The sequence below is a fragment of the Oncorhynchus nerka genome, linkage group LG23, assembly GCF_034236695.1.
Source record: "Oncorhynchus nerka isolate Pitt River linkage group LG23, Oner_Uvic_2.0, whole genome shotgun sequence".
Lineage (NCBI taxonomy): Eukaryota > Metazoa > Chordata > Actinopteri > Salmoniformes > Salmonidae > Oncorhynchus > Oncorhynchus nerka.
This window is the reverse complement of record NC_088418.1, coordinates 45,850,497-45,922,585: the sequence shown is the minus strand read 5'-3', so window position 1 is coordinate 45,922,585 and position 72,089 is coordinate 45,850,497. Positions and strand designations below refer to the sequence as shown.

The 72,089-nt window shown below is 43.0% G+C and overlaps 1 protein-coding gene across 1 annotated transcript; it reads right to left on the bottom strand.

The window, feature by feature from the left end:
• Positions 1 to 36,958: 36,958 nt before the first annotated feature.
• On the bottom strand, positions 36,959 to 65,781 carry LOC115106926 (myoD family inhibitor domain-containing protein). Its single transcript, XM_029630138.2, has 5 exons — positions 65,465 to 65,781; positions 65,033 to 65,195; positions 63,075 to 63,203; positions 45,844 to 46,137; positions 36,959 to 41,323 (listed from the first exon to the last, which is right to left on the bottom strand). Exons 2-5 carry the CDS (start codon positions 65,124 to 65,126, stop codon positions 41,073 to 41,075), a joined length of 768 nt encoding a protein of 255 aa, XP_029485998.1. The 5' UTR covers positions 65,127 to 65,195; positions 65,465 to 65,781; the 3' UTR covers positions 36,959 to 41,072.
• Positions 65,782 to 72,089: the final 6,308 nt, after the last annotated feature.

Below are 72,089 nucleotides of genomic sequence, written 5' to 3'. Positions count from 1 at the left end.
TGTTTTGAAAGCAATTTATTGTCAGATTAATGGATTTGCATATCTGCGTCAGATTTGCTAATTGTATCCTTTCACATGTATTGCTGGTTTGAGTAACACCTTGTGAATTTGCTCACTTAACAATATTCTGACAACTGAAATCACTGAATTACTGGGTTCAAAATCAAATCACCATATCAAATGCATGTACTGGCATGTACTGGTACATACAGCACCATATGAACATTATCGCCTATAGGCTTCCTGGAAACAGTCCAAGCAAGTCAAGAAGGTAAATGTTGGCTTTCTCTCGCATCTACTAATATTGTAAAGCAGAGGAAACTAAGCCTAATCAGGAGTATAGTCGTGGTATGGTGTGTGCATGTGTGTGTGCGCAAGTGTGTGTATGTGTGTATATCAAATCAAATCTGCTACAAGCGCCAGACACAACAACTGTAGACCTTACAGTGAAATGCTTACAACAATGGGGTTAAGAAAATACAAAAAAAGTATGAGATAAGAAAAACAAATAATTAAAGAGCAGCAGTAAATAACAATAGCAGGGCTTTATACAGTGGTACCGGTACAGAGTCAATGTGCGGGGGCACCGGTGTCCAGGTAATTGAGGTAATATGTCTTATGGCTTGGGGGTGGAAGTTGTTTAGAAGCCTTTTGGACCTAGACTTGGTGCTCCGGTACCACTTGCCGTGCAGTAGCAGAGAGAACACTATGACTAGGGTGAGTCTTTGACAATTTTTAGGTCCTTCCTCTGACACCGCCTGGTACAGAGGTCCTGTATGGCAGGAAGCATGGCCAAGGTGATGCACTGGGCCGTACGCACTACCCTCTGCCATACCAGGCAGTGATGCAACCCAACCAGGATGCTCTCAATGGTGGAGCTGAAAAGCCCTTTGAGTATCTGAGGACCATTGCCAAATCTTTTTAGTCTCCTGAGGGGGAATAGGTTTTGTCGTGCCCTCTTCACGACTGTCTTTGTGTGCTTGGACCATGTTAGTTTGTTAGTGATGTGGACGCCAAGGAACTTGAAGCTCTCAACCTGCTCCACTACAGCCCCGTCGATGAGAATGGGGGCATGCTCGGACCTCCTTTTCCTGTAGTCCACAATCATCTCCTTTGTCTTGATCACGTTGAGGGAGAGGTTGTTGTCCTTGAACCACACGGCCAGATCTGTGACCTCCTCCCTATAGGCGGTCTCATATAGGCGGTCTCATTGTTGTTGGCGATCAGGCCTACCACTGTTGTGTCATCAGCAAACTTAATGATGGTGTTGGAGTCGTGCCTGGCCATGCAGTCATGAGTGAACAGGAAGTACAGGAGGGGACTGAGCACGCACCCCTGAGGGGCCCCCGTGTTGAGGATCAGCGTGGCGGATGTTTTGTTCTACCTTTACCACCAGTCCAAGATCCAGTTGCAGAGAGGTGTTTAGTCCCAGGGTCCTTAGCTAAGTGATGAGCTTTGAGGGCACTATGGTGTTGAACGCTGAGCTTTAGTCAATGAATAGCATTCTCACATAGGTGTTCCTTTTGACCAGGTGGGAAAGGGCAGTGCGGAGTGCAATAGAGATTGCATCATCTGTGGATCTTTTGGTGCGGTATGCAAATTGGAGTGGGTCTAGGGTTTCTGAGATAATGGTGCTGATGTGAGCCATGACCAGCCTTTCAAAGCATTTCATGGCTACAGATGTGAGTGCTACGGGTCGGTAATCATTTAGGCAAATTACCTTAGTTTTCTCGGGCACAGGGACTATGGTGGTCTGCTTGAAACATGTTGGTATTACAGACTCAAACAGGGAGAGGTTATAAGAAATCCCGCTATGCCCTCTGACTAACAATCAAACCTGCCAAGCGTCAATACAGGAATAAGATCGAATTGTACTACACCAGCTCCGACGCTTGTCGGATGTGGCAGGGCTTAAAAACGATTACAGACTACAAAGGGAAGCACAGTCGAGAGCTGCCCAGTGACCTGAGTTATTTAGCTCATCTAGAGCGCTCCGGTCACTGGGCAGCTCTCGGCTGTGCTTCCCTTTGTAGTCTGTAATAGCTTCCGGGTTAGAGTCAGCTCTACCCTTTAGCTCAGTGTGAATGTTGCCTGTTATCCATGGCTTCTGGTTGGGGTATGTACATACAGTCACTGTGGGGACGAAGTCATTGATGCACATATTGATGAAGCCAGTGACTGATGTGGTGTACTCCTCAATGACATCAGAAGAATCCCGGAACATATTCCAGTCTGTGCTAGCAAAACAGTCCTGTACCTTAGCAGCTACTTCATCTGACCACCTGTTTATTGACAGAGTCAGTGGTGCTGATTTCTTTCATTTTTTGCTTGTAAGCAGGAATCAGGAAGATAGAATTATGGTCAGATTTTCCAAATGGAGGGTGAGGAAGAGCTTTGTACACGTATCTGTGCGTGGAATAAAGGTGGTCTTAGTTTTTTCCCTCTGGTTGCACATTGAACATGTTTGTAGAAATGAGGTAAAACGGATTTAAGTTTCCCTGCATTAAAGTCCCCGGCCACTAGGAGCACTGCCTCTGGATGAACATTTTCCTATTTGCTTATGGCGGTACACAGCTCATTGAGTGCGGTCTTAGTGTCAGCATCGGTCTGTGGTGGTATCTAGACAACTACGGAAAATACAGATGAAAACTCTCTAGGTAGAAAGTGTGGTCTACAGCTTGTCATGAGATACCATACCTCAGGTGAGCAAAACCTCAAGACTTCCTTAGATATCGTGCACCAGCTGTTGTTTACAAATATACATAGACCACCACCCCTTGTCTTACCAGAGGCTGCTGTTCTATTCTGCCGATAGAGTGTATAACCTGCCAGCTCTATGTTCTTAATGTCATCGTTCAGCCACGACTCAGTGAAACATAAGATATTACAGTTTTTAATGTCCCGTTGGTAGGATATACATGCTTTCCGTTCGTCCCATTTATTATCCAGCGATTAAACGTTAGCTAGCAGGATGAAAGGTAAAAGGCAGATTAGCCACTAGTAGCCTGATCCTCACAAGGCACCCTGATCTTTTTCCGCTAAATCTGTTTCCTTCTCCAGTGGCAGGTAGCCTAGTGGTAAGAGCGTTGGACTAGTAACCGGAAGTTTGCAAGATCAAATCCTGGGCTGACAAGGTAAAAATCTGTTGTTCTGCCCCTGAACAGGGCAGTTAACCCACTGTTCCTAGGCCGTCATTGAAAATAAGAATTTGTTCTTATCTGACTTGCCTAGTTAAATAATTAATACTTTTTTTTTAAATGGCGGGGATCTGGGCCTGGTCGGGTGTCTGTAGTATATCCTTCCAGTCCTACTCATTGAAGAAAAACTCTTCTCTTCTAATCTGAGGTGGGTAATTGCGGTTCTGATGTCCAGAAGCTCTTTTTGGCCATAAGAGATGGTAGCAGAAACATTATGTACAGTCGTGGTCAAATGTTTTGTGAATGACACAAATATTAATTTTCACAAAGTCTGCTGCCTCAGTTTGTATGATGGCAATTTGCATATACTCCAGAATGTTATGAAGAATGATCAGATGAATTGCAAAGTCCCTCTTTGCCATGCAAATGAACTGAATCCCCCCCAAAAACATTTTTACTGCATTTCAGCCCTGCCACAAAAGGACAAGCTGACATCATGTCAGTGATTCTCTGGAGATCACTCTGTCATGCTGATTGAATTCGAATAACAGACTGGAAGCTTCAAAAGGAGGGTGGTGCTTGGAATCATTGTTCTTCCTCTGTCAACCATGGTTACCTGCAAGGAAACACGTGCCATCATCATTGCTTTGCACAAAAAGGGCTTCACAGGCAAGGATATTGCTGCCAGTAAGATTGCACCTAAATCAACCATTTATCAGATCTTCAAGAACTTCAAGGAGAGCAGTTCAAATGTTGTGAAGAATGCTTCAGGGCGCCCAAGAAAGTCCAGCAAGCGCCAGGACCGTCTCCTAAAGTTGATTCAGATGCGGGATCGGGGCACCACCAGTACAGAGCTTTCTCAGGAATAGCAGCAGGCAGGTGTGAGTGCATCTGCACGCACAGTGAGGCGAAGACTTTTGGAGGATGGCCTGGTGTCAAGAAGGGTAGCAAAGAAGCCACTTCTCTCCAGGAATAACATCAGAGACAGGCTGATATTCTGCAAAAGGTACAGGGATTGGACTGCTGAGGACTGGGGTAAAGTAATTTTCTCTGATGAATCCCCTTTCCGATTGTTTGGGGCATCCGGAAAAAAGCTTGTCCGGAGAAGACAAGGTGAGCGCTACCATCCGTCCTGTGTCATGCCAACAGCAAAACATCCTGAGACCATTCACTCCAAGCATTGATTATGCAATAATGGGCTGCCATCAGTCAGGATGTGGCCCAGAAGATAATTGAGAGCATGCCAGGGCAGATTGCAGAGGTCTTGAAAAAGAAGGGTCAACAATGCAAATATTGACACTTTGCATCAACTTCATGAAATTGTCAATAAAAGCCTTTGACACTTATGAAATGCTTGTAATTATACTTCAGTATTCCATAGTAACATCTGACAAAAATATCTAAAGACACTGAAGCAGAAAACTTTGTGGAAATTAATATTTGTGTCATTCTCAAAACGTTTGACCACGACTGTACGAAACAAGACACAAACAAAGCAAAAAAATAGCATGGTTGGGTAAGAGCCGATAAGACGGCAGCCATCCCCTCCGGCGCCGTCTTTATCACAATGTGTATATGTGTGTGTGTGTGTGTGTGTGTATAGATGTACAGTTGAAGTCAGAAGTTTACATACACCTTAGCCAAGTACATTTAAACTCAGTTTTCACAATTCCTGACATTTAATCCTAGTAAAATGTCCCTGTCTTAGGTCAGTTAGGATCACCACTTTATTTTAAGAATGTGAAATGTCAGAATAATAGTAGAGAGAATGATTCATTTCAGCTTGTATTTCTTTCATCACATTCCCAGTGGGTCAGAAGTTTACATACACTCAATTACTATTTGGTAGCATTGCCTTGTTATGTTTGGAGGAAAAGGGGGGAGGCTTGCAAGCCGAACAAAACCATCCCAACCATGAAGCACGGGGGTGGCAGCCTCATGTTGTGGGGGTGCTTTGCTGCAGGAGGGACTAGTGCACTTCACAAAATAGATGGCATCATGAGAAGGGACATTATGTGGATATATTGAAGCAACATCTCAAGACATCAGTCAGGAAGTTAAAGCTTGGTCACAAATGGGTCTTCCAAATGTGCATGAAGAAACGTCCTCTCACGTTCAACGGGTGTAAATATTTGTATGAACATAAGATTCAACAACTGAGACAAACTGAACAAGTTCCACTGACATGTGACTAACAGAAATGGAATAATGTGTCCCTGAACCAAGGAGGGGGGTCAAAATCAAAAATAACAGTCAGTATCTGGTGTGGCCACTAGCTGCATTAAGCACTGCAATGCATCTCCTCCTCATGGACTGCACCAGATCTGCCAGTTCTTGTTGTGAGATGGAACACCACTCATCCACCAAGGCACCTACCAAGTTCCCAGACATTTCTGGGGGGAATGGCCCTAGCCCTCACCTACGAACCTGCCGGAAGCCCTAGCCCTCAGGATGAACCTGCCGGAAGGGTACCACATGTGGGAGGATGTCTTCCCTGTAACGCACAGCGTTGAGATTGCCTGCAATGACAAGCTCAGTCCGATGATGCTGTGACACACCGCCCCAGACCATGACGGACACTCCACCTCTAAATCGATCCCGCTCCAGAGTCCAGGCCTCGGTGTAATGCTCATTCCTTCGATTATAAATGCAAATCCGACCATCACCCCTGGTGAGACAAAACCGTGACACGTCAGTGAAGAGCACTTTTTGCCAGTCCTGTCTGGTCCAGCAACGGTGGGTTTGTGCTCATAGGCGACGCGGTTGCCGGTGATGTCTGGTGAAGACCTGCCTTACAACAGGCCTACAAGCCCTCAGTCCATTCTCTCTCAGCCTATTGCGGACAGTCTGAGCACTGACGGAGGGACTGTGAATTCCTGGTGTAACTCGGGCAGTTGTTGTTGTCATCCTGTACCTGTCCCACAGGTGTGATGTTCAGATGTACCAATCCTGTGCAGGTGTTGTTACACGTGGTCTCCCTGTAGCGCCATCTTAGGCGGCTCACAGTACGGACATTGCAATTTATTGCCCTGGTCACATCTGCAGTCCTCATGCCTAAGGCACATTCACGCAGATGAGCAGCGACCCTGGGCGTCTTCTTTTGGTGTTTTTCAGAGTAGAAAGGCTTCCGTCTATAAGCTGTTAGTGTCTTAACGACTGTTTCACAGGTGAATGTTCATTAATTGTTTATGGTTCATTGAACAAGCATGGGAAACAGTGTTTAAACCCTTTACAATGAAGATCTGTGAAGTTATTTGGATTTTTACAAATTATCTTTGAAAGACAGGATCCTGAAAAGGGGACGTTTCTTTTTTTTGCTTAGTTTAGGTGTAATATGTGTATATGTATGTGTGTGTATATGTGTATTCATGTGTATTTGTGTATATGTATGTGTGTATGTATATGTGTGCGTGCTACAGTAGCTTAATTAAGGCAAGGTAAGTATCTACAAACAGCCATGTGCTAAATCAAATCTCATTTTATTTGTCACATACAATGGGGCAAAAACGTATTTAGTCAGCCACCAATTGTGCAAGTTCTCCCACTTAAAAAGATGAGAGGCCTGTAATTTTCATCATAGGTACACTTCAACTATGACAGACAAAATTAGAAAAAAATCCAGAAAATCACATTGTAGGATTTTTTATGAATGTATTTGCAAATTATGGTGGAAGATAAGTATTTGGTCACCTACAAACAAGCAAGATTTCTGGCTCTCACAGACCTGTAACTTCTTCTTTAAGAGGCTCCTCTCTCCTCCACTCGTTACCTGTATTAATGGCACCTGTTTGAACTTGTTATCAGTATAAAAGACACCTGTCCACAACCTCAAACAGTCACACTCCAAACTCCACTATGGCCAAGACCAAAGAGCTGTCAAAGGACACCAGAAACAAAATTGTAGACCTGCACCAGGCTGGGAAGACTGAATCTGCAATAGGTAAGCAGCTTGGTTTGAAGACATCAACTGTAAGAGCAATTATTAGGAAATGGAAGACATACAAGACCACTGATAATCTCCCTCGATCTGGGGCTCCACGCAAGATCTCACCCCGTGGGGTCAAAATGATCACAAGAACAGTGAGCAAAAATCCCAGAACCACACGGCGGGACCTAGTGAATGACCTGCAGAGAGCTGGGACCAAAGTAACAAAACCTACCATCAGTAACACACTACGCCGCCAGGGACTCAAATCCTGCAGTGCCAGACGTGTCCCCCTGCTTAAGCCAGTACATGTCCAGGCCCGTCTGAAGTTCGCTAGAGAGCATTTGGATGATCCAGAAGAAGATTGGGAGAATGTCATATGGTCAGATGAAACCAAAATATAACTTTTTGGTAAAAACTCAACTCGTCGTGTTTGGAGGACAAAGAATTCTGAGTTGCATCCAAAGAACACCATACCTATTGTGAAGCATGGGGGTGGAAACATCATGCTTTGGGGCTGTTTTTCTGCAAAGGGACCAGGACGACTGATCCGTGTAAAGGAAAGAATGAATGGGGCAATGTATCGTGAGATTTTGAGTGAAAACCTCCTTCCATCAGCAAGGGCATTGAAGATGAAACGTGGCTGGGTCTTTCAGCATGAGAATGATCCCAAACACACCGCCCGGGCAATGAAGGAGTGGCTTTGTAAGAAGCATTTCAAGGTCCTGGAGTGGCCTAGCCAGTCTCCAGATCTCAACCCCATAGAAAATCTTTGGAGGGAGTTGAAAGTCCGTATTGCCCAGCAACAGCCCCAAAACATCACTGCTCTAGAGGAGCATGGAGGAATTCGCCAAAATACCAGCAACAGTGTGTGAAAACCTCGTGAAGACTTACAGAAAACGTTTGACCTCTGTCATTGCCAACAAAAGGTACAAAGTATTGAGATAAACTTTTGTTTATTGACCAAATACTTATTTTCCACCATAACTTGCAAATAAATTCATTAAAAATCCTACAATGTGATTTTCCTGTTTTTTTTCTTCCATTTTGTCTGTCATAGTTGAAGTGTACCTATGATGAAAATTACAGGCCTCTCTCATCTTTTTAAGTGGGAGAACTTGCACAATTGGTGGCTGACTAAATACTTTTTTGCCCCACTGTACACATGGTTAGCAGATGTTAATGTGAGTGTAACGAAATGCTTGTTCTTCTAGTTCTGACAGTGCAGTAGTATCTAACAAGTAATCTAACAATTCCCCAACAACTACCTAATACACACAAATCTAACCGGGTGAATGAGAATATGTACATGTAAGTATATGGATGAGCGATGGCCGAGCGGCACAGGCAAGGTGCAATAGATGGTATGAAAGAGAGTATATACATGTGATATGAGTAATGTAAGATATGTAAACATTATTAAAGTTCCATTATTTAGAGTACATTGTATAAAGTGACTATTGATCCATTTATTAAAGCCTCTCTGAGTTAGTGATTGCTGTTTAGCAGTCTGATGGCCTTGAGATAGAAGCTGTTTTTCAGTCTCTCGGTCCCAGCTTTGATGCACCTGCTCTGACCTCGGCTTCTGGATGGTAGCGGTGTGAACAGGCAGTGGCTCGGGTGGTTGATGTCCTTGATTATCTTTTTGGCCTTCCTGTGACATTGTGCGCTATAGGTGTCATGGAGGGCAGGTAGTTGGCCCCTGGTGATGCGTTTTGCAGACCGCACCACCCTCTGGAGAGCCTTGCGGTTGAGGGCGGTGCAGTTGCCGTACCAACTGTGATACAGCCTGACAGGATGCTCTCGATTCTGCACCTGTATAAGTTTTTTTCACCACACTGTCTGTGTGAGTGGACCATTTCAGGTTGTCCGTGATGTGTACGCCGAGGAACTTAAAACCTTCCACCACCTCCACAGCTGTCCCTTCGAAGTTGATAGGGGGGTTGCTCCCTCTGCTGTTTTCGGAAGTCCACGATCATCTCCTTTGTTTTGTTGACGTTGAGTGAGAGGTTGTTTTCCTGACACTACACTCCAAGTGCCCTCACCTCCTCCCTGTAGGCTGTATCGTCATTGTTGGTAATCAATCCCACTACTGTTGTGTCGTCTGCAACCTTGATGATTGAGTTGGAGGCGTGCATGACCACGCAGTCGTGGGTGAAGTGGGAGTACAGGAGGGGGCTGAGCACGCACCCTTGTGGGGCCCCAGTGTTGAGGGTCAGCGAAGTGGAGACGTTGTTTCCTACCTTCACCACTTGGTGGCAGCCCGTCAAAGTCCAGGACCCAATTGCACAGGACGGTGTTGAGACCCAGGGCCTCCAGCTTGACGATGAGCTTGGAGGGTACTATGCCAGGGTCAACGATTGGGGGAGGGGATCTTAATTTGGGGCACAAAGACAGATTTATAATTAACAAAAGTTAAATAAACAATGTTATTATTTATGTAAACATGTTTCCCACGCAAATAAAGCCCTTTGAATTGAAATGAAGCGAGAGAGAGCTTGAGATAGTTAGAGAGAGAGAAGCAAGATTTGTGACCTGTTGCCACAAGAAAAGGGCAACCAGTGAACAACAAACATCGTAAATACAGCCCATATTTATGTTTATTTATTTTCCCTTTTGTACATTAACTCTTTGCAGATATGACATTTGACAATATTCTTTTGGAACTTTTGTGAGTGTTTGTTTATTTGTGAGTGTTGTTTGTTTATTTCACTGTTGTTTATTATCTACTTCACATGCTTTGACAATGTTAACATATGTTTCCCGCGCTAATAAAGCCCTTAAATTGAAATTGAATTGAGTGAGTGAGAAGGGAGGAATTGAAGGGTTATTGAGGAAGGACAGGAGGTTCATCAGCCGTAACCTCTCAAACAGAGATAAGGAAGGAGAGAACAGATGAAGTGTCACAAGATGAGAGCCTCCACGTCTCCTCTGACTGAAATAACACGCTTCAAAGTGACTCAAGGAGACATGTCCCAGAGAGAGAGAGGAGCTACAGTACCCATCCCACTGTTCTATTCAGCAACACAATTCAATTCAAGGGGCTATTATTGGTATGGGAAACATATGCTTACATTGCCAAAGCAAGTGAAATAGATAAACAAAAGTGAAATAAACAAACATTACACCCACAAAAGTTCAAAAGGAATAGAGACATTTAAAATGTAATATGTCTATATACAGTGTTGTAACGATGTGAAAATAGTTAAAGTACAAAAGGGAAAATAAATAACATAAATAAGGGTTGTATTGGCAACAGGTCAGAAATATTGCTGCTGTAAATGCTACACAAAATTGGATTTGTTTTCTAATTTCTTGTGGGTCTGTTTAATCTGAGGGAAATGTGTCTCCAATATGGTCATACATTTGGCAGGAGGTTAGGTAGTGCAGCTCAGTTTCCATCTCATTTTGTGGGCAGTCTGCCTACGGCGGCCTCTCTCAATAGCAAGGCTAAGCTCACTGAGTCTGTACATAGTCAAAGCTTTCCTTAATTTTGGGTCAGTCACAGTGGTCAGGTATTCTGCCACAGTGTACTCTCTGTTGAGGGCCAAATAGTGTTACAGTTTGCTCTGTTTTTGGTAAATTCTTTTCAATGTGTTAAGTAATAGTCTTTTTGTTTTCTCACGATTTGGATTGGTCTAATTCTGTTGCTGTCCTGGGGCTCTGTATGTTTGTGAACAGAGCGCCAGGACCAGCTTGGTTAGGGGACTCTTCCCCAGGTTCATCTCTCTGTAGGTAATGGCTTTGTTATGGAAGGAATGGGAATCGCTTCCTTTTAGGTGGTTGTAGAATTTAACGTCTTTTTTCTGGATTTTGATCATTAGTGGGTATCGGCCTAATTCTGCTCTGCATGCATTATATGGTGTAAAAAAATAAAAACATGTTTTTTAAAAATGCATTATTTGATGTTTTACAATGTACACCACGCATATTTTTGCAGTCTCTCAATTTGGCGTTTGCCCCATTTTGTGAATTCTCGGTTGGTGAGTGGACCCCAGACCTCACAAGCACAAAAGGGCAATGGGTTCTATAACTGATTCAATGTATTTTTTTGGCCAGATCCTAATTGGTATGTCAAATTTGATGTTCCCTTTGATGGCATAGAAGGACCTTCTTGCCTTGTCTCTCAGATCGTTCAGAGGAAGTTACCAGCGGTGCTGATGTTTAGTCCGAGGGACAATGCATTCGGAAAGTATTCAGACCCCTTCACTTGTTCCACATTTTGTTACTGTTATAGACTTATTCTAAAATTAATTAAATCGTTTCCCCCCTCATCAATCTACAAACAATATCCGATAATAACAAAGCAAAAACAGGTTTGTAGAAATATTATCCAATTTATAAAATAACAAAAACTGAAAGTATTCAGACCCTTTACTCAGGACTTTGTTGATACAACTTTGGCAGCGATTACAGCCTTGAGTCTTATTTGGCATTACACAAGCTTGGCACACCTGTATTTGGGGAGGTCCTCCCATTCTTCTCTGCAGATCCTCTCAAGTTGTGTCAGGTTGGATGGGGAGCATCGCTACACAGCTATTTACAGGCCTTTGCAGAGATGTTTGATCAAGTCCGGGCTCTGGCTGGGCTACTCAAGGACATTGAGTCTTGTCCCAAAGCCACTCCTGTTGGAAGGTGAACCTTCGACCCAGTCTGAGGTCATGAGCGCTCAGGAGCAGGTTTTAATCAAGGATCTCTCACTACTTTGCTCCATTAATCTTTTCCTCGATCCTGACTAGTCTCTCAGTCCATGCCGCTGAAAAACATCCCCACAACATTATGCTGCCACCACCATGCTTCACCATAGGGATGGTACCAGGTTTCCTCCAGATGTAATGCTTGGCATTCAGGCCAAAGAGTTCAATCTTGGTTTCTTCAGACCAGAGAATCTTGTTTCTCATGGTCTGAGTGTCTTTAGGTTCCTTTTCGCAAACACCAAGCAGGCTGTCATGTACCTTTTACTGAGGAGTGGCTTCTGTCTGGCCACTCTACCACAAAGGCCTAATTGGTGGAGTGCTGCAGAGATGGTTGTCCTTCTGTAAGGTTCCCCCATCTCCACAGAGGAACTCTTGCAGAGTGACCATCGGGTTCTTGGTCACCTCCCTGACCAAAACCCTTTCCCACCCGATTGCTCAGTTTGACAGGGCGGCCAGCTCTATGACGAGTCTTGGTGGTTCCAAATTTCTTCAATTTATAAATGATGGAGGCCAATATGTTCTTGGGGACCTTCAATGCTGCAGACATTTGTTGGTATCTTTCCCCAGATCTGTGCATTGACAAAATCCTGTCTTGGAGCTCATACGGACAATTCCTTCAACCTCATGGCTTGGTTTTCTCTCTGACATGCACTGTCTTTTTTATATAAACAGGTGTGTGCCTTTATAAATAATTTCCAATCAATTTAATTTACCACAGTGTCACGCCCTGGTCGAGGTATTTTGTGTTTATCTTTATTTATTTGGTCAGGCCAGGGTGTGGCATGGGTTTTTGTATGTGGTGTGTATTATGGGGGATTGTAGCTAGTGGGGTGTTCTAGAAAAGCCTATGGCTGTCTGAAGTGGTTCTCAATCAGAGGCAGGTGTTTACCGTTGTCTCTGATTGGGAACCATATTTAGGCAGCCATATTCTTTGAGTTTGGTGTGGGTGATTGTCCTGTGTGTCTTGATGTCCTTGTTAGAGGTTGGTAGACACATGTATAGGCTGTTTTCGGTTTTCGTTTCGTTTCGTTTCGTTTCGTTTCGTTCATTGTTTTGTTGAGTTTGTGTGTTGATTCGTGTTAAGTTGTTTTATTAAACATGGATCGAAATCGACACGCTGCAGTTTGGTCCGACTCTCCTTCACCATTAGAAAACCGTTACAGAATCACCCACCACAAATGGACCAAGCAGCGTGTCAACAGGCAGGAGCAGCCCAAAGAGGAGATGGGTAAGAAGGATTTCTGGACATGGGAGGAGATCCTCGACGGGAGAGGACCCTGGGCTAAACCAGGGGAGTGTAGCCGCCCAAAGGTGCAACAGGAGAAGAGGCAACAGAGGCAGCAGCAGCAGGAGCAGCAGCAGCTACAGTGGGAGAGATTGCACCACCTGGAGAAATGGACATGGGAGGAGGAACTGGACAGAAAAGGACCCTGGGATCAGCCTGGAGATTATTGTCGCCCCAAAGCCGAGCTGGAGGCAGCAAAAGCAGAGAGGCGGCATTATGAGGAGCTAGCACGGCAGAGCGGATGGAAGCCTGAGAGTCAGCCCCAAAAATTTCTTGGGGGGGGGGCTCGGCTCACAGGGCGTATGGCTACGCTAGGTAGGAGACCTACGCTAACTTCCTGTGGTTACCGGGGGGCTAGAGAGACCGGGCAGGCACCTTGTTATGCAGTGGTGCGCACGGTGTCCCCAGTGCGGGTGCATAGCCCGGTGCGGTATATTCCAGCTCCTCGTATCGGCCGGGCTAGAGTGGGCATCGAGCCAGGTAAGGTTGGGCAGGCTCGGTGCTCAAGAGCTCCAGTGCGCCTGCACGGTCCGGTCCATCCAGTACCACCTCCACACCCCAGCCCTCCGGTAGCAGCTCCCCGCACCAGGCTTCCTGTGTGTGTCCTCGGTTCATTACCACCAGTGCCAGCACCACGCATCAGGCCTACAGTGCGCCTCGCCTCTCCTGCGCTGCTGGAGTCTCCCGCCTGTTCAGTGCAGCTAGAGCCTTCTTCCTCTACAGCGCTGCTGGAGTCTCCTGTCTGCCCAGCGCCGCCAGTCTGCCCAGCGCCGCCAATGCCGCCAGTCTGCCCAGCGCCGCCAGTCTGCCCAGCGCCGTCAGTCTGCCCAGCGCCGCCAGTCTGCCCAGCGCCGCCAGTCTGCCCAGCGCCGCCAGAGCTACCCGTCTGCCCAGCGCCGCCAGTGCCGCCAGTCTGCCCAGCGCCGCCAGTCTGCCCAGCGCCGCCAGTGCCGCCAGTCTGCCCAGCGCCGCCAGTCTGCCCAGCGCCGCCAGTCTGCCCAGCGCCGCCAGTCTGCCCAGCGCCGTCTGAGCTACCCGTCTGCCCAGCGCCGCCAGTGCCGCCAGTCTGCCCAGCGCCGCCAGTGCCGCCAGTCTGCCCAGCGCCGCCAGTGCCGCCAGTCTGCCCAGCGCCGTCAGTCTGCCCAGCGCCGCCAGTCTGCCCAGCGCCGCCAGTCTGCCCAGCGCCGCCAGTGCCGCCAGTCTGCCCAGCGCCGCCAGTGCCGCCAGTCTGCCCAGCGCCGCCAGTCTGCCCAGCGCCGTCAGTCTGCCCAGCGCCGCCAGTCTGCCCAGCGCCGTCTGAGCTACCCGTCTGCCCAGCGCCGCCAGTGCCGCCAGTCTGCCCAGCGCCGCCAGTGCCGCCAGTCTGCCCAGCGCCGCCAGTCTGCCCAGCGCCGTCAGTCTGCCCAGCGCCGCCAGTCTGCCCAGCGCCGCCAGTCTGCCCAGCGCCGCCAGTGCCGCCAGTCTGCCCAGCGCCGCCAGTCTGCCCAGCGCCGCCAGTCTGCCCAGCGCCGCCAGTCTGCCCAGCGCCGTCTGAGCCACCCGTCTGCCCAGCACCGCCAGTGCCGCCAGACTGCCCAGCGCCACCAGTGTCTGCCCAGCGCCACCAGAACTGCCAGTCGGCCAGGATCTGTCAGTCGGCCAGGATCAGTTAGATCCGCCAGTCAGCCAGGATCCGCCAGTCTGCCAGGATCCGCCAGTCTGCCAGGATCCACCAGTCTGCCAGGATCCACCAGTCTGCCAGGATCCGCCAGAAGTGCCAGTCGGCCAGGATTTGCCAGTCGGCCAGGATCTGCCAGTCGGCCAGGATCAGTTAGATCCGCCATTCAGCCAGGATCCGCCAGTCTGCCAGGATCAGTTAGATCCGCCATTCAGCCAGGATCCGCCAGTGTGCCAGGATCCGCCAGTCTGCCAGGATCCACCAGAAGTGCCAGTCGGCCAGGATCTGCCAGTCGGCCAGGATCTGCCAGTCGGCCAGGATCCGCCAGTATCAGTTAGATCCGCCATTCAGCCAGGATCCGCCAGTGTGCCAGGATCCGCCAGTCAGCAAGGATCCACCAGTCTGCCAGGATCCGCCAGAAGTGCCAGTCAGCCAGGATCTGCCAGATCCGCTAGGCAGCCAGGATCCGCCAGTCAGCCAGGATCTGCCAGGATCCGCCAGTCAGCCAGGATCCGCCAGTCAGCCAGGATCTGCCAGATCCGCTAGTCAGCCAGGATCCGCCAGTCAGCCAGGATCCGCCAGTCAGCCAGGATCTGCCAGATCCGCTAGTCAGCCAGGATCCGCCAGTCAGCCAGGATCTGCCAGAACCGCTAGTCAGCCAGGATCTGGTAGATCCATCAACCTGCCTGAGCTTCCTCTCACTCCCGAGCTTCCTCTCACTCCCGAGCTTCCTCTCACTCCCGAGCTTTCTCTCACTCCCGAGCTTTCTCTCACTCCTGAGCTTTCCCTCAGTCCCGAGCTGCCTCAGTCCCGAGCTGCCCCTCAGTCCCGATCTGCTCCTCAATCCAGTGGGTTTCTGGGTGAGGACTACTAGGCCATGGTCGGCGGCGAGGGTGGACTATCCAGGGACGCGAGGAGAGGGGACTAAGACATTAATTGAGTGGGGTCCACGTCCCGCGCCGGAACCGCCACCATGGACAGACGCCCACCCGGACCTTCCCTATTTGTTTTGAGGTGCGTTCGGGAGTCCGCACCTTAGGGGGGGGGGTTCTGTCACGCCCTGGTCGAGGTATTTTGTGTTTATCTTTATTTATTTGGTCAGGCCAGGGTGTGGCATGGGTTTTTGTATGTGGTGTGTATTATGGGGGATTGTAGCTAGTGGGGTGTTCTAGAAAAGTCTATGGCTGTCTGAAGTGGTTCTCAATCAGAGGCAGGTGTTTATCGTTGTCTCTGATTGGGAACCATATTTAGGCAGCCATATTCTTTGAGTTTGGTGTGGGTGATTGTCCTGTGTGTCTTGATGTCCTTGTTAGAGGTTTGTAGACACATGTATAGGCTGTTTTCGGTTTTCGTTTCGTTTATTGTTTTGTTGAGTTTGTGTGTTGATTCGTGTTAAGTTGTTTTATTAAACATGGATCGAAATCGACACGCTGCAGTTTGGTCCGACTCTCCTTCACCATTAGAAAACCGTTACACACAGGTGGACTCCAATCAAGTTGTAGAAACATCTCAAGGATGATGTGGCGGCAGGTAGCCTAAGTAAGTGAAAGGATGTTATATCAAATCCCAGAGCTGCCCCTGAACAAGGCAGTTAACCCACTGTTTCTAGGCCGTCATTGTAAATAAGAGTTTGTTCTTAACTGACTTGCCTAGTTAAATAAAAGTTCAATAAAAGTTCAATTTAAAAAATGACCAATGGAAACAGGACGCACCTCAGCTCAATTCAAGTCTTATAGCAAAGGGTCTGAAAATGTATGTAAATAAGGTATCTTTTATATACAGTGGGGCAAAAAAGTATTTAGTCAGCCACCAATTGTGCAAGTTCTCCCACTTAAAAAAGATGAGAGGCCTGTAATTTTCATCATAGGTACACTTCAACTATGACAGACAAAATGAGAAAAAAAAATCATCCAGAAAATCACATTGTAGGATTTTTAAGGAATTTATTTGCAAATTATGGTGGAAAATAAGTATTTGGTCACCTACAAACAAGCAAGATTTCTGGCTCTCACAGACCTGTAACAACTTCTTTAAGAGGCTCCTCTGTCCTCTATGAATGTTTATTTTCATACACTATAGTTGTGGCTGCCCATAAGGTTATGGCATCACATTGTATTTATAAAACATGGTTTAGATATTGTTGTAATCAATGGCTGTATATGGTTGTAATCCACTATGGTTTTGGGCAGAGTCTCCCCTCCCCTCACACTCGAAGATGACATTTGTGACAACTAACGTTTCTCCCGTCTCCTTTTTCTTTGTTCTGTTAAACGGGTATGTGGTGTACAAAAGCATTTTTCCTATAGAAAAATACAAAATGGTTGTCCGAGTGATATATATACCTTTTATTTAGAAACTGTCAAGTTGAAATGTGTAAATTGATCAAGTGAAAACGGTTAGTAATCTTCACAGAGATGACTGGGTTTGAGGCTAGACTAGCCCATAGAATAACATAAGAAGAGTTGTATTATACTTTTTTTTTTTTTTACTGTATACGCATACGCTAGGCTAACTGCGCTAATGCTACCCTGTCAAACCTATATGGTTGCTATTAGCTTAGCGGCTACCATTAGCAGGCTCAGTATTGAGATAGCTGCACTGGTTTATAGTTAATTTAGCTATGACGGTTAAACAGACTTGCTTATGTGCATTTATTTTTATTGAAACAGTACATTATTGTTAACTTTTATATCATCTGAGGTTACGACAAATACTGAGAAGACACATTTTCTAATACAAGTCAATGTTTTAGCTAGCGTGACCATTTTAAAAATAGAGGATGCATTATGTTACTGTACTTGCAATACTTTCAAGTCTTTTACAACATCTGACTGAATTATTCATGTTTTGCATTCCCCCAGGCTCCAACGTTACGGTCCCAAAGAACATCTGAAGGGCGGCCATGCAACCAGGCAAACAGTCTCACTGCGATGGCAAGAGTGCAGTTGGGTGCTTTTGATGTTGACATGTTGCTGAAAAGCAACCTGAGAGGTATGTACAGAGATTGCATAGATCGTAAAATTAGAACTAATAGAAGGGGCATAGCCCTTAGATCATGGCTAGGAGGAGCTGGGCCTTGGGTGTGAGGGAGAAGCTTTCTCAGGCTCGATATAATTTTGTCTCCGAGTTTGAAAAGATTCAATCACATTGGGTCATTTTTGGGGGGTCCCCTTCTCAGATTGCACATATAATGATAACAGGTGATACATCAGACTGACCAGGTGAATCCAGGCGAAAGCTATAATCCCTTATTTATGTCACTTGTTAAATCCACTTAAAACCAGAGTAGATGAAAGGGAGGAGACATGTTAAGGCTTTTTAAGCCTTGAAACAGTTGAGACATCGATTGTGTATGTGTGCCATTCAGAGGGTGAATGGGCAAGACAAAATATTTAAGTGCCTTTGAACGGCTATGGTCATAGTTGCAAGGCTCATAAGTTTGTGTCAGGAGCTGCAATGCTGCTGGGTTTTCCAAGATCAACAGTTTCATGAATGGTCCAAAACCCAGAGGTTCCTACTGTTTGGTATATGCAATGAACATTTCAATACCATGAATCACATATGAGTACATAAGGTAACATATGACATATCAGGGACATATATGTAATAAACATGTGTGTCACACATGACTATTTACACTACCGGTCAAAAGTTTTAGAACACCTACTCATTAAAGGGTTTTTATTTATTTTTACTATTTTCTACATTGTAGTATATTAGTGAAGACATCAAAACTATGAAATAACACATAGGGAACATGCAGTAAACAAAAAAGTATAAAACAAAAGAAAATAGCCACCCTTTGCCTTGCATTCTCTCAACCAGCTTCACCTGGAATGCTTTCCCAACAGACTTGGAGTTCCAACATATGCTGAGCATTTGATGGCTGCTTTTCCATCAGTCTGTGGTCCGACTCATCCCAAACCATCTCAATTTGGTTGAGGTCGGGGGATTGTGGAGGACACCCACACCATCACACCTCCTCCTCCTTCACGCTTTACGGTGGGAAATACACATGCGGAAATCATCTGTTCACCTACTCTGCGACTCACAAAGACACTGCGGTTGGAACCAAAAATCTCAAATTCGGACTTCAGACCAAAGGACAAATTTCCACCGGTCTAATGTCCACTGCTCGTGTTTCTTGGCCCAAGCAAGTCTCTTCTTATTATTGGTGTCCTTTATCAAATCGAAATTTATTTGTCACGTGTGCCGAATACAACAGGTGTAGTAGACCATACAGTGAAATGCTTACTTACAGGCTCTAACCAATAGTGAAAAAAAGGTATTAGGTGAACAATAGGTAAGTAAAGAAATAAAAACAACAGTGAAAAACAACAGTAGCGAGGCTATATAGAGTAGCGAGGCTACATACAGGCACTGGTTAGTTGGGCTGATTGAGGTAGTATGTACATGTAGATATGGTTAAAGTGACTATGCATATACAGTGGGGCAAAAAAGTATTTAGTCAGCCACCAATTGTGCAAGTTCTCCCACTTAAAGATGAGAGAGGTCTGTAATTTTCATCATAGGTACACTATTAAAATTAATAAGGAAAGAAATTCCACTCACACATTTTTAAGACGGCACACCTGTTAATTAAAATGTATTCCAGGTGACTACCTCATGAAGCAGGTTGAGAGAATGCTAATAGTGTGCAAAGCTGCCAAAGGCAAAGGGTGGCTATTTGAAGAATCTCAAATATATTTTGATTTGTTTAACACTTTTTTGGTTACTACATGATTCCATATGTGTTATTTCATTGTATATTATTAGTAAAGACAAACTAAACAAAAAAAATAGTTAAAAAAAAAAAGAAACTCTTGAATGAGTAGGTGTTCTAAAAATGTTGACCAGTAGTGTAAGTATTATACATAAACTACATGACCAAATGTATGTGGAAACCTGCTCGTTGAACATCTCATTTCAAAATCATGGGCATTAATATGGAGTTGGTCCCCCCGTTTTGCTACGATAACAGCCTCCACTCTTCTGGAAAGGCGTTCCACTAGATGTTGGAATAGAGAATTTGTCAGTACGTCTAACCGGCCTCACACACCAATCGCATGCCAATTGTACTTTTTGTGCGTATGGAACATTTCTGGGATGTTTTATTTCAGCTCATGAAACATGGGACCAACACTTTACGTGTTGTGTTAATATTTTTGTCCAGTGTAAATACTGCATTGCACAAGTGATGTGAGGGTATGGAAACCTGTATCAGATGTACAGCCTGAAATGTAAAAAATATAGCTATAATAATTATTGGACCATCAAAACATTTGGGGCTGGACCGAAAAACATCCGGGGATTCAGCCCCGGAAGCCCAGGTCTAAGACGCCACTGTCAGTGTATGAAAAAGTGTGTTAATGTGAATGTGTGTGTGTGAAAGAGACAACTCAATCCCCTGGCTGACAGAGCCTTGTAAACAGAGTCCTGATTGTCTTTGTGTTGCCTGCCTTTGCTTTCCGGTACTCTGTGTGAGGAATGTAGGCTGCAGCAGCACAGACAGGCGATCTGCCTTCCTTCCCCAGCTAGCAGCAGGATGAGTCATTGTTTACAGGCCCTTCCATTCTGCCATGCTATCAAACGACGGTGACGACACTTTTCCATTGAATCACAACCTTTGCATGTCGCTACATGACACAAAGCTGGGCCTACGTTTCCTCTATAAAATGAGACACTCTCTCTCTCACCGGCCTCTTGACCATCCTGTTTGTCCGCTGAGAATCGGTCATTGGTATTTTTACCAGCTGCTGTACAATACTGTAGAAATATGGCAATAACATGGGAACATGTCAAGCACTTTAGAAGGTGAAGAAGAATATCAACAACAGGTCTTTCTGGACCAAACATCTTTACCACTTCAGAATGCACCAAGTAAATACAAACATACACCTCACTGGAACGTTAAATGGAATCGCAGGCTGCAGGGTAATGTTCCCAGAGCATGTTGGCAACACCCCTGGAAAAAGTTACTGTTGAATTAGCCTTCTGTGTCACTGCCGGCCGCAGAGAATACACTTCTACCTCAGAAAAATGCAATCCAACCAGGAACTGTATGGCTTGCTAATGTATATCAGGTTTTGATAAAACCACTACAACAGTGCAATATCAAGAACCTCAAGCACTGCATAGAACACAAAGCTTTTGTTATAAAAAAAACACAGCACAGGCATTTAAGAAAAGATGCCCAAGAATCACACCTAGGCAAGAACCAAGAGAGATAAGGAATGAACTGTACTTTGTTTTCCCCCTGCTACAGTAGGCCTTCCCCTTCGGAGAGGCACCGGTAAGTATCCTTTCCGTCATACAGATATTAAAAAGCTTAACCGGAGATAGTTTTCAAGTAAATTAGAGAAAACAAAATCTCCTGATTAGCAAATTAAGTGGCACATTAGCCAGGGAGTTCATTAAAAGATAGGGCCATAGTCTTTAAGGATACGCCGCTAAGGCAAGAGGAGTGTTTGAACAACTGGTGCTTATTAAAACACACATCTTGCACATAGAGCTACACAAACAGATTGTCACACGGTGCCAGTCCTTGGATTCCACTATGTAAATCTTTGGGATGGGAGAAAGCGAGGAGAAGAGAAGTGCCATTCTTCACACCATGCTGGCACGTCAAGACGTTAAAGCTTCCTCCAATCAGGGGCTTAGTTTGGCTGCCACAGCAACTGAGGAGGAAAAACACACAGTTCTTACTGTTCACTACGCGTTAATTCTTCTAATTGCTGAAATTAACGTTTTTAACGTTAGACATAACACATCTCTGGACTGGCGACAAATCTCAGCCACAGATGCTTAACCCCAGAAGTGTCTTGTTTCACATGAAGGTTTAGCTTGTGCATAAACAAGGCTGTGGGATGCTGTGTTTGTAAGCAGACGCAATCATTCAGAAGAACATTCAGCGAAAGGGGACTGTTACACCTTCAGAATGAAACAAGAAAAATAAAAAGTCAGGAGTTGAGGCAGAGAGACCCCCAAGAGTTAACAGTAAGGTACACTAAAACATCCCAATTCAGTGGGTGTGTTTGAGCGCGCGCATGTCTCTCAGACTGAGCCCTGAGAGTTAGGTACACTAAAACATCACAGTTCACTGCACTGTGTTGCCGCCTCAGTCACGTTCAATCTGGAACAATGCGACAGCTGACAGTTCACGTCAAGGAGCATCACGCTAAAACTGAATTATTTCTGCCACGTGTTCATTTATTAACAACCTATGCATGCTCTAATGTAGGCACATTTGCATATACATTTTTAACCTGGAAGCCGAATCATGAATATTCTTGCCAGGCAGGCATGAGGAATATTTCTCTTTATTACGTGCGTTTGAATTTTGAAGGATGGGGTGAGGGAAAAAATAGGAGAAAGACAAATGTGTGTGAATGTCTGCAGGCCACTTCTTTAAGGGCAGATATCAACACTTCATCACCTAGAACATATGAGCTATGGCAATACGATCTGAAAGCTCCTCCGCCCCACAATCCTGTCTCTGCAGCTGCAGCTGTTTGTCTAAAAGAAGCAGGCACATACAGAAACAGGTTTTAAACTAACTGGTTTGAAGTGTCAAGGTCTTTATACAGTTGAGGTCAGAAGTTTACATATACCTTAGCCAAATACATCTAAACTCAGTTTTTCACAATTCCTGACATTTTAATCCTAGTAAATATTCCCTATCTTAGGTCAGTTCGGATCACCTCTTTATTTTAAGAATGTGAAATGTCAGAATAATAGTAATAATAATTTATTTCAGCTTTTATTTCTTTCATCACAATCCCAGTGGGTCAGAAGTTTACATGCGCTCAATTAGTATTTGGTAGCATTGCCTTTAAATTGTTTAACTTGGGTCAAATGTTTTGGGTAGCCGTCCACAAGCTTCCCACAATAAGTTGGGTGAATTTTGGCCCATTCTTCCTGACAGAGCTGGTGTAACTGAGTCAGGTTTGTAGGCCTCCTTGCTTGCACAAGCTTTTTCAGTTGTGCCCACAAATTTTCTATAGGACTGAGGTCAGGGCTTTGTGAAGGCCACTCCAATACTTTGACTTTGTTGTCCTTAAGCCATTTTGCCACAACTTTGGAAGTATATTTGGGGTCATTGTCCATTTAGAAGACCCATTTTCCACCAAGTATTAACTTCCTGACTGATGTCTTGAGATGTTGCTTCAATATATCCACATCATTTTCCATCCTCATTACACCATCTATTTTGTGAAGTGCACCAGTCCCTCCTGCAGCAAAGCACCCCCACAATATGATGCTGCCACCCCCATGCTTAACGGTTGGGATGGTGTTCTTCGGCTTGCAAGACGCCCCCTTTCTCCTCCGAACATAACAATTGTCATTATGGCCAAATAGTTATATTTTTCTTTCATTAGACCAAAGAATATACAGTGCCTTGCGAAAGTATTCGGCCCCCTTGAACTTTGCGACCTTTTGCCACATTTCAGGCTTCAAACATAAAGATATAAAACTGTATTTCTTTGCGAAGAATCAACAACAAGTGCGACACAATCATGAAGTGGAACGACATTTATTGGATATTTCAAACTTTTTTAACAATTCAAAAACTGAAAAATTGGGGGTGCAAAATTATTCAGCCCCCTTAAGTTAATACTTTGTAGCGCCACCCTTTGCTGCGATTACAGCTGTAAGTCGCTTGGGGTATGTCTCTATCAGTTTTGCACATCGAGAGACTGACATTTTTTCCCATTCCTCCTTGCAAAACAGCTCGAGCTCAGTGAGGTTGGATGGAGAGCATTTGTGAACAGCAGTTTTCAGTTCTTTCCACAGATTCTCGATTGGATTCAGGTGTGGACTTTGACTTGGCCATTCTAACACCTGGATATGTTTATTTTTGAACCATTCCATTGTAGATTTTGCTTTATGTTTTGGATCATTGTCTTGTTGGAAGACAAATCTCCGTCCCAGTCTCAGGTCTTTTGCAGACTCCATCAGGTTTTCTTCCAGAATGGTCCTGTATTTGGCTCCATCCATCTTCCCATCAATTTTAACCATCTTCCCTGTCCCTGCTGAAGAAAAGCAGGCCCAAACCATGATACTGCCACCACCATGTTTGACAGTGGGGATGGTGTGTTCAGGGTGATGAGCTGTGTTGCTTTTACGCCAAACATAACGTTTGGCATTGTTGCCAAAAAGTTCCATTTTGGTTTCATCTGACCAGAGCACCTTCTTCCACATGTTTGGTGTGTCTCCTAGGTGGCTTGTGGCAAACTTTAAACAACACTTTTCATGGATATCTTTAAGAAATGGCTTTCTTCTTGCCACTCTTCCATAAAGGCCAGATTTGTGCAATATACGACTGATTGTCCATAGGACAACAGAGTGTCCCACCTCAGCTGTAGATCTCTGCAGTTCATCCAGAGTGATCATGGGCCTCTTGGCTGCATCTCTGATCAGTCTTCTCCTTGTATGAGCTGAAAGTTTAGAGGGACGGCCAGGTCTTGGTAGATTTGCAGTGGTCTGATACTCTTTCCATTTCAATATTATCGCTTGCACAGTGCTCCTTGGGATGTTTAAAGCTTGGGAAATCTTTTTGTATCCAAATCCGGCTTTAAACTTCTTCACAACAGTATCTCGGACCTGCCTGGTGTGTTCCTTGTTCTTCATGATGCTCTCTGCGCTTTTAACGGACCTCTGAGACTATCACAGTGCAGGTGCATTTATACGGAGACTTGATTACACACAGGTGGATTGTATTTATCATCATTAGTCATTTAGGTCAACATTGGATCATTCAGAGATCCTCACTGAACTTCTGGAGAGAGTTTGCTGCACTGAAAGTAAAGGGGCTGAATAATTTTGCACGCCCAATTTTTCAGTTTTTGAATTGTTAACCTCTTCAGTCGACCCTCTACTTTTTTGAACATTTTGTTAAAAATCGCGCAACATTTAGGCAGACTAAATAACTTTTTTGCCCGCTTTGAGGACAATACAGTGCCACTGACACGGCCTGCAACGAAAACATGCGGTCTCTCCTTCACTGCAGCCGAGGTGAGTAAGACATTTAAACGTGTTAACCCTCGCAAGGCTGCAGGCCCAGACTGCATCCCCAGCCGCGCCCTCAGAGCATGCGCAGACCAGCTGGCCGGTGTGTTTACGGACATATTCAATCAATCCCTATACCAGTCTGCTGTTCCCACATGCTTCAAGAGGGCCACCATTGTTCCTGTTCCCAAGAAAGCTAAGGTAACTGAGCTAAACGACTACCGCCCCGTAGCACTCACTTCCGTCATCATGAAGTGCTTTGAGAGACTAGTCAAGGACCATATCACCTCCACCCTACCTGACACCCTAGACCCACTCCAATTTTCTTACCGCCCAAATAGGTCCACAGACGATGCAATCTCAACCACACTGCACACTGCCCTAACCCATCTGGACAAGAGGAATACCTATGTGAGAATGCTGTTCATCGACTACAGCTCGGCATTCAACACCATAGTACCCTCCAAGCTCGTCATCAAGCTCGAGACCCTGGGTCTCGACCCCGCCCTGTGCAACTGGGTACTGGACTTCCTGACGGGCCGCCCCCAGGTGGTGAGGGTAGGCAACAACATCTCCTCCCCGCTGATCCTCAACACGGGGGCCCCACAAGGGTGCGTTCTGAGCCCTCTCCTGTACTCCCAGTTCACCCACGACTGCGTGGCCACGCACACCTCCAACTCAATCATCAAGTTTGCGGACGACACAACAGTGGTAGGCTTGATTAGCAACAACGACGAGACGGCCTACAGGGAGGAGGTGAGGGCCCTCGGAGTGTGGTGTCAGGAAAATAACCTCACACTCAACATCAACAAAACTAAGGAGATGATTGTGGACTTCAGGAAACAGCAGAGGGAACACCCCCTATCCACATCGATGGAACAGTAGTGGAGAGGGTAGCAAGTTTTAAGTTCCTCGGCATACACATCACAGACAAACTGAATTGGTCCACTCACACAGACAGCGTCGTGAAGAAGGCGCAGCAGCGCCTCTTCAACCTCAGGAGGCTGAAGAAATTTGGCTTGTCACCAAAAGCACTCACAAACTTCTACAGATGCACAATCGAGAGCATCCTGGCGGGCTGTATCACCGCCTTGTACGGCAACTGCTCCGCCCTCAACCGTAAGGCTCTCCAGAGGGTAGTGAGGTCTGCACAACGCATCACCGGGGGCAAACTACCTGCCCTCCAGGACACCTACACCACCCGATGTTACAGGAAGGCCATAAAGATCATCAAGGACATCAACCACCCGAGCCACTGCCTGTTCACCCCGCTATCATCCAGAAGGCGAGGTCAGTACAGGTGTGCATCAAAGCTGGGACCGAGAGTCTGAAAAACAGCTTCTATCTCAAGGCCATCAGACTGTTAAACAGCCACCACTAACATTGAGTGGCTGCTGCCAACACACTGACATTGACACTGACCCAACTCCAGCCACTTTAATAATGGGAATTGATGGGAAATGATGTAAATATATCACTAGCCACTTTAAACAATGCTACCTTATATAATGTTACTTACCCTACATTATTAATCTCATATGCATACGTATATACTGTACTCTATATCATCGACTGCATCCTTATGTAATACATGTATCACTAGCCACTAACTATGCCACTTTGTTTACTTTGTCTACATACTCATCTCATATGTATATACTGTACTCGATACCATCTACTGTATGCTGCCCTGTACCATCACTCATTCATATATCCTTATGTACATATTCTTTATCCCCTTACACTGTGTATAAGACAGTAGTTTTGGGAATTGTTAGTTAGATTACTTGTTGGTTATTACTGCATTGTCGGAACTAGAAGCACAAGCATTTCGCTACACTCGCATTAACATCTGCTAACCATGTGTATGTGACAAATAAAATTTGATTTGATTTACTGGGATTGATTTGCACTTTTCGCACCAAAATACGTTCATCTCTAGGAGACAGAGCGCATCTCCTAGAGATGGTGTTTATGTTGTTTATACTTGGTTTATACTTATGGTGTTTATACTCCTGGTGTTTATACTTGCATACTATTGTTTGTACAGATAAACGTGGTACCTTCAGGCGTTTGGAAATTGCTCGCAAGGATGAACCAGAGTTGTAGAAGTCTACAATTGTTTTCTGAGGTCTTGGTTGATTTTTTTTTTTATTTCCCATGATGTCAAGCAAAGAGGCACTGAGTTTGAAGGTAGGCCTTGAAATACATCCACAGGTACACCTCCAATTGACTCAAATGATGTCAATTAGCCTATCAGAAGCTTCTAAAGCCTTGACATCATTTTCTGGAATTTTCCAAGCTGTTTTAAGGCACAGTGTATGTAAACTTCTGACACACTGAAATTGTGATACAGTGAATTATAAGTTAAATAATCTCTCTGTAAACAATTGTTGGAAAAATTACTTGCACAAAGTCCTCACCGACTTAAGTGTATGTAAACTTCCGACTTCAACTGTAGCAAACATATAGAAGACTTATCCATGAAGTAAATCATTAAAAAACACACCCTAAAGATGAGGTACTGATTAACTGATGATAAAAAGAAGAGATAACAGTGTGAAAGACAACTAATAAATTAAGTATCTTACCGTAGAAACGAATGAACACCTACACAGCACTGACAAACAATCAAGTAAGAGGCTGGGTCACAGAGTTCACATGAACATAATTGCAACACAGTACTACTAATGGGGCCATAAAATACATGGTATTTTCATTGAGTACGTTGAGACAAAGAGGTCTGTCCCAAGTGTGAAGACAGGTGTTTCAATGCACATACACCTGCAAAGTTTCTCACATATTATTATTCCCCTAGGTTACACATGCGCGAAACCTGCAGATTCCTTCTTTATGTTATGGTGCTGACTTCACAATCACAAACAAAGCCCTTGTGGGTAACAGTGACAGGTTGTTAACGAACGGTTGGTAAACAAGGATGTAAACAGAGATGTATTTGTTGACTTTGGATGAGACGATTAAGGGGTTGACAAGGAAACAAACACATCAAGGCGATGCGTCTGAGTTGAGAGTCTCAGGTGTAGATGTGTGCCTACGGTGGGTGGTATCTCTGTTACAGTGAGATTGAAAGACTAGAAATGCATTGTTAAAAGTGCTATATGAAACGACTCAATAGGTATACGGCGATTGATCAATTATTACATTTCATCTAAAACCATAGTAGGCATTTATTCATCTCTGTACTGCCTTTCTGAATGTGCAGCCACATTGCTGTGTGTGTGTGGGTTTGCCTCTGTGTATATGAGACTTCACTTGTCAGTCATGTTAACTCAATGTGAAGAGGGCTGCTCCAAGCAGAAATTTGAGTCCTATAGCAGCACAGGGCTGGTAGTATTAAGACCTTCTATCCATCCGCCCATGTTTTTGTCTGCATGGGAGGAGGTAAACTACGCTCTCTTAACTACCAGCCTGTGTATAGTCACTCTGCTGGGCTTATTCGGGGTGGGGGAGGGTGTAATGCCAGCCTGGTGTGTATCTACACATTCACACACACAAAAGTTTTTGTTATTACACACCATTAGATATGATGTTCCATCTCCTGTCAGGATTCTAAAAGCCTGATAGCATTGTTGCTCTGGCCCCCCAATGGTGGAACAAACTCCCTCACGACGCCAGGACAGCGGAGTCAATCACCACCTTCCGGAGACACCTGAAACCCCACCTCTTTCAGGAATACCTAGGATAGGATAAAGTAATCCTTCTCACCCCCCTTAAAAGATTTAGATGCACTATTGTAAAGTGGCTGTTCCACTGGATGTCTTAAGGTGAACGCACCAATTTGTAAGTCGCTCTGGATAAGAGCGTCTGCTAAATGACTTAAATGTAAATGTAAATTGTTGCATAGTGATAGTTTTAAAATGGAAGACATTCTACAATGAAGAATCTACAGAGTAACATGAATGTTAATTATGCTAATTATTTATACATTCCGTCTATTTACTATTGAATAAAAATGGGAGCAAAGTAATGATTGATCTGAAAATAGGATACGTAATAAAGCGAAGATTGTATTTTTAAGAACAATCTTGAAAAACTGCCTGTAGCTCAGGACTAGAAGCAAGGACATGCATATTCTTGATTTCATTCGAAAGGAAACACTTTGAAGTTTGTGGAAATGTGAAATTAATGTAGGAGAATTAACACATTAGATCTGGTAAAAGATAATACAAACAAAAAAACATGTTTTCTATTTTTTTGTTGTTGTTCCATCATCTTTGAGATGCAAGAGACAGGCCATAATATAATATTGGCATTTAGGTACAATTTAAAATGTTGGCCACTAGATGGCAGCAGTGTATTTGGAAAGTTCAGACTGATCCAGTGAAGTATTGCAATACTGCACAACATGTTGTATCAAGTCTGCCCAAATTGGTCAAATGATACCATATCATTTTTTTATGTACTTGAAAATGTAATAACAAATTAAAGTTTACACACTCTCAGAGAGGTCATATATGATTGAAAATTAGCTTCCCTACAGAAAAGACACTAATCTACACACATCTAGATTGCCGGTCGGGGTGGGTGTGGGGCCAGAAACAGCAGGGTTTCAAACTTTAGAACCCAGTTCCTATATTTGAATATAAAAATGGATTTTATCAAACAAAGCTATGCTACATTTTACCTCTGGGATCCTCAAGATGACAAATCAGAGCAAGATTACTGAATGTAAGTACATTGTTTACCTTCAGAGGTGAATGTATCAAACCAAGTTCTGTGATAAACGTTGTTGTTCTGCACTCTTCTCAAACAATTGCATGGTATTTTTTTCACTGTAATAGCTACTGTAAATTGGACAATGCAGTTAGATTAAGAACAATTTAAGCTTTCCGCACATATGACATGTCTATGTCCTGGAAAGTTGGATATGACTTACAACGTCATTATCGTCACATTAGCAACAACATTAGCAACAACCGTCCCAGTGTAGGGACACTGATCCCGAAGAGGTTTAAATTCAAAATGAAAAATTAAATACGAGCTATATTTTGTAAAAAATACTCTACACAATATGCATATACTACATGACCAAAGGTATGTGGACACCTGCTCTTCGAACATCTCATTTCAAAATCATGGGCATTAATATGGAGCTGGTGCCCCTTTGCTGCTATACCAGCCTCCACTCTTCTGGGAAGGCTTTCCACTAGATAAGGAACATTGCTGCGGGGACTTGCTTCCGTTCAGCCACAAGAGCATTAGTGAGGACGGGCACTGATGTTGGGTGATTAGGCCTGGCTTGCTGTCGGCGTTCCAATTAATCCAAAAGGTGTTCGAAGTCAGGACTCTGTGTAGGCCAGTCAAGCTCTTCCACACCTCTCGACAAACCATTTTTGGATGGACCTCGCTTTGTGCACAGGGGCATTGTCATGCTGAAACAAGAAAAGGGCCTTCCCCAAACTGTTAAAACAAAGTTGGTAGCACAGAATTGTCTAGAATGTCATTGTATGCTGTAGCATTAAAATTTCGCTTCACAGGAACTAAGGAGCCTAGCCCAAAACAAGAAAAACAGCCCCAGACCATTATTCATCCGCAATTCCTTCACAATAACACTTCAAGTTGACCGGGGCAGCTCCAGCAGGGCAGAAATTTGACGAACTGACTTGTTGGAAAGGTGGTATACAGTGCCTTCGGAAAGTATTCAGACCCCTTGACTTTCTCCACATTGTTTTATGTTACAGCCTTATTATTAGATTAAATAAATAAAAATCCACTGCAATCTACACACAATACCCCATTATGACAAAGCGAAACCAGAAATACCTTATTGACATAAGTATTCAGACCCTTTGCTATGAGACTCGAAATTGAGCTCAGATGCATCCTGTTTACATTTATCATCCTTGAGATGTTTCTACAACTTGATTGGAATCCAACTGTGGTAAATTCAATTGATTGGACATGATTTGGAAAGGCACACACGTTTCTATATAAAATATCCCACAGTTGACAGTGCATGTGAGAGCAAAAACCAAGCCATGAGGAGGCACAGATCTGGGGAAGGGTACCCAAACATTTCTTCTGCATTGAAGCTCCCCAAGAACACAGTGGCCTCCATCATTCTTAAACGGAATAAGATTGGAACCACCAAGACTATTCCTAGAGCTGGCCACATGGCCAAACTGAGCAATCGGGGGAGAAGGGCCTTGGTCAGGGAGGTGACCAAGAACCCAATGGTCACTCTGACAGAGCTCACGAGTTCCTCTGTAGAGATGGGAGAACCATCCAGAAGGACAACCATCTCTGTAGCACTCCACAAATCAGGCCTTTATTGTAGTGACCAGACGGAAGCCACTCCTCAGTAAAAAGGCACGACAGCCCGCTTGGAGTTTACCAAAGGTTATTTATTTACAAGTTTGCAAAAAAGTTCAGAAGTTCAGCTTCTTCAACATGTTCAATGGTAACACTCTTTACGTACAACCCCAGTTGAGGTTTAGGTCTAAGAGAATGTTTTGAACCAAATACAACGCTTTATGTTTCAGAACAGTTTATTCTTAATTACCCATTCTGACACTGACTGTAACTCCTTGCTAAGAGTCTCAATGACTTAACTGGCTGTAGGTGCTGATGTGTAGAGTGTGAAATCAGCACATTAATTAATAGCCCAGGTGTTTATTTCCTTAAATCACTGAACACAACAGGCACTTAGAGCCATGCTTCTATTTCCTTAATGCACAAAATGTTGGCTCATTTGCATAGTTCATTGTTTAATTCCAACATTTACATTTGTTTTACCAGGTAAATTGGACTGAGAACACATTCACATTTACAGCAACAACCTGGTGAATAGTTACAGCGGGGGGGGGTGATTATTGAGCCAATTGGAAGCCATGAGACACCCGCTTAACATTCCATCCGAAAGATTGCACCTTACACAGGACAATGTCCCTAATCACATTGTCCTGGGGTATTGGGATATTATTATTATTATTATTGACCAGAGGAAAGAGTGCCTCCTACTGGCCTGCCAACTCCACTTCCTTCAGCATCTGGTCTCCCATCCAGGTACTGAACAGGACCAACCCTGCTTAGCTTCAGAGGTAAGCCAGCAGTGGGATGCAGGGTGGTATGCTGCTAACCTGACGATGGACTGTGCATTTAACAGTTCTTACTTTCGCCACTAGAGGGTGATCAGACGATTTCTAGGGGTCTGTAAGTAGTTGACTTTTTATGCTTGCCAATTAGCTGGCATTTCTCAGCTGTTAGCAGCCAATTTCAGTTTCTCACTGGTGATAAAAACAGATTTTTGCTGTCATTACTGAATTATTTAATGTAACAAATCTGACAAACCTCAACCAATTCATGGTAACATCTTAAACAATTCATTTAAACTCAGTGTTTATTTGAAACAGGCATTTATTAGCTTAAATGTGGGCCAATACCGGGCTATTAGAAAGGGACAGGTGGCTATTTGAGACTGCATTTAATTTATGTTTTACATTAGTAATTTGTAAAAATAGAAGAGTAACGGCCCAAGGCAACTGCCCTGAGGGATACCGCACTGTACATATCTGATATTAGTTTGCATTAGTTAGTTACATACCTTTGACAAGCAAGGCAGCATTACCTGGTTGTAAATACCCTGAGTATAATGAAGCAAGCACTCAGCATTCCAAACAAACTGTCAATCCTAACGAGATGACTGGAGGCCACTTGGAGCCGTTCATTTAAGTGATGTTAAGATCAAACAATCAAACCAGCGACCCGGGGAGAAAATACAACACATCCACATCAGTAAATGACGGGTAACAATGGTGACATCTAATTTATAGTTCAAGGACCGTGCACAAGAAAACAAACAGGCATTTCTGTTCCACACGTCCTTCTCAATTTGCCTCTCCCACGGTCCATTGCCTTTGGAAGGAAAAAAAAAAAGTTGAAAGTGCACAACTTTAGTCTGATGTCTCACTTGCAGTGCAGAGGCCTGAGCCCGCAGCCCACCAGTCTTAAACTACCCCCCCACCCAAACAAAGGAAACAAGCTGACAGGCCTTGACACAAATGGTCCATTTACATGCACGCTTACTTACAGATACAACCCAGAGGGTGGGGTGGGGGGCTAGAAGGCTGTAATGGGTGGGGGTGCACTTTGTGCAATCGAGCAGAAATGATTTGAAAACATCTCAATGTGTCTACCCTATTTCCTTCCATCCCTCCTTGCCTTCTTTCTTTCCTTCATTTCTTCCTTTCATTCTCTCAGGCAGGTGTTGTCAGTCCCCACTTCACAGAGTCAAGTGGCAGAAACTTTGAACCTCTGCGCCCCATTCATCTGGCAGGTTTTGGGCTCAGCTCGTGATCTTTATAAGCGCCTGGCTCTTGCTGTCTTTACATGTTGTCAGCAGCGCCTCCAGGTAACAGAGAGATTAAGCACAGTGAGATGCCCTCGTACATCAGCAAAGCTTTAGTGAAGGGGGTCTTTAAATATTTAGGGTATGAGTAGAATGACACGTTGCTGCGCAAAATTTAAAAAATAATACAAATCTAACCATTTACATTTAATTTCTGGATGTCTGTTTTGTAGGTAACTATAGTTTAGAAAAACTGCAAAAAATATATTTTTGTACAAGAATTGTATGACAGTGATATCCTATGTGAGGTGATGGAGGAATATTTCATGTTAAATATAAAAGCGTTTATACATCATTAAATGCACATACATCAAATCAGCATGTTAAAAATACATCTATAAAGGCTCAGATATCTAGACATTTCTATAAATAATCATCCATCAAAATGATAAAAAAAAAATAAAAAAAACTTTCTCTCAAAAATCCCTTTTACGTGACTTCCACTATCTTTTCATCTTAATCCATCAATATAATTTTCATGTGTGCAGACTCTAGCCACATTCTCAAGCATTTTCAAAACAAGCAAATAAACATCACGTGATTTCACCGTTCTGGCCCTGTGTCAGACTCAATTAACTTCTCCAGGTAATGACCCTATTTGCATAGTAAACCGGGCCCGCGTGTGTGAACCCTAATGGGGCCACTACCTGAGGAGATTAATTGAGAGTGACATGAATTGAACTCTTCTTTTTTCCGCCCCTCTTTCTTGCTTACCCCCTCCGCAAAGATCTGTCTCATTTTATTTTCTACCGCGCTACAAGCCTAAATAGCAGGAGTCCTTCAAACTTTGACACGGGGCTCTGAGAAGAAAGGATGTTGCTTGCATTATGCATCATTACATGTGATGTTCGGAGCAGGTGCAACACTGGGCTTGCATGGTGTTCCTAGCCATGGCAGAGAATAAAATAAATACCCCAGCTTCATAAGTGAAATGGAACATGAGATGTGCCTTATTACCAAACATGCTGCGTCTCTGTTCTAATTACCAGGTAACGAGGTTTAAATTTGCACAGGCTGAAAAGGACAGCAGTACAAAAGCACACAAAAACAGACAAATCCCACTGTAATGCTAAACATAAGAGTACTATAGCTGGAGCCATTTGGAAGATAGTCCTCTCTGGCAAATTGCCATGTAATGCACCCATCCTCGTTTCCTATCAAATTACTTGTACTCGATATAATTACCGGTGTGGTTAATCTTATCAACATGTGAATGAAGTCCACCTCTAATGTGAAACTGAGGCAACTAAAAACACCATTAAACCCCCGTCCCTTTATGCAATAAAAAGTGACAGAATAAATTTGTTCTCATGGCTAAGGGCAGCAGACATTCATTTTCTAAGTGACAATTCCATCCCACCCAGAAAGGAGAGGAAGGAAGTGAGAGAGAAAGAGCGTGCGCGCGAGAGAGCGAGGAAGAGAAAGAGGGGTGGCAAGGCACTCTGACTTATTTAATATTGTAAGAGCGACGACCCCAGGTCCAAGAAGCCCCAACTTTTAAGACTGAAAACAGAAACAATGGATTCGTCTTAATTGTGACATTACAGGCACTCGCACAGCCAGGAACAGAGGGGGACTGATTAAAAGGACGGGAAAGGTGGGTGACTTTGTGAAAAGGTCATCGCACACTTATACACCTGGGGTTTTCACGTATTTTCCTCTCCAAAAAAAAGAGAAGGAGAAAAAAAAAAGAACAAACTCCTATGTGATAAAAAGAGTAATGAAAGGCGTTTCGGGTGCCGGGGATGATATTTTACAATGCATTAGTGAAATAAGATGGTAATTTCGTGGGCAGTGTGTATCCGGGCAGAAAATTACAAAAGGGAATGATCCTCCCTGTCTCTGTTAGCTTTCAGCGAGTTCGCCTGCCATCACCCAGGTGGGCTAGGCGTGGGGGTTAATTGAGAGGTTAACAGGAGGTTGTGTCAGTCAAAGGTCAGTGCTGTGCTCTACCCGGCAGGGGGCCCCGTGGTCTCCATGGTCCCTGCTAACCTCGCTGAGTGTTGGTGGCCGTGTTTCCGTGTTCCTCCGCTGCGTCTATGTGAGAGGCTTTCTAATAGAGAGTAGAGCAGAGGGGAGCCACACTGAGCCGTACTACAGACTACCTATTGTCTCAGTGATGAATAGTGGGAAAGATGAAAAAGGACAGTAGCGCAACAGAGTATCATAGGGTCTCTGGTCAGTGCCGTAGTCATACTACTGACCTCCCACATGACACACCGGTGTCATTTGATGTTACAATATAGTTGGATAAAAAAAATATATACTATAATACTATAAATTGCATAATATTGTAACTAACTGCCAATTCATAAGTATTTTGGAAAGCAGACAGTATAATTACAGAGCACCAGCTAATAGAGTTGCTCAAAGTAGAAAGCACACAGACCTGACTTGGAGACCACCACACATTGACTGCTGCCAACCAATTAAGGATGTACAGTACATATGACATTCAGTGCATTCGAAAGTATTCAGACCCCTTGACTTTTTCCACATTGTTACAATTTAATCCATTTTTTGAATAACGCTGTATTTTTTTCCTCAATCTACACAATGACAAAAAAAAAAAAATGTTGCTTTAAGGACAAAATTTAACATAATATTTACCTAAGTATTCAGACCCTTTACTCAGTACTTTGTTGAAGCACATTTGGCAGCGATTACAGCCTCGAGTCTTCTTGGGTATGACGCTACAAGCTTGGTACACCTATATTTTGGGATTTTCCCATTCTTCTCTGCAGATCCTCTCAAGCTCTGTCAGGTTGGATGGGTAGCGTCTAACCAGCCCCATAGCATGATGATGCCACAACCATGCTTCACGGTAGGGATGGTGCCAGGTTCCCTCCAGATGTGATGCTTGGCATTCAGGCCAAAGAGTTCAATCTTAGTTTCATCAAACCAGAGAACCTTGTTTCTCATGGTCCGAGAGTCCTTTAGGTGCCTTTTGGCAAACTCCATGTAGGTTGTCATGTGTCTTTTATTGAGGCTTCCTTCTGGCTACTATACCATGATTACCTAATTGGTGGAGTGTTGCAGATATGGTTGTTCTTCTGGAAGGTTCACCCATCTCCACAGAGGAACTCTGGAGCTCTGTCAGTGACCATCGGGATCTTGGTCGCCTCCCTGACCAAGGGCCTTCTCCCCCGATTGCTCAGTTTGGCCAGGCGGTCAGCTCTAGAAAGAGTCTTGGTCGTTCCAAACTTATTCTATTTAATAATGGAGGCCAACATAGTCTTGGGGACCTTCAATGCTGCAGACGTTTTTTGGTACGCTTCCCCAGATCTGTGCCTTGACACAATCCTGTCTCGGAGCTCTACGGACAATTCCTTCGACCTCGTGGCTTGGTTTTTGCTCTGATATGCACTGTCAACTGTGGGACCGTATACAGACCGGTGTGTGCCCTTCCAAATCATGTCCAACCAATTGAATTGACCATTGGTGATGTAGAAAAATCAAGGATGATAAATGAAAACAGGATGCACCTGAGCTCAATTGTGTCTTAGAGTAAATAACGTATCGTTTAAAAAGAAAAAAGGTTATACATTTGTAAAAATCTAAACAAATCTGTTTTTGCTTCGTCTTTGTGGTATTGTGTGTAGATTGATGAGGAAAAACATTATCCATTTTAGAATAAGGCTGTAATGTAACAAAGTGAAAAAAAAGTGAAGGTGTCTGAATACCTTCCAAATGCACTTCATGTGCTTTAGCCATGTGTTCATCCTGTTAATCTCATGCCAAAGCTAGGTACGGCATGACAAGAGTGACAAAACAGTTGGCTAAAGTGCCAACAGATCTGCTTCCATGCCAGGAAAGTGTTACACAACGGCTCATAGCAACTCTGAAGACAAGTAATAAAAGTACATTTACAACATTCATACTTATTTTTAAGTGTTTTATTATTTCAGACATGATTCTGAATTCATGTATAACAGCCTACAAAGTGTGTTGTATGCTAAATGCAGTGAAAAGAGGTCTTCTAGAAGATAGAAACGGTGAAGACGGTACAGTATATCACATACACATCAACTCATGGACAGAATATAAAAACATACGAGTTTGAAAAAAAAAAGATAAATACATGTAAATACTATGTCTTCACATTATCTATAGTGTTGTTCCTGTTAATAGGCCTGCATATCCAGAGGAAGACTGTGGTTAGTTTGTCATACGAACGTTAAGAGGTCTGCGGCTTCGTTTCATACAGAGTGCGACGGAACGCTATCGGCTGCGGAGGTGTCCTTCCAACTCCTTTAAACATAATAACAATCCACCATTAGAGAAGCAAGCCTAAGATTTGACAGCACATTATCTTTTGATGGTGTGAAGAGGAGGAACATTACCATTTAGAATAGCTACACACTAATGAGTCCCCGTTTTAAGTATCACTAAAACAAGATCAAAGCAAATCTTTTCTTCGAGGCCGAGGGAAATGATTCACCACAAACTCAACTTGATACACAGAATTAAGACGAGAAAAAAAATCTGCTGGGGAAAAAAAAAAAATGTTGCGCATTAGTTTAGGATTCTCTTCTCCTCCGACTGACAGTCAAGAATATTCCCTTATTGTGTTGCGAGTCATTCACTTGTAATCCAAAAGCCGCTTATGGCAAACAGGGTCAGCCATGTCATAATTCCTTATCACTTTCTGTTTCTAAAGAGTGCAGTTGAAGTGGTAATACTGGAGGCAGTATCCCAAATACATGCCAAAATAACATCACAGAAGTAACCGTCGTACCGTACAGTATGTAATCAAAGTGGAGTGTAAGACTGAGCAAATAATTGGTCGTGGTCAATGTAAAAACATTGTTTCCTACAATATGAAAATGTTGTGCAATTCACCAGTCGGACAAATTTCTTAGCCCTTGTATATTCCAGGTAGCCAGTATTTCCAATGTATATCCAGTATATTCCCGTCTTGAAAGATCGACAGGTGAAAACCATGGTGAGAGTCTTCAGGATAGACTAAAACCATTATTTCCAACAATATGGCTTTAACATTGCGTAAGGGCACACGCTACAGCATAACTCAAATGTTAATTAAAGCATTAGTTATATCAGGCCAACAATCAGGAACAATCTGACAAGATTAATACTACGCATATCTGGAGTGAACTGCTGACGGTAGGCCTAAATCAAAATCTCCTCTGATCTAATAACAGCAATGGCAGCATACTCCAAAGCCTGACAACCCAGATGTCCTTTAACTCAATGTTAACCCTGTAGTTAACCCTGCCTGTGATCCATCACTCCTTCTCAAAGAGATTTGTTGACACAGGAGGTAGATATTTTGCTATTAGACTACATAGCATAAATGGTATCGTAACATCTGTCAAAAGACACTGGGATGGGACAACTAACAAGCGAAGGAGATTTTAGTTCTAGGTTTCCGAGATTAGCATTGGTTATACGTAATGGAGCTTCATTTGTAAGTAATTCAAGCACACTTGAACCCGAAAGACAACTAAAATGTGTCCTACAAAGCATGTACATTTACATCATTTAAATGGAACAGAACAAAAAGTGATTAAATACATTATTAACAGAAAAGGTATACATTAATCTCCCGGATTTAGTGCTGATCTTCAAACTTTCTTTACATGAAGCTTTTCAATATGTATAGGTTTTGCAAACTACAGTAGATATGGACTAGAACTACGGCTGTTCTGATCGGTTGACGCATATTGTTCATGAATGTGTGTCATGAAGGTGTATTAATATGAGTAGGAAAAACACATCCCAGAAACATCAACATTATTACAGTGTCATACAGTACTGACTAAACACTAGAGGTCGACCGATTAATCGGAATGGCCGATTAATTAGGGCCGATTTCAAGTTTTCATAACAATCGGAAATCTGTATTTTTGGACGAACGATTTTGCAGATTTATTATTATTTTTTACACCTTTATTTAACTAGGCAAGTCAGTTAAGAACACATTCTTATTTTCAATGACTGCCTAGGAACGGTGGGTTAACTGCCTTGTTCAGGGGCAGAACGACAGATTCAATCTTGCAACCTTACAGTTAACTAGTCCAACGCCTGCCTCATGAGGAGCCTGCCTGTTATGCGAATGCAGTAAGAAGCCAGGGTAAGTTGCTAGCTAGCATTAAACTTATCTTATAAGAAACAATCAATCATAATCACTAGTTATAACTACACATGGTTGATGATATTACTAGTTTATCTAGCGTGTCCTGAGTTGCATATAATCGATGCGGTGCGCATTCGCGAAAAAGGACTGTCGTTGCTCCAACGTGTACCTAACCATAAACATCAATGCCTTTCTTAAAATCAATACACAGAAGTATATATTTTTAAACCTGCATATTTAGCTAAAATAAATCCAGGTTAGCAGGCAATATTAACCAGGTGAAATTGTGTCACTTCTCTCGCGTTCATTGCACGCAGAGTCAGGGTATATGCAACAGTTTGGGCCGCCTGGTTCATTGCAAAGTAATTTGCCAGAGTTTTACGTAATTATGACATAACATTGAAGGTTGTGCAATGTAACAGTAATATTTAGACTTAGGGATGCCACCCGTTCGATAAAATACGGAATAGTTCCGTATTTCACTGAAAGAATAAATGTTGTTTTCGAAATGATAGTTTCCGGATTCGACCATATTAATGACCTAAGGCTCGTATTTCTGTGTGTTATTATGTTATAATTAAGTCTATGATTTGATAGAGCAGTCTGACTGAGCGATGGCAGGCACCAGCAGGCTCGTAAGCATTCATTCAAACAGCACTTTTGTGCGTTTTGCCAGCAGCTCTTTACTGTGCTTCAAGCATTGCACTGTTTATGGCTGGTGAGATTAGGCTGGTGTAACCAATGTGAAATGGCTAACTAGTAAGCGGGGTGCGCGCAAATAGCGTTTCAAACGTCACTCGCTCTGAGACTTGGAGTAGTTGTTCCCCTTGCCCTGCATGGGTAACGCTGCTTCGAGGAAGGCTGTTGTCGATGTGTTCCTGGTTCGAGCCCAGGTAGGAGCGAGGAGAGGGACGGAAGCTATACTGTTACATTGGCAATACTAAAGTGCCTATAAGAATATCCATTAGTCAAAGGTATATGAAATACAAATCGTATAGAGAGAAATAGTCCTATAATTCCTATAATAACTACAACCTAAAACTTCTTAACTGGTAATATTGAAGACTCATGTTAAAAGGAACCACCAGCTTTCATATGTTCTCATGTTCTGAGCAAGGAACTTAAACGTTAGCTTTCTTACATGGCACATATTGCACTTTTACTTTCTTTTCCAACACTTTGTTTTTGCATTATTTAAACCAAATTGAACATGTTTCATTATTTATTTGAGGCTAAATTGATTTTTATTGATGTATTATATTAAGTTAAAATAAGTGTTCATTCAGTATTGTTGTAATTGTCATTATTACAAATAAATAAAAATTGGCCGATTAATCGGTATCGGCTTTTTTGGTCCTCCAATAATCGGTATCAGTATTGAAAAATCATAATCGGTCAACCTCTACTAAACACACTAAAAGGCTGCTAAATATCAAAGTAAAATATGTATTCCTTTGATTTTGCGTCAGGAATTGACAGTTTGGTCGAAAAAAGAAGAACACTTTTAAAGGCAAATATGTCAGTCGGATAGGATTCCTGAAATGATAGAGATCTTCCTATCCAATAAGGCATCTAAAGTAATACTGTTTAAAGAGCTGATTAACATATTTGTCAACAGTAAACACACTTTGGTTAATTAAAACAACATGTTTATACTTGTGGTATGTAACAAAAGCATTTCTAAACTATTTTTGGCCCCTGCTTGGCCATGTTGGCAGAGAGGCCCAGTGTAGATTAACAGATGTCTCTGTGTAGGCTTATATCGAAGGCACGCACTTGTACACACGCACATATGCTAACTCACACACACTTTCCCCCACTCCCTCCCTCTGCTGGAGTGTAAAGTACAGGTTACAGTAGCAATACGGCCATCATTCCCAATCCCATCATGGCCCTTCCTATGTGGGGAAGCAGATGCCGCAGCACTCCATGCAGATCTCCAGGCAGTCGGAGGACTCGCAGCAGGCGTCCATGATGCCACAGTCCATGTCGTCGCAGGGGCAGTTGCAGTCGTCTCCCATGTCCTCTGCGCAGCAGCAGCAGCAGACCTCCGACGTGCAGGTGCCACAGCTAGCCTGGGCCACCACCATGTTGCACAGGGTCAGGAACTCACAGAACAGGCAGGCCAGGATGCAGTGGACACAGCAGTCTGGGTCCAACACACACCATGTCCATAGAGACGGGTGGAGGATGATGAAAAAGGATGAAGGATGCATGAAAAAAAAACACAGAAAACATTATCAAATACAAAGAAAACAAACAGAAAACAAGAAATAAAGCCTATTAAAAGCCAGTGGGAAAAATCTGATTAAAACCCCTGCCTGGAACAGAGCGAGTTAATCCCTGGGTCCTTTGTAATCAGAAGCCTTGAGCAGGGCTCAGGCAGTTATACAGTCACAAATCAGACTGGCCAATTACTCAGACACATACAGTATGATAATGTCCTAACAGTAAATAGGGCAAGATAAGAATATCACTATTAACTGACAAAATAATTTGCAAAATAGACAAAACCACAGATTGAAATGGAACAACGGTAGAATAGTCAATAGTAGAATATTGTCTCTATGGATGAAACTGTGTCCATGACTGGGTGTGTGTGTGTGTGTGTGTGTGTGTGTGTGTGTGCGCGCGTGCATTCAGGTGCATAAGAGAGTGTAAACTGAGTAGAAGGTGCAGACTAAGCAGGGAGGAGGAAGGAGGGCCAAATGGAATCAGGGAAAATTCCAAAAGGGACTGAATTCCACTTTTGAGTTTTGATTAGCAGCTTTCTAAATAATTGGGGCATTATCATGCAAATGCAGACATGATTACGTAAAGCTGATTAGCAAAGTCCAAACTCTTCTCCCTGGCAAATTGTTGTGCCAATGCTGCCGTTTTCCTCATCACTGATTAACATTCAACCTCTTCTTCGACCTTTTACGTGGCTGGGGAGCACGACGCCAAATCACTGTTGTCTTCCAATGAACGGATGGAAAGCCCCTCTGCTTCACCAATGAGACAGCTGTCGTTTTATTTTATGGAATTTATTCCTCCGGTTTTTGTTCAGAATGTAAGTGATGTCATGCACTAATGGCCGTTACATGAAAATCAGGTGGTACACAGTAGAAACCAAAAAAATTGACGGACAACAGATTTAGACAAAACGATAAGCAAAGAACATGTAGACATTTTTAAAAATCAAAGCACATGCAAGCATTTTAAACAATGTTAGTTGAAATGAATAAACAGCTTTGTACTAAGTCCTGTGTCCTACGTCACAGATCTCCTCTGCCGGGCTGTTTTCTGTACCATGCAAGGAGCTGAGACGGCTCTCCCAGCAGAGCCAGCCCAGCAGAGCTTTGGAGCGGCAAGATATGGATTATGGATGCAGAAAAATGCCAGTACAAACAGAGTGCATTTTCAGAACTTTCATCAGACCATCCTCAGCCTGTCAGAAAGACAGGGCTCCTTTCTGACTGGGTTTGAGGAAGAGAATGAAGGAGAAGGAAAAGAGGAGAGGATGGGACGGGCTGAGGAATGCTGAATGCTCATGTTTGAGGAATCAAAGTTTGTTTTTTTCCCCCTGTTCCCTCACACAGGCAAAGCTTGACCAGTGGCGCTGTATCAGATACAAACCAGATAGAATGCCAACATGGAACGATATGATTGTGTTCCCAAAGATGTTTGAACGCAGCTAAATCATAGGCAAACTACAACGGCGACACTTTCGAAGAAACGCTTCATTTGTCAGCATTTGAAACGATGGCATTAAGTTACTGAAAAATCATGAATTCATGATACTGTGCCTATACATATTGTGCACCGTATTCTAGAACTGAAAGCGCTTGTGTACTACTGGAGAAAGTGGAATGAGCAGAACTTTGCCAATGTCAAATGATGAAACCTCAAAGCCTCTCAAACCTTGAAAGACGCCTGGCAATAATTAAGCTAGTACCAGAACAGTACACGGTTCTGATACAAAATGATCTAAATACTGGCCATAGCGTCAAGCAGTTAGGGCATCTTAGTTAGCTATTCACTTGGATGTATGATTCAACAGCAGCGATTAGTGAAAACCCTTACAGAAGGGGGCGAGGGGGGCTGGGTCATGTACACAAGAACGCCAGACATCTCTCCTACCACAAAGAAAAATACGGCGGAAATTGACACCGCCTCAGCGAGAGATCGTTCATGTTTAATGTCAGGCCGCGGCGAAGATGCCCAGATTCTGGAGGGCCAAAAACAGCGGCGAGCGCATCAGAGGAAATTGTTTGAGACATCTGGAGAAAGAAAAAAACTCCAAAGGCTCACATCAAAAAGAGGAGCAGCATGACATAAAACAAGCTGGAATGGGTGCACACCATCGAGCCAAAACGAAAACATTCAAAATGAAGAGAGACTGTTGGATGGAGGGCCAGGATACTGCCTAGCTGCCTGCCAAAAGCACAGGGAGGGAGAGAGGGAGGGTGAGGGAGAGCGATTGAGAGGAGAGGCCCACCCCTATGCAGTAGCCTTTACAGTGCAAGTCCATAACGCATGAATGAGGGTCAAACTTGTGGCTATGGGGAATATACACACAAACCAAGGTGTGACGACAGAGCATGCAGACTACAGAGCAAAGAAAGCATTCCAAATCAGTCACCACAAAGCCCTTAAAAAGTATTGAAGGAGCTCAAATCATAATTGATTAAAAAATTAAAAAAATTACACAAAAAAAGGCCCCAACCGACCCCCAGCCTGACTAAAAGACGAGTGGTAAACAACTCTTCAGTCAGTAGGAAATACAGAACTTATCACAGCTTTATTTCAGTGCTAGAGATCATGTGCCAAGAATGCTCTGTTGTAGAATCCCCTGAGCTAGGTCCTCTTCCAGAGGAGCTGTTTGGTAGCTCATTTCACAGGCAAACAGATTATGGTAATCCATGTAAACATTAAAACACAACAGCTTGCTGTTTTCCGCCGGGAAATAAATACTTGAGTGTGAACATATTGACTTTAGAAAACACAAGTCGGGAAAATAAGCAACACAAAAGCTGTAATGAGACAGACTTATTGAACTGTTGCTGCTATTTGAGTTTGCCAATTAAGACGTGGAAGAAAACATGACACCGGTGGAATACATCATTGGAGAATATTTAACTTGTATCATACCTTATATTTATAGGGAACTCTATCACTTGTTAGTCTTAGCCCTACCGCCAATCTGCTGCATATTTCAAATAGCGTAACCTTGGTGAAGACAATCTCAAATTCCCCAATCCATATAAAAAACACACAGTGAGCTCCAACAGTACTTTGTTTTGGCTCTGTACTCCAGCACTTTGGATTTGAAATTACACAATGACTATGAGGTTAAAGTGTTGTTAAGCTGTCATTTGAGGGTGTCATTCAGGACTACCCATAATCATGGTAGCATCCACATGAATGAAGGTGTGTTTAGTAACATATTCTACTCTTATTTGCAATCAAAGTGACTCCAGAAGGACAACACATTATTTACCATTAATTTCTATTGGGCACAAAATCATCTGAAAACACAACCAAAACAAACAGCAAATGCATCCAACAAGTCTGTAAGAGTCACAAGCTTGATGTAATCATTCTGAGCTATGAATATAGGACCAAATAATACACTTTTGACTACTTGCACACACATAAGTGAATTTTGTCCCAATACCTTCGGTCTACTAAAATGTGAGGACTATGTACAATAAGTGCTGTAATTTCTAAACGGTTCACCCGATATGGACGAAAATACACACAAATTAAAGCTGGTAGTGTGCAGTTTAACCTCAGTCATTGTATCATTTCAAATCCAAAGTGCTGGAGTACAGAGCTAACATAAAAAAAGTCACTGTCCCAATACTTTTGGAACTCACTGTATCACACTTCCTATCATCCAATCTTATTTTTACTCCCTCTTCCTCTATAAGACAAAGTAAAAGACAAAGTGAGAGGAGTCCGAGACGAGGTGATGATAAGCAGGGAGCAGCAGGCAGGTTAGATAATGGATAGCAGATAGCAGACAGCTGTTACAAGATAAAAAAGAGGATGTGTGCGTGTGTAACTCCCAGACAGACAGAGCCACTGTTAATGAGGAGCCACAGTGGGGCTGGAGACTGGAGGACAGACATGAGCCCATGCAGAGGGAGGAAGGTATGAAAGGAGGGATGACACTTCGCAGGCAACCTGGGCGGCTCAGCCTCATTAGCGGGTCACACCTTACTGACCATTAGTCATTCAGAACACCAATCACCTTCATTACACTCACCTCCGCACAACACCAGAGAAAATGATGGTTCCTCCTGAATTCTAAAATCCATCCTTTCGGTTGTTGTTGAGTAAAATAAAGCCATAGGAAGCAGGCCTTGACCAAATGAAAGTGTACTTTCATCATTAAAATAAGACAACCGACAGAATCTGTCCATTTTTGACTGTCTATTCTGTCCCCTCCACAAATAGCATTTTAAATGGTGGAAGACCTGCCCTAAAGGTGTTGATGAAGTGCTAGGGGAAAGTCAAGCCAAGCAGATGAAGGATGTGTGTGTTCATTGTGTGATTATTAGTGTGTGAGTGACTCTAATGACCTTAAGTTGGAGCACAGTACTTACCTCCTAGTGAGAGAGTGTGTTCTATATAAGACAGAGTATGTGTGTGTACAGTCGGCGCCCAGTACTTATAACTCACCCTCTGGTAATGTCCCAGGCTTGTGGGATCCGGTGGAGCTTCCCTTACTCTGTCTGCTGCTGTCGCTGTTGACCGACAGGCTGGAACGAAGCTGGCTCTGCATCTTCTGGGAGACGCCGGGCGATGGATGCTGCTCCACCCCACAGGTACATTGCCGGCGAATTCCATTGCCGTTACTCAGGCCGGTGGAGGATTGGTGGTCATTTTGACTGCTGGCAGAAGCAGTTTCTTCCCCTCCCTCGTCGGGCTCTCCCTGCGCAGAGGTGGTTGGCTGGGGCAGCGGCTGAGGTTGAGCTGAATGGGAAAAGTTTTTTTTTTAATGTCACACTCCTCTCTTTTCAGTTAGTGAGGACTTACTGTGCTTTCAGCATGTTTGACAGAGAACATGGCATTTATTCTCTACTCAGGTTATATAGAGAAGGATGTTTAGAAGGTTCAAGGTACTGCGTGTCTTTGTTATGTGCTCATGACAAGTACCAAATAAGTCACTTAAGGTTACTTTTTTTTGTAACCCTCTAGATTTCTCGTTTTGATCTTTTCATGCCACCAGAACAGATATGGGAATCCCGAGGCTAAACCTTCAACAACTGTCCTTTTCTTGTACTGTCATCGTGGAGCCTTAACAAATAAAAGAGCACAGAAGAGGATGCAACCTTCACCACAGCCAAATGATCACACAGTACAGTATCCCTGTAGGTGAACAGTGATTGAACAAGCGTTTTCTTGGAGAAGCACCCAGGTGAGTTAAGACGGAGAGAGAGAGAGAGAGAGAGAGAGAGAGAGAGAGAGACTGATCATGCATTCCTGCCTCTGCTACAGTAGAGTAGTGATTTCCCTTCCCCTTTCGCAAAGCTCTGGCTCTTCACACTCTTACAGTCGCTCCACGTGTGACAGGTAGCAGCCAGCCATGAAGAGTCAACCCCCGAACAAATGAACGTCGGGCCATCTGATAAAATAAAGGGAGCGGTGACATTTCCAGGGGAAGAGACTCCTGCACCTCCAGCTCTACAGGGAGCTAGCTAGCTCCTGCATTTTACGTCCCATCTGCATCACAAAGGAGAGACAAGTAGCAGCACGGTGACTTATTGATCTCCGTTGAATTATTCAGCTCTTTAGGGTTTCTCCCCCTTTCTTTTTCACAACCTCTGCATTTTTAGGGTGCGAGTGCTGTGCAAGAGGCAGCCCATACAGCAATACAACACTCACAGGGGAACTTTGTTGACGACAGCCACACGATGTAGTGTTGATTTGCAGAGTGCTACTACTGTACCTGAACTTTCCCTAGTTCAAGTGGATGCACCAAACAGCGATCTGAAAATGCCCATTCTTTCGTTCCTTTCTGCTCACCAACTAGTACAAATTGTTAACAAGAGAAATGAAAATTGAGCTCTAGCCAAACTTTATTTTTTTTTACAACACTCAGCACCCGGGGGGAGACTTCTCTGACGAGAATGTAGATGCAAAACAATGCAATTAAAGAGAGACACTGCTTTGTCTCCTCGTACAGTGGTCCGCATGCTGCCTCTATAAACAAATAAGACTTTTGGGATCAAGTTTCAATGCAAATTGAATTAGCACAAAGGAGAATTCATTATGCTCTGGTTTAAACCCAGGTTGATGGATTTGACAGCTTTTTTATGTGACATTGTTAGTAAACTACGGTGGCTAAAAAGGAGATTCAACAATTGCTTGTTGTTTTCTTTCACCATATCCACATGTAACTTGTGTGATATCAATTTTGTTATTCTATAGTGAACATCAACAATCTATTCTGTGATAAAGCACATTTTGTAACAGTGGAATTCAGAATCGGCAACAAACACACCATAATATAAACGAGTACAAAAGTTATCTTAAGCTTGCCACCCAAGTTGAGCAGCGGTCTAAGGCCCTGCGTCGCGTCACTACAGCCTCGGGTTCAATCCCAGGCTGTGTCACAGCAGGCCGTGACCGGGAGACCCATGAGGCGACGCACAATTGGCCCGTCGTTGTCCGGCTTAGGGGAGGGTTCGGCCGGCTGGGATTTCCTTGTCTCACCATGCTCTGGCAACTCCTTGTGGCAGGCCGGGTGCCTGCAAGCAGACTTCGGTTGTCAGTTGGACGGCGTTTCCGCCGACACATTGGTGCGGCTGGCTTCCGGGTTCAGCGAGCAGTGTGTCAAGAAGCAGTGCGGCGCATGGCTCTCGACCTTCGCCTCTCCGGAGTTCGTAGGGGAGTTGCAGCAATGAAACAAGACTAACTACCAATTGGATAACACACAATTGGGGAGAAAAGGGGGTAAATGTAAAAAGTGATATATAATAAGCTCAATACCATTTACTGAAATAGCCTACTGGGTGGGTACAAACACAGTATGTAGGCAGGACTATGTGACGCCACACTCTGGCCTAAAAGACTACATTTGCCTATGAAATAAATTACCCATAGCAGCTTGTGTAATAAAGCAGTCTCTTTTCTCATACAGAGGTCATGGAGGCATCCACAAACGACCAACACACAGTCTGTCTATTCCCTGCCTCAGCCAGCATAATTACCTTTCCCTTTGGAGAAAGTCAAGCTTTCAATTTACGAAGTATAAATAGTTATTAGGAAACCACCAGATAAAAAAGCAGCGGTTTGGGTTTCCGACACACTAGAAAGCCTAGAAAGTGGTTCAAGTGCGAGCCTAGGAAGACACATTTCCAGGGACAGGTTCCCAGAGTCTCTGGCAGACATTTTTATTTTTTTACCCAGAGAAGGCAATGGGAGACGAAGATGAATGAACAGGGTAACATTCAGAATCATTGATCACGTTAATGATGATCCTGCCAAAGATGACGGCATGATGAACCACGTAACCACACTGAACCAAGCCAGCTTGTAGAACATAGAATATACTGTAGAACTCCTTCTGGTAATAAGAGAGAAATAGAACTAGCAGCAATAGACAGTAACAGTCAAACATCAACTTGGATAACAACTGTATACTCTATAGATCAGGTATACAATATAAATGCACTACAAAGTCAATATTCCTACCCAGACAAGGAAACATATCCCCCATAAAAAATATATATATTAAAAAATCCCCCCAGAAGTTTAAATAATCATAAGCGATTAAAATTGAACAGTTGAGTGGTTTACCACAAAAACTTGTTCGGAGCTGGTGGACGTACACAACCTGACAGAGCGCATTAAAAAAACATGTTTAGGAGAGGAAGAAAAAAAAGCACACTTCAAAATTGGACTTCTAACCACCCGATTTCTAACACAACAACTGTTGAGAGTGTACATCTGTAGTTGAATAATACATGGAGTATTCCTCTACACAGGCTGTCAAACATATCAGAGGGAACTGGGGGTGAGTGGTTCTTGACTGTCTAAGCAGCATCCCAATTTGGTCCCTTATATCTGACAGGCTCAAATATCTTGGGAGCATTTTTTATTTTATTAAAAAGGCCAGTGTTTGATGGATTCATGAAGAACACACAAATATAATTGCCATTTGTCACCAGATGTTCAGCAAGTAGTACCCCCATGCCATCGGGACAGCAGCACCGGTGCGCCTAGAGCGCGCTACGGTCTGTGTGCGGGATCCCTCTGTATGTAAAACTGTGTATAAACACCTACGTTTTGTTTTGTGTGCCAGAAAATAGGTCCTACAGGAAGAATTCAAAATTGCACCCAAAAGACACGAGTATAACACTGACCCACCAGGAAGACACAGGAATATGAACATCAACTCAAATGTGCTGTATAAACAATTATACGACTAAGAGGTCAAAACAGGGCAGCTTGGAATTCTCATTTGCACATTACTACACTGTAAGTCATAGGTAAGGCAGGAGCTGGATTGAAAAACATAGAACGCTGTGCTTCTATGGCTCAATCCTTTTTAATATTAAACGGGAGAGAGAGAGAGTTCTGTTTGCAGAGACCTATTAGGATGCCTATCATAAGGAACATACAGTTAGTTCTTCAAATGTCACACGTCAGCAGGCTAAACAGATCCATCCAGCCCCATCTCCTAACAGCTAGCCAGATACAGCTTGTCAAATGCTGGAGGGGGAGGAGCAAATATGACAAACAAGATGTAAACTAATCCAACAGGAGCATCTCTTTCAAAAACACTGAAAGGCACTTAAAATGGTAATTCTTCAAGTAACTTGTTTGTTTATCTTTGTACTCATTACATATGTACATATTATAAACATGTTTCCTACACATGTTCCGACCTTATACCTGGTTGATCGAAATGCTAATTTGTGAATGTGCCCATGACCTAGCAGCGGTCTCATCGTCCCCTAAACAGCCTGGGGTGGCGTTTCCCCTCCTAACAAACACCCCTGTAATGTCTGGCTGGCTGGGTTGCTCAATCCAAAAGGGATAGATTTTCTCATTAGAAATTATACGTCTCCCATTCCCATAGTTATAGACGCAAAACCAGGGGAATTATATGTGGAGAAGGAGGGGGGGGGGGAAATAGCACCATAAATGTTATTACAAAGGCTCCGATTTAAAAAAAATCCTTCGGCATATCAAAGCTCATTTACAGTTTGACCTTCCAACTCTGTGACAAGGACTTTCTTTATTGTGTCAGAGGACAGGTTGTTGGAAGCGACATGCAATGTCAGAGTCATCGTGAGTTGTCCTTTCAACTCCCCCAACTCAACACAACCCAGGCTGTGATCATTGCACATGTGAGCATCAGGCGTAAAAAAAAATGGCATTTTAATTGCATTCAAATTGATTCAAATCTAGCGTGAAAATGATGAGTGTTAGGGTGCTGTAGCTTAGAATAGCCTGGATAAACTAGTCCAACAAGCCTAGACTAACTAATTAATGGACACTAGCATTCACCTAAAAAAATAATTGTATAGCAGGAAGGCATTCAACACATGCAGCGTAACAGGAAAATGTATCATGCTTCAACAGAATAAAACATGTGACAATCTCAGGATGACTCTGTGGTGGTTGTCGTGGTAATGTCAGATCACTCCTATACTAAAAAAAGTAACCGTCCAACTGATCACACACAGCTCTATTCATCTTAGCCTGGTGACCATCGGCCATCTGTGCCCGTTGAGGGAACTAAATGACCTTCTCTGATAGGATACTCCATCAGCAGGACGTGACAGGTTATGCGACAGAAGTGTTTTAACTCCATTAGCCCTTCTACCCTCCATTCTGATGGTATTTTTATAATATAGCATCTAATTCCTGGAGAAACATCCATATCTACAGTAATGTCTTATTTTCTTGCCGCTTTGAATGAGGAAAGTTTACTACTACTCAGCTGGTTTTCACCGTGGCACACTTAATTCTCTGTGACAAATTATCATTCAAATATGGGCCTTCAAATGTAACCTGCTGTAGTGATCTGACACTTGAGTGTTTTAATATTCTGAGCCATCCTCTTTCCTTTGTTTGCAGTCTCTTCCCTATTTTAGACTGCCTCTCTCTCACCCTCTTGATAACAATGACAAGGAAAGCAGGGCGTCTGGGATTTACTCATTTCAAATTTGGTCATTTCGCCGCTGATTGAGGGGGAAAAAATAACCCCCTCGGACCTTGTTCTGCTTAGTTACATTTTACAGTGGAGAAGGCAACTTGAAAGACAAGAGCTTGATTCGACGACCTGAACCTTTCAGGCGCTCTTGGGGGAGGTGGAGGCTATCATCAATTACCCTTCGATTTCAAAACGGAACATTTGGCGAGATTAATATGTCTGACTGCTATCCAAATCATTAAAATCACCCAATGAGATGCCGTTTTCTCTTAAATGAATCACATTGAGAGGAAAATCATTCACATTGTGCAAACGCCAAAAGCTCACAGGCGTTGAAGTTCTTCTCGTTCCCCCTCTTGTGTTGTGTGGAATTTGGTGTGCTGCTAATTTGAGTGGTGCAAATGTAGCATAACAGAACAGATCAAAGACATCCACCACAGCCTTAAAATTACACTTTTCTCCCTCCTTTTCATCCAAGATAAAAAATAAATTAAAAGACCTGTGCTGTGCTGTCTTAAGCTTTATAAAATCCACATTTTTCCCCAATCTGTTTCCATCTGAGAGCAAGAGAGGAACGTAGTAAAATCAAATGTAAACATGTCTTCACAAGTTTAAGACAATTCACATATAGCACAGATTTATGCTTTACACAGGCATCTACCACATTTTCTAGAAAGATCAATTGTGACGTGACTCAGAGCAGGCCTAGGGGAGCTGCCAGACTCCATACTCGCAGAGTGCTCCACCCTCTCTGACGACTCAAAACCAAAATTAAGCAGCAGCGAAGTGGAGTGAGGAGATTATTTTCAGCTTCAGTTACATTGATGACTCACAGATTCCACAACTTTCTAAATCTCTATGCTGAAGTTAGCTACAAATTCCACAGGAAACAGACTTGTTTGAAATTCAAAAGGGGCACAATGCATCTGGAGGGAGGGCATTACTGTACTAACAGCACCTGAGAGGAGGACAGATGCATTCCAAATCAACACACAGCAACAAAAAACTACAAAAGGAACTAGGCAAAACTGAGCTGTCCATAACAGCCAGCTAGTATAGGGTCTGTATGGGGCAGTCAGTCTATAAAAAATATCTATAGACATGGTTCCTTTATTTGCTCAGTATCAATCTGAGCATTAACCACAGCTAATGGGACAGCTGTGGGTCAATGGTCTTTGTCTTCAGAGGTGCCCATCAGGGCCTTAAGCTGTGTGATCAGACTAGGGGACAGAGGTGCTAGTCTGCCTCTGAGTGGGTTTTTAACGGAGACAGCCGTATTGATTTCAGCTCTAGCCAGGGAGCGGCGTCTGCACGGTGTCTGAATGGAGCCAGTCCAGCCGGGTCCCCAGTCACAGTCCAGTGATCAGAGCCCTGGCAGAATGACCTACCAGAGAGGTGGTGAACCTGCAAACATCGTGGGGCCAACATCACTAGAGATCTCTGTAATAGAAAAGGGTTTTAACCTTAATGTTGGAGCCAAAACCCTGTTAGAAGCCAAGTAATCCCCCCTGCACTGCTCTCATTTGAAGTGGGACCGTGTGTGTGTGTGTGTGTGTGTGTGTGAGAGAGAGAGAGAGCTGTTCTTCTCTCTTCTCCAAGGCACTCTCTCTGTGCTTTATTGTGGAGTTGGTTCGGGAACCAACAGAGTGGAGCTGCACCAGGGCATTGCTGTTCAGGGAATGCAGCAGAGCCTTTGCAGTAGAGTTGATATAGCGGAGCTCTGTGCACACCTGCTCTGACTGCTCCAAGAAGACAGGTAAACTAGGGAATGAGATCTAGGCCTGTGTGTTTTACTCCGATTACAAAACTGACAATTTGAATGTGTTTGAGTATTCAAATCTTCCCTCCAACACAGCAAAACAATATTTCATTCTCCATAGCCAATAACCTTGTTTATTTGCATTATGGCGGTGATAAGATATCCACACATTAGAAATACTTGTGTATAAGATTTCAGTACACAGATGGGTGTGAATACAGTGCCTTCAGAAAGTATTCAAACCCCTTGACTTTTTTCACATGGTTACAAAAACAGCCTTATTCTAAAATGGATTAAATAAAAATCCTCAGCATTCTACACACAATAGCCCATAATTCCATAGGGAAAACAAGTTAGTAGGAATTTTTGCAAATGTTTTACCAATAAAAAACTGAAATACCTTATTTACATAAGTATTCAGACCCTTTGCTATGAGACTCGAAATTGAGCTTCGGTGCATCCTGTTTACATTTAAGTGTCTACAACTTGTTTGGAGTTCACCTGTGGTGAATTCAATTGATTGGACATGATTTGGAAAGGCACACACCTGTCTATATAACACAGTTGACAATGCACGTCAGAGCAAAAACAAAGCCATGAGGTCAAAGGAATTGTCCGTAAAACTCAGAGACAGGATTGTGTCAAGGCACAGATCTGGGGAAGGGTACCAAAAAAAGTCTGCAGCATTGAAGGTCCCCAAGAACACAGTGGCCTCCATCATTCTTAAATGGAAGAAGTTTGGAATCACCAAGACTCTTCCTAGAGCTGGCAGCCTGGCCAAAATGAGAAATCAGGGGAGAAGTGCCTTGGTCAGGGAGGTAACTAAAGAACCCGATGGTCACTCTGACAGAGCTCCTAAGTTCCTCTGTGGCGATTGGAGAACCTTCCAGTAGAACAACCATATCTGCAGCACTCCACCAATCAGACCTTTATGGTAGAGTGGCCAAATGGAAGCCACTCCTCAGTAATAGACACATGACAACGGCTTGGAGTTTTCCAAAAGGCACCTAAATACTCTCAGACCATGAGAAACAAGATTCTCTGGACTGATGAAACCAAGATTGAACTCTTTGGCCTGAATGCCAAACGTCACATCTGGAGGAAACCTGGCACAATCCCTATGGGGAAGCATGGTGGTGGCAGCATCATGCTGGGTGGATGTTTTGTCAGCGGTAAAGACTGGGAGACTAGTCAGGATCGAGGCAAAGATGAACGGAGCAAAGTACAGAGAGATCCTTGATGAAAACCTGCTCCTGAGCACTCAGGACCTCAAGATGTTCACCTTCCAACAGGACAACAACCCTAACCACACAGCCAAGACAACACCGGAGTTTCTGAATGTCCTTGAGTGGCCCAGTCAGAGCCCGGACTTGAACCCGTTCGAAGATCTCTGGAGACAACAGAAAATAGCTGTGCAGAAACGCTCCCCATCCAACCTGACAGAGCTGGAGAGGATCTGCAGAGAATGGGAGAAACTCCCCAAATACAGGTGTGCCAAGCTTGTAGCGTCATACCAAAGAAGACTCAAGGCTGTAATCGCTGCCAAAGTGTGTCAAAGTACTGAGTAAAGGGTCTGAATACGTATGTAAATGTGATGTTTTAATAAATTAGTAACAATTTCTAAAAACTTGTTTTTGCTGTCATTATGGGGTATTTTATGTAGATTGATAAGGGGGAAAAACGATTTAATCAATTTTAGAACAAGGCTGTAACCTAACAAAATGTGGAAGTCAAGGGGTCTGAATACCTTCCGAAGACACTGTATCTAATCATTTCACTTTAGTATTTTCAAATCTCTTTTTTTTTTGTTTAAAACATCCACAATGAAAATGCTTCAACACTTCTGGAAATGCTCATTTGAATGCTTAAAATGTCCCATATGAAATCCATCTACATCAAGACAATGAGGAAATAATTACAATGGCCATTTTAATCAACCCCTGTTCTACCTTTTCACCCTATTTATACTGTTTTTGATTCCATGACCCACGGGTAAGTAATCACTTGAAAATGATGCCTCTGTTTTTAATGCACTCTTGCTTTAGACACATTTTGTTCAGTAGAGACAGGGGGTCTACTGGATTACAAGAAAGATTTAGCTCATGGATAACAACAACCATGCTGTTCTTTTTTGGCAGAAAGAATAGCACAACAAAATTGATGAGACACATTTTTTTGAATATTGATGATATAGGAACGTTTCTGAAGTTCACAGGATCTTACCCTGTTTACTAGGGTGCTACATTTTGTATGTGAGTCTAACTCGTCTTTACACAACACTATTCAAAACAATGACGATTCCTGGATATCTCACTATTCTGCAATTAATTTCATAGATGCTATATTGAGGCATCAATAAGCAAGCTCTTCTGCAACAATTAATCAACACATCTACCATTGGAAGTGTCAAATATGAACTACCTAAAAGGTCATTTCTACACCCGGTTAATAACCTTGAAGCTTCCAGAGTAAAAGCACAATCAGGGATTCACACAAAGGCCACACTAATGTCTTTCATTTCAAGGCGACAGCCATGTTATTTGACCTCACGACTTCACTTCAGAATTTCCCTCAAGATAAAAAAAAAAAAAAAATTTTAAAAGAATAATCATTTGAGCAGCCAGGGTTCTTCTTTATCCACGGCGAGAGCACTTCAACTATTTGACAATCACAGTGAATAATGTGGCAATTAAACACCTAAAACTGGCGTTAGGTCATGGCAATTTATTTAAGGCCCGGGCCTGCAGAGCCAAAGCCCAGTCTGGAGGAGATATCACCTGAGTGTATTCCCCTAGGGGCCGAGCCTCACAAGACCCTGCTAGCTGCCACATACTGGGGCCTTATAGGTGAAGGGCTCTAACAAAAAAACAGTGACCTGAACATACATGCCCTTCACGCTTTGCATAATTAAGGTCAGAAATAAACTTGCGTTATTTAGCTCAAGTTAACTGTTGAAGAGTAACTTAATTTAAATCTGAAACCAGTTGTTTTAGGCTAAGTTGTAGTGAAACACTTAAATTCTGGTCTTCATTTTAACAGTTCGTTGCAAGTGATATATTGGTCTTTTAGTAGTAAATCTAGCTCTTTTTACCCCTAGCGGATCAACTCTACTCTAGCTTGAGAAGGTTCCTCTATGTTATCTCAAAGGTGGGGTTCAGTATGAAATCCACTCCCTTCTAGATGTGCTGGGTGGTACCACCTCAATGCTTACTATAAAAGCAGGTGACAGCGCGCCTTATTTGGCAATGGTCTTGGTATGTGGAGTGTGCCGATACATTTACCTAAATGCTTCCTTGACCACTGACGTTACACGAAATTCAAAAGGCAGTAAGGCACGTTTCCACACATGATCAAATTCAACATTTTTGCTTACCGTTTCACACACCTATGTGCTTTTATGAAGAAAAAACAAACATGTACACTACAGTTCAAAGGTTTGGGGTCACTTAGAAATGTCCTTGTTTTTGAAAGAAAACAACTTTTTGTCCATTAAAAAAACATCAAATTGATCAGAAATACAGTGTAGACAATGTTAATGTTGTAAATGACTATAGTAGCTGGAAACGGCTGATTTTTAATTGAATCGAACCCAAAAATGCTGATGGTTTTATTGCTTCTTTAAATCAGGACAACAGTTTTCAGCTGTGCTAACATAATTGCAAAATGTTTTCTAATGATCAATTAGCCTTTTAAAATGATAAACTTGGATTAGCTTACACAACGTGCCAATGGAACACAGGAGTGATGGTTGCTGATAATGGGCCTCCGTACACCTATGTAGATATTCCATAAATTTATTATTATATAAATAATATATATAAATTAGCCATTGCCAGATACAATAGTCATTTAAAACATTAGCAATGTCTACACTATGACAACATTAGCAATGTCTACACTATTTCTGATCAATTTGATGTTAACAAGGACATTTCTAAATGACTCCACAAACTTTTGAACGGTAGTTTAGGCTATGAGGATTATAAGTTTATATTCATTGCTACATCCATCGTCAAAAGACAGATGACCACCATTGTCATGACAACTATTTTCCCAATCTCTATGACTGGCAGTCTACAACAGTTGGCTCATAGTTCACTGGTTGTGAGTTCTAATCCCACAAGGGGCAGATATTTTTCCTGTGCCCAAATACTTTTTATTCTGAAAAGTGAAACCATACCTGTAACTACTACCCCCTGGTAGTAGTAGTTTTTTTTTTTACAGTGCCCAAAACCAATTAGAGTTAATTTGACCATTTTATTTAACTAGGCAAGTCAGTTAAGAACACACTCTTAATTACAAAAATGGCCTACACCGGACGAAGCTGGGCCAATTGAGTGCCGCCCTATGGGACTCCCAATCACGGCCGGTTATGATACAGTCTGGATTCGAACCAGGGTGTCTGCAGTGACACTAGCACTGAGTTGCAGTGCCTTGGACCACTGCGCCACTCTTGAGCCCCCCCAAAAAGAGCTACTGCATAAATACTGCAATGCGGGTTGGATTGAATTGATTCCCTGATTTTCATTTTGAAGGTGCTGATTGCACTTTTCTTCCCAAAGCAAGAACGGAATAAATGTGAGTCCACATATCAATTATTTTTGTGCCCCATTGGGGCCTCGAACTTACACCACAGGTGGCAATACATAAAGAACTCAGCGCCTTACCACTGTGCGTCAACTGTCCAGAGCCTAATATACTCGCAATGCACAGAATTGTATTATCAGAGTGCCAGTGGACTTCTGGTAAGTATGCTTTAGTGAGAAAGTGTTAGGATCAGGAAAAACAAAGTTTACCCACCAGCAAAATGAATATTTATGAGCATCTCCCCACCCACAACTTCTCACCTGAATGCATAATTTGGGGGAGGGGGGGGGGTTTAGACAAAGGCTGAAATTGGGGCCGAAGTTACCCTTTAAGACAGAAATAGACAACATGTTCAGATAACAAGCGCCAGCTTCTCTGTTTTGATTCAGGCTAATAAAAAAACAACAGACCCATGTAGCCTAGGGCACCCAACAAGTTGGAAGTCGGACAGCGGGAGGAAAGAAAAAGCAGTAAAGTGGCACTATGTGGTCGGTAAGATGATTTCCTGTTTCAGTAAGCGAGGGCTTCATTAGAGTCAAGCAGGCCCTCTATACACAGGTTGGGTTTTTTGAAATCATTATTTGAAGTGACTAACACATGTTCCTGTACCTTTCACTCAAAAGGAGATTTGTCGTCTCCCTCACTTTCATATTCCCCAAACACAGTCTGCGGGGGGGGTGACTACAATTGCTACATTAAAACTGTTGGCACAGACTTCTTTATTTTGTAGATGAAAGTGATGCATTTCACATGCAAGTAATGCAGAACACCATGGAGTACACTACATAGCCTACACTTAGGGCTGGCACAATAACCTTGTTACCGAAAGCTACATGAAAATAAAATAACAGTCATAGCCCTTTAAAAACATATATATTTTTTAATTTGGGTGTGGAACAAACAGCTGACTGAAGACAGAACGGCCTACATTAGTGTGGCAATTTGACTCACGTACACTCGCAATGGCTGCCTGGTATTGTGATGCAATAATTGTAATGGCAATGTAGAAAGTCCATTAACTTCTTGCGTCGAGCCATCCCGGATCCGGGATCGTGACTACAGCCTCAAGTCCATTACCATAACGCAACGTTAACTATTCATGAAAATCGCAAATGAAATGAAATAAATATGCTAGCTCTCAAGCTTAGCCTTTTGTTAACAACACTGTCATCTCAGATTTTCAAAATATGCTTCTCAACCATAGCAAAACAAGAATTTGTGTAACAGTATTGATAGCTAGTGTAGCATTTAGCGTTAGCATTCAGCAGGCAACATTTTCACAAAAACCAGAAAAGCATTCAAATAAAATAATTTACCTTTGAAGAACTTTGGATGTTTTCAATGAGGAGACTCTCAGTTAGATAGCAAATGTTTCAGTTTTTCCTGAAAGATTATTTGTTTAGGAGAAATCGCTCCGTTTTCTGCGTCACGTTTGGCTACCAAAAAAAAAGGAAATTCAGTCATCAAAACGCCAAACTTTTTTCCAGGTTAACTCCATAATATCGACTAAAACATGGTAAACGTTGTTTAGAATCAATCCTCAAGGTGTTTTTCACATATCTCTTCGATGATATATCGTTCGTGGAAGTCTCCTCTCTCCCCTGAATCACATGGATGAATGCGTGCATCTTGGAGATTACGCAGCAATTTCGACAAAGGATACCTGGTAAATGTAGTCTCTTATGGCCAATCTTCCAATGATATGCCTACAAATACGTCACAATGCTGCAGACACCTTGGGCAAACGGCAGAACGTGTAGGCTCGTTCAGGACGCATTCACAGCCATATAAGGAGACAATGGAAAACAGCGCCTCAAATTTGGCTCATTTCCTGTTTGAAGTTTCATCTTGGTTTCGCCTGTAGCATCAGTTCTGTGGCACTCACAGATAATATCTTTGCAGTTTTGGAAACGTCAGAGTGTTTTCTTTCCAAAGCTGTCAATTATATGCATAGTCGAGCATCTTTTTGTGACAAAATATTGCGCTTAAAACGGGAACGTTTTTTTATCCAATAACGAAATAGCGCCCCCATATCTTCAAGAGGTTAAAATTATGCATTGGAATGTATTTTTGTCAGGAAGGAAGAGGAGAACATTTACCTCAACGTTTTTTTAAAACACTTTTTTTTGCCATTCCGTTATTACGGTGACCGTGGTCATTTGGGTGGCCAATTCCCATCATCCAAAATTCCATGACCATCAGAACACTGCTAGCTACAGTAGAGACCTTAGTTTGACAAGTTCTTGCTTCAAAATCCCTGTTCGGAGCTACGCCGGTAAACAAACCAATGGCAAGTCAATTAGCGTGAGAGCGAAAAGGCGCCCTGGAAAAGTTTAACAGCCTAGAAACAAAGAGCTGCTGCATCAGAATGTAAACAATCCTCTTTACAGCTACATGGATGGAAGCAATCAGGTTGTTGTTGTTGCTATTAGTGTTGCCTGACAACACACTTTCCTTATGGAGTGGCAAACACAACAGGGTTTGAGAGGAGTTCGAGTTGCTGCTTTTTCTGATTCTACTGCTTGTACTGACCTGGAATGTGGATTATCGAGTTTGTTTCAAACAGTCAATCTTGAGGTAATGAGATTGCTTTAGCCTCTTTTGCAAAAGACAGTGCGATTTAAGTGTAAAATATTGCTTTGGCAAACTTGGCAGGTTAAATGACAAGCAGTAAGAGGCATTGTGAGTGGGTTAATAGTGACACCTCAAGACAAGAGATTTGGTTGGTAATGAACTGGCAGAACATTCTGGAAAGAACTGTGATAATAGAAACAACCTGGTCCGTTCTAACTCAGAGTTGGAAATAGGTTGACATTCACTTTCCATTCAAAAACGGTGAGAACTTTCCAATCAATGTATTTGTTTCCCCTATTATTTCTGCTGAACAAAAGGGCACAACGACGCATGAGCAATTGTTTACACTGCTTATTAACCCTTTACACTCGTTGGGAATTGAAATGTTTTACAGAAGAAAAATGAAAAGCATATGCATAACCATGGTAGAAGTTGAAAGGGAACAGTTTGGCGATAATGGGACAATTATTACACTATAAAAAGGTGAGGACACAACAGTTCACCTGACAAGACTGAATCCAAACCATTACACCGTTGATTTTATCTGCATTTCACATTTACTGTACATTTTGCCGCATTTGTTGATAACGAAATCTGAACATACTCCGGAGACATTCAGTAACATAAGATTATTCCTGGGAAATGTGAGGTAGGTGCATCATAAGACCCCCAAAAATGACAGGAGTTTGGTTGAGTGTCTCCAAGTGGCCACACACCTCGCCAAAGTGTGCACAGCTCCTAAGCAATTTCAATGCACTTTTAGAACACAAAGAACAGTCTAACTCGTCGCGTGCGGTGCTCAACCTCAGAACGTCTGCCAGTCAAAACCCATACAGCGCTGTGAAGCACAGAGCCAGAGCTCTGACGTCATGTATAGCATGTTACTGTACAGCCACAACGTTCCAATTTAGACGCTTATTATTTTCAACTTATACCGGTATGTGTGTAAAGGGTTAAGAAACAACCAAGTGTGTCTCACCTTGACTGCAAAATAACCACAGATTCCTTTGTTGCTATGGCCCCTTCTTTCGTTAGTAACTGGATATTTCAGGAGTGTAGCATATTTACATTTGAGTCACTTAGCACACGGTTTTCCCAAACTCAGTCCTGAGGACCCCCCCCCCCGGGTGCACATTTTGGTTTTCCCCTAGCACTACATAGCTGATTCAAATAACCAACTCACCATCGAGCTGTGATTATTTGAATCAGATGTGTAGTGCTACGGCATAAACCAAAATGTGCACCTAGGGGGCCCGCACCAGAGAGTTTGGGATCTAGCAGACGCTCCTCTCCAGAGCGACTTACAGTTCGTGCCTTCATCTTAAGATAGCTAGGTGGGACAACCACATATCACAGTACATTTCTCCTCAAAGTAGCTATCAGCAACGTCAGTGCTAGTAAGGGAGATTTTTTTAAATCTCACAAATAAAGAACCCCCTTGGGTTGTGCCGTGGTGGAGATCTTTGTGGTCTATACTCGGCCTTGTCTCAGGATGGTAAGTTGGTGGTTGAAGATATCCCTCTAGTGGTGTGGGGGCTGTGCTTTGGCAAAGTGGGTGGGGTTAAATCCTTCCTGTTTGGCCCTGTAAGTGGGTATCATCGGATGGCGCAACATTGTCTCCTGACCCCTCCTGTCTCAGCCTCCAGTATTTATGCTGCAGTAGTTTGTGTGTCGGGGGGCTAGGGTCAGTTTGTTATATCTGGAGTACTTCTCCTGTCCTATCCGGTGTCCTGTGTGAATTTAAGTATGCTCTCTCTAATTCTCTCTTTCTTTCTCTCTCGGAGGACCTGAGCCCTAGGACCATGCCTCAGGACTACCTGGCATGATGACTCCACCTGGCCGTGCTGCTGCTCCAGCTTCAACTGTTCTGCCTGTGATTATTATTTGACCATGCTGGTCATTTATGAACATCTTGGCCATGTTCTGTTATAATCTCCATCCGGCACAGCCAGAAGAGGACTGGCCACCCCACATAGCCTGGTTCCTCGCTAGGTTTCTTCCTAGGTTTTGGCCTTTCTAGGGAGTTTTTCCTAGCCACCGTGCTTCTACACCTGCTTGCTGTTTGGGGTTTTAGGCTGGGTTTCTGTACAGCACTTTGAGATATCAGCTGATGGACGAAGGGCTATATAAATACATTTGATTTGATTTGAGTTTGATGTTATTCGCTTCACTCTAAACATGGCTTCAGTGCAAACACGCCATGTAAAACACTATGCTTGCCTTCTAAAAAGATTCAAGTGCACTGAAAGCTGAAACAAGTGGGCCTAGACAGTCAAAGTCAAACCACAACAGGATTTCCTCACTCACACTACAGAAAGCCGAAGGGTTAGAAGAGCAACCATGCCAACTATTGGTCATTATAGCAGAATGAGAGAACACGCATGCTACTTCATCCCATGTGATTGTTATTTAATCCCACAAGACCATTGTATTGGACTTCAAAACCATCTTGCCATTTCTTTCTGAAACTGGGAGGGTAACTTTTCAGAGGGACCATCTGTCCACGGGCATATGTCACTCTGCCACAGGGCCTAGTGACAACAAGTGTTGATTGACGATGCCAGCTTATGACAAGTCCGAAGGTCCTGACAGAACATGGTCATGACAAAAACATTACTCAGGTATGATAGCTGGGCTTGGCTACTGCACAAGGCGATACATGTTTAGAGTGTTTCTGTCGCAATGTCATTGTTTCTGTCAATGCGTACAATACAATTGTTAGGTATTGTGTTTTGTGTGGATCCCAGTAAAGTAACAGATGAGGATCTGGGCAAACACGTAAGAGCAGGATTTCCCCGAAGTGCCCCTCATTGTAACACTTACTTCGAACAGGGTCACAATAGGCCGTGTTTCCCTCAGTCACGTGACTTTGTACTTCGGTGGACATGCCTCTGGGACACGATGTTCCGGATGGGTTTGTAGTTTCAGATGATTCGTTACGGTCACAAGCATCTAGGATCAAAGCCACAGAACATAAGAAAATGAACAACTGTTTAGCAGAAGAAGAAGGTGGGAGAGAGAGAGATTGTTTGCATGCACTCCCACTGAACAACTCAACTGGTCACAATAAAGTTGCACTATGTACTTCTACTCAGAAACAGATGTAAACGGTGATGAGAAGGTCAACTTCAGTGGACGTAATACTACTATCAGGGACAGAAGGACAAGCCAAGTCAGGGCTGCCTTATTTTTTGCCAGAGAAAACATTGTCCTTTGTCAAAAGGTTACACAACAGAGTCGGGAGCAAGGCGGTTTCAGGTAAAAGCCAAAGCCAGATTTCTGGATCTCATTTTCTCTACTCTCGGGTGTGCACTACCTGCCAAGGTTGTTATAACCATAAAGACAGCCTTCATCTACATTGAAAAAAAGTATGTAGGCAAAAACCTGCTCCGATAACTATGCAAAAAGGTCAGATCCATCTCTCTGAGTGACGTTATTAGTACTATGTGATCCCTCATCAAATACTGTACATTAAATGATCAATGCAAAAATGCCATCTCCATTCCTGTTATGTTTAGCTAATTGACTACAACATCAAAAACATCTACAATGTCTTTATGACATTAAAAAAAGAGGGCCAAGGCACTCTTCATGCAATTAAAATGCCTTTATTTGTATGGCATGTTCAATGGAAACAAAGTTTTAAAAATTCTCACGCGTTTCGGCTGCATGACCTTTGTCAGGGAGTCTTTATGACATAGTTGAAAAAACAAATTCCGTTTGCTTCAGACAATTCCTGTATGTTTTTTTTTGGGGGGGGGAGGGTTTATGTTTTGGTTGTATCCATAGTCCTTTCATGTTGTTTGGTTCTGGAAAAGAAGGTGACGAATGGCTCAGCGCAACACGGCAAATGTTATTTTCCTTAGACGGATGATGTATTTGTTGCAGGCCTGTAATGCTGCCGCTCTGTTTGGTAAGCAATGGCAGATAGATGAACGAGCCACAGTGGCTCTAGATAGATATGGCCCAATCTTATCCAGAGGCAGGGGCTGATAGATGGCAAGTCTTTAGTCTTGGTGTGACTCCCTCCCTCTCAGATCGATGCACACTTACAGTAGCAGTGTGTGATGCATCGCTGTATTTAGTGATTACAGTTAGAAATAAATTAGCCTATTCTCAGAACATCTACAGCCTCCTGAGAGAGGGGAAATCCAGTCTTAACTGAGAAAGGCTTAGAAGGTCCAGCGAAAATCCATTTGCCACCCGTCCCTGTGATTGCTTACTCTGTCCTACTTTGCTATTTTTGACAGTGCTGTAATGATGCTTGGTATAAATAAGATGGGGTAACGGTTCACTGGCTGTTTGAAAGAAGGAAAAAAATGTTTTTTTTTAAACAGGGCCAAGCTTATTTTACATGTGATAATCTTACGGCAACTAGAAAGTTAATTAAAAACTATAATTGGCTGTGGTTCCTGCTAATAGTCGCCAAGGCGTTCCTTCAATCTTTATTGCGAAATAATGAAAACATTAACATGCCTAATGCTGGTGAATAGATACTGATGTCTGGTAAAACGGCATGAATATAATTTAGCGGGAATGGGTTCATGTTGGTTGTTATTATTGTTCTGAGTGAACGGGTGGATTTTAACATGCAAGATCATGACTTCAATGATGACTAATCTCGACCAAGTTATTATTGATGGAATATCCCAGCAATGGTAAATTGACACCAGTGTTCATTGAAAGTGAAAGCGATGTAGAGCACAAGTACAACACCGTCACCAAACAACAATTGCATAAGAGTCATGTTGTCAGCCCTTATAAGCAGTATATTGTCATACCGTGAGAGTTTGGGAGAAGAGGACTTGTCTCCTGTTGAAGGTTCTCCCCTGGCCCAGCAGGCCCTTCCGGAGGTAAGACGGTATCCGTGGACATGAGACAGTCCTCTTGGAGAGATACACGACAGATAACGAAGGTTCTCCTTTTCCTCCTTAGCCCTTGACCCTGGGGATTTGAATGTAGCCGTGAGTAACAAACTACTACTCAAGTGAACGACAATGCTGGTTCTCTCTCATAGAGAGCAGAGTATGAGTGACGTCAACCCACAATATATGTCGTTAAAAGTTAGTGGAATTTTCTCCCTTTACTGCCTTACAGAAACTATACAAACGGCAAGGAAACCTTCAACTAAGTAGTTTACATTTCTACATATATGGTTATTTATTATAGGCCTGCACTGTAAACACATGCATAATACGTTTGTTGATAAGTACCTTACAAACATGACAACTCCCTGCCTCAAGTTTGACTCATTCCCATCCCTCCTCCATAGTGAAACGCCTTCCCGTTTGAAAATGCAGCACTAGTTGTAAATTCAAATATGTCCAAAGTTATCCATACGTTTCCAATGATTCGCTTTATTCCGATTATCGCGCGGGACGAGTTGTAATATTACTCCTAATTGTCCTCGACGTTCTGCTGGTTCGCTTGATAAAAGTTTGGTCTAAAACATTTTCATCATATCCGGATTCTGAAAGCCACTCGCACACGCTCGGCCAGCTGCAGAAATTACAGTAGAGAGCAGTGTCCATGGGAACATGTCGGAAAAGTCAACTTTGACGTGTAAACAAACTATTGCCACTTGACCGTATCCTAAACAAATTGTCCTTAAGGTATAGCTGCTGCTTATTTGCTCTGAAGATTATTGTCTACTTGTCACCTATCATTATATTGATATGCATCGATGCACCTTGTCCAAGAATGATGCAGATCGTCCTCCCAAGTCATCATACGACTCAAATCGTTAAAAAAAATCTAACTATTAAACTGATCACTACTGAAGTTTAAAACGTATTGAAGAGTACGTTTACAACATAATACGTTGCATGGACTCGCACTGTGTTCAATAATAGTGTTTAAGATTACTACCTCATCTCTGTAACCCGCACATACAATAATCTGTAAAGTCCCTCAGTCAAGCAGTGCAATTCCAATACAGATTCAACCAGGACAATTGTCCAATGCCCTGTAAAGAATGGCACCTATTGGTAGATATATATACAGTACCAGTCAAAAGTTTGGAGACACCTACTAATTCCAGGGTGTTTCTTTATTTTTACTATTTTCTACGTTGTACAATAACAGTGAATATAACTATGAAATAACACATATGGAATCATGTAGTAACCAAAAAAGTGTTAAACAAATCAAAATATATTTTCTATTTGAGATTCTTCAAAGTAGTCATCCTTTGCCTTGATGACAGCTTTGCACACTTGCCATTCTCTCAACCAGCTTCATGATGTAGTCACCTGGAATGCATTTCAATTGACAGGTGTAAAAGTTAAATAGTGGAATGTTATACAGGAGATTTGGTAAAAGACCAAGTCCATATTATGGCAAGAACAGATCAAATAACCAAAGAGAAACAACACTCCATCATTACTTTAAGACATGAAGGTCAGTCAATGTGGAAAATGTCAAGAACTTTGAAAGTTTCTTCAAGTGCTGTCTCAAAAATGGTCAAGTGCTATGATCAAACTGGCTCTCATGAGGACCACCACAGGAAAGGAAGACCCAGAGTTACCTCTGCTGCAGAGGATAGCATCATTAGAGTTACCAGCCTCAGCAATTGTAGCCCAAATAAATGTTTCACAGAGTTCAAGTAACAGACACATCTCAACATCAACTGTTCAGAGGAGACTGCACGAATCAGGCCTTCATGATTGAATTGCTGCAAAGAAACCACTACTAAAGGACACTAATAAGAAGAAGAGACTTGCTTGGTCCAAGAAACACGTGCAATGGATATTAGACCAGTGGAAATCTGTCCTTTGGTCTGATGAGTCCAAATTAGACATTTTTGGTTCCAACCCCTGTCTTTGTGAGATGCAGAGTAGGTGAATGGATGATCGCCGCATGTGTGTTTCCCACCGTGAAGCATGGAAGAGGAGGTGTGATGGTGTGGGGGTGCTTTGCTCCAATGAAGGTGGCACCAAACTTCCCAATCTGGCCCTCGTACCATGATGGCCACCTAATCATCCCCAGCTTCCAATTTTCTCATTCATCCCCCTGCTCTTCCCTGTAACTATTTCCCATGTCGTTCCTGTAAATGAGAATGTATTCTCAGTCAATTTACCTGTTAAAATAAGGATTTGAATTTTAACCATAAAACAGTTACTGAGTTTAATGGCTGTGATAGGAGGAATCTGAGGATGGATCAACAGCATTGTACTTACTCCACAATACTATTACTATTCTAATAAGCTCCAGCCCCAAACAAGTACACATTTTGATGTTCCTGACCTGACCAAATCTGAACAAATCATAGACCTCTAGGCTATGTTTCACAATTTTTATTTATTTATTTCACCTTTATTTAACCAGGTAGGCAAGTTGAGAACAAGTTCTCATTTACAATTGCGACCTGGCCAAGATAAAGCAAAGCAGTTCGACAGATACAACGACACAGAGTTACCATAATTTGCAAATACATTCATAAAAAATCCTACAATGTGATTTTCTGGATTTTTTTCCCTCATTTTGTCTGTCATAGTTGAAGTGTACCTATGATGAAAATTACAGGCCTCTCATCTTTTTAAGTGGGAGAACTTGCACAATTGGTGGCTGACTAAATACTTTTTTGTCCCACTGTACTTACACTGACAATACACACACACACACACACACACACACACTCACCCACTCACAGACTCACACGCTCTGCTGCTACGGTCAATTATCTATCCTGTTGCCTATACACTTTACCCCTATCTACAGTGCATTTGAAAGTATTCAGACCCCTTGACTTTTTCCACATTTTATTACGTTACAGCCTTATTCTAAAATGGATTGAAAACCCCATAACGACAAAGCAAAAATGGATTTTTAGACATTTTTGCACATTTACACTTTTTTTCTAACTGAAATATCACGTTTACATAAGTATTCAGACCCTTTACTCAGCACTTTGTTGAAGCACCTTTGGCAGTGATATTACAGCCTTGAGTCTGCTTGGGTATGATGCTACAATCTTGGCACACCTATATTTGAGGAGTTTCTGCCATTCCTCTCTGCAGATCCTCTCAAACTCTGTCAGGTTGGATGGGGAGCATTGCTTCGCAGATATTTTCAGGTCTCTCTAGAGATGTTCAAGTCCGGGCTCTGACTGGACCACTCACGGACATTCAGAGACATGTCCTGAAAATTTCCCAGGACATAGACATATTGGATATGGGCAGAAAGCTTACATTCTTGTTCATCTAACTGCACTGTCCAATTTACAGTAGCTATTACAGTGAAATACTACCATGCTACTTTTTCAGTAGAGTGCACAATTATGAACTTGTGCATAATTGGTTTATTAATAACTTCACATTTCGGGCAGTCTTGAATCAACATTTTGAACTGAAATGCAATGGTTCATTGGATCAGTCTAAAACTTTGCACAGTGCTGATGCCATCTAGTGGCCATAATCTAAATTGCGCCTGGGCTGGAATAATACGTTATGGCCTTTCTCTTGCATTTCAAAGATGATGGTACAAAAAATGTAAAACGCATTGTTTTTCTTTGTATTGTCTTTTACCAGATCTAATGTGTTATATTCTCCTACATTTATTTCACATTTCCACAAACTCCACAGTGTTTCCTTTTAAATGGTATCAAGAATATGCATATCCTTGCTTCAGGTCCTGAGCTACAGGCTGTTAGATTTGGGTATGTAATTTCAGGCGAAAATTGAAAAAAAGGAACTTATCCTTAAAAGGTTTTAACTAGTCGGATGCGAAGGATTTACTTCAGACACCCGACACGGCCCACATCCCGTCATTCACAGGAGAAAGAGATGGAGATATTGGGGACGTTGGTTGTGTGCCTTGTAAGGATCCGACGACGAGTGGGTAAGCTGCCTCTACTATCAGTCCTAATAGCCAACATACAATCATTGGATAAGAAAATAGACAAGAAAATAGACAAGCTACGATCACAAGTATCCTACCATTAAAAAATGTAATATCTTATGTTTCACCGAGTCGTGGCTAAACGATGACATGGATAAAATACAGCTGGTGGGGTTTACGCTGCATTGGCAAGATAGAACAGCTGCCTCCGGTAAGACAAAGGGTGGCGGTCTGTGTATATTTGTAAACAACAGCTGATGCACAAAATCTAATATTAAGGAAGTCTCAAGGTTTTGCTCGCCTGACGTAGAGTATCTCATGAAAAGCTGTAGACCACACTATTTACCAAGAGAGTTTTCAAGTCCGCACTCAATGAGCTGCATAAGGCCACAAGCAAACAAGAAAACGCTCATCCAGAGGCGGTGTTCCTTGTGGCCGGGGACTTTAATGCAGGGAAATTTAAATCCATTTGACCTCATTTCTACCAGCATGTTAAATGTGCAACCAGAAAAAGCCCTTTACACAGAGACGCGTACAAAGCTCTCCCTCGCCCTCCATTTGGCAAATCTGTCCATAATTCCATCCTCCCAATTCCTGCTTACAGGCAAAAACTAAAGCAGGAAGCACCAGTGACTCGGTCAATAAAGAAGTGGTCAGATTACACAGATGCTAAGCTACAGGACTGTTTTGCTAACACAGACTGGAATATGTTCCAGGATTCTTCAAATGGCATTGAGGAGTACATCACATCAGTTACTGGCTTCATCAATAAGTACATCGGTGACATCGTCCCCACAGTGACTGTACGCACATACCCTAACCAGAAGCCATGGATTATAGGCAACATCCTCACTGAGCTAAAGGGTAGAGGTGCCGCTTTCAAGGAGCAGGACTCGAACCCGGACCCTAATAAGAAATTCCACTATGCCCTGAGACGAACCATCAATGAGGCAAAGCGTCAATACATGACTAAGATTGAATCGCACTACACCGGCTCCGACGCTCGTCAGATGTGGCAGGGCTTGCAAACTATTAGAGACTATAAAGGGAACCACAACACCGAGCTGCCCAGTGACACGAGCCAACCAGACAAGATAAATTACTTCTATGCTCGCTTCAAGGCATGCAACACTGAAGTATGCATGAGACCATCAGCTGTTCCAGATGACTGTGTGATCACGCTCTCCGTAGCCGATGTGAGTACGACCTTTAAACAGGTAAACATTCACAAGGGCATGGGGCCAGATGGGTTACCAGGACGTATACTTTGAATATGCACTGTCCAACTGGCAAGTGTCTTCACTGACATTTTCAACCTGTCCCTGACTGAGTCTGTAATGCCAACATGTTTCAAACAGACCACCATAGTCCTTGTGCTCAAGAACACTAAGGGAACCTTTAGATGATTGTGGACTACAGGAAAAGGAGGACGCCCCCATTCTGTAATGTGCTCTACTGTACTGTGCTGTCCAAACTTAGAGCATAGATGTCTATGATTGGTTCAGATTTGGTCCAGACCAAATCTGAAACAATTATAGACTACTATGTTTGGGCCAAATATAGGCTGGTCCGGACGAGACCAGACGTCTGTGGATGTTGAAATCAAGGCCGGTCTGGACCAAATCTGAACCAAACAGAAACGTCTAAGATCGGTTTGGATTTGTTCTGGACCGAACCAAAAAGCACCATCTGTGGACATTGAAATCAAGGTCTGTCCGGACCGCACCAAAAAAATACCCCCCAAAAAAGACGTCCTCCTCACAGCTCTGTGCCAAATGCCTTAAAAAGACAATACGCTATATTCTAAACAATCTATTAAAGATTTTACATTAGACATGCATTTATTTAGTTGAACATTAGTTTTGAACTTTGTCTTTGCTTTAAAAGAAAGATAGCACCCCATGCAGTGACCCCTGTGCAGGAGCCGTATAGGGCCTATTGTTAGCGTGGTATCATGCTGATTGCTATTATATACCATGAACCCTTTTCACTTCCGTTACCAAATGTAACATGAAAGTAGGGTGACTGATGTGAAATATGCCCTCCTCATTGACTGGGTGAACTCCATTCTCTGCTCCTAATGCAAAAATCACTCCGGGTCTCCGGCATAATGATTTACGATGAATCTGTGTCAATGTTGAACTCACAAACCCCACATAATCCATCTTGCAGATACCTACCCACCTTGCAGTCGGACTGGAGGAATGCAGCATTCCCCGTTTCTAAGTGTCGAATCTATTACTGGGCTCATCTGTAATCACAGTGGGCCTCTGTGCCCCACAGATGGTAATTACCTGTATACAGACACACCCTAACTCCCTGCTAAAGGTAAAAACTCGACAACCCACGGTTGCTGTGCTTCCAAGCTATTTCACCTGTCTGTTTGGGGTGTTTCAATGGATGGTAACTGGGAACGGATATGGCTAAAATCGCATTAAAGTAATAGGCCACTGACCTAGGTGGAATGGATATTGTACAAGTCAAAGATTGAATGATGTGCACTGCAAATATCTCAAATACTGTATCTCAGATGTATAGCTTCTTGCGCAAGTCAAGCTTCCTCTTTGAGACAGTGATTTTTCACACATTCAGACTACATTTCAAAATCTATTTTCCCCTTTTTTACAGAGCGACACACGCTGACAAACATTAGCTTGTGTGTGATCATGTGTGGTGTCAGCGCCTAAATAAGGCGAGGTGGAATCCTCTGTGTACACACTACATCACAGCAGGTTGTCACATTGTGTCAGTGTCGTGTCAGCGCCGTGTCAGCATTGTGCATCTGTTGCAGTCACATCTCAGAAGACACAGGAAATGTCTCTATTGACTTCATCTGTTTGTTTGGCAGCCTGCCTGATTGCTGGAGTAGAAAAGAGCCAGACAAAGCCAGTCAGTGAACCCACTGTCCAAAACACATTACTTCACAGTGCAAAAAATGCAGCCAAACTATCTGTCACCACCGCCACTACTCTAGTCATAAAAGGCCATCCGGTGTTGTAA

Bases quoted from the DNA above. Each gene is read 5' to 3' on its own strand.
- LOC115106926 (XM_029630138.2), bottom strand. From the start codon at position 65,126: ATGTCCACGGATACCGTCTTACCTCCGGAAGGGCCTGCTGGGCCAGGG. The intron at 63,204-65,032 runs GTATGACAATAT...CTTTGATCCTAG, and splicing joins TCTTCTCCCAAACTCTCACG to ATGCTTGTGACCGTAACGAA. The intron at 41,324-45,843 runs GTGAGTTATAAG...TGTTGGACCCAG, and splicing joins GCCTGGGACATTACCAGAGG to ACTGCTGTGTCCACTGCATC.